Raw genomic sequence first — 60,948 nt, 5'->3', positions numbered from 1 at the left:
ATCAATCTAGTTCAGTATTTACACCTACAGTTTAAATTAAAATAAGGCTATGTAAAATGAAAACAAAACAAAAATAGAGAATAAATTAAACAAATATTAAAAACATTAAAACTATTAGCGTTAGATTACATGAAAAATGCAAGAGGCACTCTCACTCTCATGGTATTTACGGTCTTTGATTGAAAATTACATAAACGTAAAATTAGTTCGAGTTGTCATAGGCTGAATGTGTCCACGATGTTCATTTTACTAGGGAAAGGTCTGTCGTTTCATTTGATATATAAGAATGAGCCTAGGAAAAGTGTTTTAAAAGATCGGCTATAAATATTAGTACGTGTTGAACTGAATACCAACTGTTGAGGAATGTTCATCTATAAGTGCACCAGGTTCAATATTATTCTTTCTACAGCCAATAATTGGCTCCTTTGTTTTACTCTCTTGTGGTGGTGGGTGTAAGCACAAATTGTAAGAGATTTTCATCAAGTACTTTTATATTTTCATTCATATTCAATAATAATAATTCAGATGTTACATTTTCCTCAATTAAACTGGGTGTATATAAAGTGCGCCATTTATTCATTGGTTTAGCCTTCGGTTTTTCCGGTGACTTTACTGGCGACATGTCAGGTGTTAGATTCGAATATGTCGTACGTCGTCTGATTATGCGGCGTTTAGTTACAGTACCCCCTCTTGTACTCTTGGGACTACGTGAATTTTTAGGACTACTCGTTTTATTTTCATTCTCTTTTGATATTGCAACAACGAACAAAGGCTTTTTTATCATCATTTTCTTCAGCTATTGCACCAAATTGTATTTGTTTTATTTGTGGCGTCCCTAATAAATCGGGAGTATTCGGTACAAATGTACTATTGATTGTACTATGTATTGAACTGCGTCTACGAAACGCAATAGTTTCAATTGTTTGCAAAGAATGTGCACTTTTACAAGGCGCTATAGACATTTGAGCACTTGTCCGTCGTTGTAAAATATGTTTATTTGGTGTTGTCGATGGTATATTCTTTTTTCTAGGAGCCATTCCTTTTGTTGGTGTGGAGAATTGCAGTGGCTTTTTTGATTCGACTGATATGACCGTTTGCTGTGAAGCATTGCTACTATTTGATGATTGCATTGAAGGAATAATTAAACGTGCAGTTGAGTTTGTTTCGCTCACAGTTCGTTTTAGTTGAAGCGGTGTGAAGGTGGTGTTTACAATTCAAAAAACAGAGGAATCTTTAATTTCTTAAATTTTTTTTGGATAAGAAAAACAGCAACGACCATCAATCGGCTGAGTGTTGGACCAAACCAATTTTTCAAAGAGAATGGTGAAGGCACAAAAAAAATTTCTAAAATTTTTGAAGATAGCCCGCAAAACAAAAGTGTTGGCTTTTTAAGTTCGAAGTTGGGCCATTCTAATATATGTATATTTTTTATTTATTGTGTCTACATAGTTAATAAAAATAAATATGTATTCATGGTGTGCCTTTTTTCATATTTGAACTGGGCCTTATTCTGTAAATCTATTGGACAGGAAAGGTGATTCGAAATGTCAAATTACATATACATTTTTTTCAAATTCGAGTTTAATTCGCGATTTGTATGGACCGCTTTTATAGTCACCACTTGTTTTAGACGGGCTTGGCAGCCCTTTACTTGTTAGAAATGATGTTGCGCCTAAAAGTATACGGCCATTTGTTTTAAAGAGATAGTTTCCGTTAACTAGGGAAATTCAATAACAAAAATTTGAAAAAATTTATAAAATTTGATTTACAAGCACCACGTTGTAAAATCGAAAATTGGGTAGCACTAATAAAAAAAACCATTGCTTTTTATCTAGATTTCAGTCTTTTAACTGATTTTTTTATATTTTCGCACACATTTTTTTAATTTTACAAATTCATGTATGATTTTTGAAATCCTAAGAAACGGCAATTGCTTGCATATACAACATTATTTTGCATGCATATTAAAAAAATAGTTTTACACCGTCTTAAAATATTTACAAATCTTTAGTCACTTTGTTTAAAAAGTTGGCTAAAAAGGTTTGATGTCAAATTTATAAAATTTCATCACCAACGCATATCAATAAAGTTATTCGGAAAAGCTTTGGCTAAATTGGCCTATATATACATATTTAGCTTCATTTTAAATAAAATAATTTTTTTTTAAACGAAAAATAATTTTAAAACCTTTATAAGTATAAGCTGCCTCTTATACATGTCCGACACCAGATGAGCAAACAATTTATTATCTACTAACATCAACTCGAAATCAACACAATTAGGCACAACTTGCAGAGTTCGCTAGCCCTATATAAATATCGCAAAATCACACAAATATTTCATTCAGTTTGAAACTGTTAAACGGTTAGCATTTCGTGTGATTAGTAAAATACAATCAATATCATTTTTAAATACGTGACTTAACAAAAAAAAAAAAAAAACTACGTGATTTCTCAAAGTGAGTTGATTGATAAGAATATTTAAATTTTAAAATAAATATTGGCCGCGTCAGAATGAACTTTTTCATATAGATGCGTTCAACGCAATCTTATACATGACAGTAACATCACCATAATCACGCAGATGTTGCGATGTTGAACTTCAGACTTAGCAATTGACACTAATTCCGCCTTGCCCATTCACATACCAAATTTCGCCAAGCACTGTTATAAATATTCTCACCATACAAGAAAATACTTGCCAACATATTTTGTTTCGTATTTTTTTGTTAAAATGCAGTTTTTAATAGTGAAAACTTTGGAAAAGTACCAAAGAGTGGGAAAAATAATTTCACTTACAAAGTGTGAAAGCAATCAAAGCCAAAGCAAATATCGAACTCGTCTTCTTGTGCTTTACATGCAGCAAAAGTTGAAGATCGACAACTTTTGTATGTCCGGATTGCGCTAGTGTCGCTCGATCTGTCGTTTTCCATAAAAATATGTGCAATCTACTCATCATGCTTAAGACTGCGTTAAAAGCATCAAAAAATGTACCACATGCATGTATATTCATGTGCATTTTATGTGTCTGAAAGTCACAACAAAAAATTTGGTGTGTACATTACTCCTAGAAGAATAGGCGAGATTTATTAACAAATTGGTGATATCTACGCAAACTTTTCAAGGCAGAAATATAATGCAAGATTATTTCCACTATAGCCAATTCGGGATAATTGTCTAAAACAAAGTTCTGAATCCTTTCTTATTTTGATGTTACTTGTTCTTGGAATCGACCCTGAGACCTTCGTGTGAAAATCTAGCACACTTTGTATTATATGGCGGTGACCGCTAACGTGATTAGATATACAACATTTTATCGTTTATTGTTGTGATAAATAGTACCTTTAATATCTATTTCAACTAAAAAATAGATTACATAAATGTCATACGTAACGTTATCAGTCAACTATTTGCACTTATAAACTTGTTTTTTAAACTACATTGTTACATTAGGCTCGATAAACTAACGACTGATGCTTTCTGAAAGCTTTCTAAAAACATTGTTATAGCTGTGAAAATAAAAAGATGTAATAAAATTAAAAAAATAAATAAATGTAAGGCGTGATAACCTCCGAAGAGATCTAAGGCCGAGCTTACCTTCCAATTTGTGTCGTGCTCCTCGCACGCTACCATCACACCACGGTGGCTGTAATAAAATTAATTGATAAAAATACCTACAAAACGACGGCAGAGGAAATGGTTGGAATGGAGACTTTCTCTTATCTTTCGATTTAACTTGCGTATCTATTTCGTTATATCATAAAAGTTAAGAAATTTTTTTTCTTATCAGGTCCCACCAGGCGCAACACCAATTGAAGAGAAGCTCGGCTTCAACTTCTTAAGAGTCATCTCAGGTAAAAATACTTTTATTTTTATCATTATGAGTAAGGACGAGTACGCCTAAGGGTTTCAGGCAGGATCCGTACGTTCTAGATAACGGACCGAAATTGATGGGTTTAGTTGGGTTAAGTATATTTAGAATTCAAAATCACCCATTAACTTGAGTTTAATACTCACCGGGAAAGTAATATGTCTTATCTTGGACCACGCTTACACATGCACTAATTCACTAAAATAAATTGTTAGCTATCAAATTTATAAAATTTTCACGACTCCCTTTTCGAAATTATGTACGAAAATTAAGATAACCTCGTTATATGTAAACTTGGTTTTATCCTTAACTTGAAAGAAAGAAAATGTTCGTACTTACGAGGGCAGAGAAATATTTTTCATAGGGAGGAATCTTTTTGAGCTTAGACACATTTTGTTTAATAAAGAAGGCAGAATCTGATCCCCAATGAGTTTTAAAATGAACGTGAAGGTTTTCGAAGTAAGTGCGTTCAAAATCAATATAAGTTCTCGAAAAAAAAAAAATCATCGCATCCTAAATTCACAAAAAAATACTCAGCCTGGGGGCCATTTTAATTATATATCTGGGGTTTCCACCAATTTCCAACGACTCCGGGGACTAAACATATAAAAATAAAAATAAATGTAAGGCGCGATAACCTCCGAAGAGATCTAAGGCCGAGCTTCTCTTCCAATTTGCGTCGTGCTCCTCTTGATTTTTCCCTACAAATTGGCCGGACGGGACCTACATGTTTTATGCCGACTCCGAACGGCATCTGCAAAGCAGATGAGTTTTCACTGAGAGCTTTTCATGGCAGAAATACACCCGGAGTGCTTGCCAAACACTGCCGAGGGGCGACCCCGCTTAGAAAAATTTTCTTCTAATTGAAAAATCTTATTTCTAAAATTTTGATGTTGCTAACTAAACATATATTATGAGCAAAGTACCTACCGAATGACGCAAACATAAGCATCCGAGGGAAATTCCCCTAGGAACTGCCGGCGGTATAGATTAAGATGACAGGCGGCAGAAAGAACATCCAGCTTTAATTGGGGGAGAACCTTTGAGGTAATTTATTTTTTCACAAAAAAGTAAAGCCTGAAAGGACGAGAATAAAGTTCTATAAAGTGATAATATGGAAAAATATTTCATATATTTGAATATATTTTTGTATGAAACTTCTCTCATTTTATCACATCACGGAATTTGATAATTACGCTATCTTTAAACTTCAATCATAGTTTGCAAATAAGATATGCAAATGTTAGATGTAAAAGTAGTTTTTTTAAACGGTTTTATTTAGCTTGACTTGACAGGCTGGCTGGTTGGCTGGCTGGTACGAATTTTATAATTAAAATTTAAGTAACTTCCCGATAAGCTACAAGCATGAAATTTGGAATATACTTCAGAACCAGATGGCAATGCAATAATAAGAAAAAAATCGCCGCTAGGCGGCGCAAGGATAGAGATATTCAAAAAAATCGTATTTGCGGTCCGATTTGGCTCATATTTGAAACACATAATATATACAGGAATAGAAAGCGACCTATAAAAAAAATCGCCGCGAGGTGGCGCAAGGATCGGGATATTCAAAAAAATCGTATTTGCGGTCCGATTTGGCTCATATTTGAAACACATAATATATACAAAAATAAAAAGCGACCTATGAAAAAAATCGCCGCTAGGCGGCGCAAGGATCGAGATATTTAACAAAATCGTATCTGTGTTCGGATTTGACTCATATTTGGGACAAATAATACATACAAGAATAGAAAGCGACCTATGAAAAAAATCGCCACTAGGTGGCGCAAGGATCGAGATATCCAAAAAAATCGTATTTGTGGTCCGATTTCGTCCATATTTGGAACACATAATAAATACATGAATAGAAGGCGACCTATGATGTCCGATTTGGTTCATATGTGGAACAAATATTACATACAGTCCGGTAGAAGTGACATCAAAATATTTTGGAGTTCGATGACTTATATTGTTACAAATTATCAGGGAAGAGTCCTTGTAATAATGAGTCACTAAATGAACTAAATAGAATGAGAAATAATAGGCAATTAAATAAAGACTAAAAACTTGAAAATAAAATAATTGAAGAAAAAAATGTTAAGTTAAACGGTTTTATTGTAAACAAAACTTACATGAAGTAATAATAATACTAAACGCTAGAAAATAATTAGGTAGGTCCTAGGTACTAGTCATCACACTCCTCATCAATCTAGGGCGTTGATCAGACAATTAAATAAAAGCGTTGGACGCGTGAAATTTCTATTGATAGTCATATATAAGACCAACTGAACCTTAATAAGATTATGCTACGCCTCACATTTTTAGAAATTTCACGCACCAAACGCTTTTATTTAATTGTCTGATCAACGCCCTAGATCGATGAGGAGTGTGATGACTAGTACCTAGGACCTACCTAATTATTTTCTAGCTTTTAGTATTTTTATTACTTCATGTAAATATTGTTTTCAATAAAACCGTTTAACTTAAACAATTTTTTTATTTATTTTATTTTTAGGGTAAAAATATATATTTTGAAGCTCGTGTATCGGGTATATACTGGTTTCGTATATTTGTCTCAGAAAACAATTAAAAAAAGTATTATACTGATAAGAATGATTGGCATAATATTTAATCCACTTTTAAACCAGCTAAGTCCAGATTTTTTACAAAAGTACACACCCTACATGGATTTTTATTTGTTCTACGAAAGAGCTTAGCACATAAAATTCAGTGTATGTACATATATTTCACTGTATTGAAAAATAATAATGACAACGATCATCATTTAAAATTTATTGAAAATAAAGTGTGTCCGAGTTGCACGTCACTTAGCTTGAATACGAGATACAGATGTATTCTCAGGCACAATATTGATTTATTTTTATAGACTTGTGTACATATGTATGTACATATCTCAAAACTGCTTTGAAATACAAAATATAAAATAATACATAGGATCGAACTGGTTATGAATGTGATAAGCGCCAAAGGAACATGAACTTTTGCACAACATCGTTCAGAAATATATTCAGTTTCTTTTTATATTCAACGTGCTTTGCAGACAGAGTATATAAACTTTGACTGGATAACGGTTGGTTGTACAGGTATAAAGGAATCGAGATAGATATAGACTTCCATATATCAAAATCATCAGTATCGAAAAAAAACTGATTGAGCCTGTCCGTCCGTCCGTCCGTCTGTCCGTTAACACGATAAATTGAGTAAATATTGAGATATCTTCACCAAATTTGGTACACGAGCTTATCTGGACCCAGAATAGATTGGTATTGAAAATGAGCGAAATCGGATGATAACATCGCCGACTTTTTATATAACATTTTGTAAAACACAAAAAAAACTTTTTATTTGGTTAATAATACACCTAGAATGTTGAAATTTGACGTGTGGACTGATATTGAGACTCTTGATACAAATTTGAAAAAAAAAATGTTTTTTAATGGGCGTGGCACCGCCCACTTGTCATAAAATCAATTTTACAAATATTTTTAATCATAAATCAAAAATCGTTAAACCTATCGTAACAAAATTCGCAGAGAGGTTGCCTTTACTACAAGGAATGCTTTGAAGAAAAATTAACGAAATTGGTTGAGGAACACGCCCACTTTTATATAAAAGATTTTTAAAAAGGTCGTGGACGGATAAAATAAGCTATATCTTTGGATTCTTCAACTACTTCAAATTTAAAAAAATGGGCGTGGTACCGCCCCTTTTATGACTAAGCAATTTTCTATGTTTCGGGAGCCATAACTCGAAGAAAAATTAACGGATCGTAATAAAATTTGGTACACAAATTTTCCCAATAGCAGGAAATGTTTCTAGAAAAAATGGACGAAAGACCACGCTCACTTTCATATAAAAGATTTTTAAAAGGGTTGTAGTAGTAAACTATATCTTAGCGAAAAAAAGCTTTGTATCAATAAAATTTTACTTTCTAAATTGAATTATAACATTAAATTGGAAAACACTAAAATTTTTGAAAATGGGTGAGGCACCGCCCCTTTTATGACTAAGCAATTTTCTATGTTTCGGGAGCCATAACTCGAAGAAAAATTAACATATCGTAATGAAATTGTGTACACATATTTTCCTTATAGCCGAAAATATTTCTAGTAAAAATGGACGGGATCGGTTAAAGACCACGGCAACTTAGATATAAAACAAGTTTAAAAGGGTCGTAAACTAGAATAATAAGCTATAACTTATCAAAAAATAGTTTTGAATCAATGATATTTCACTTATCAAGTTTTATTGTAAAAGAAAATGGGGAGACATTTTTTTTTAAACGGGCGTGTTATGTAGAAAAGCAATTTATCTGAAATGAAATGTACAATTGAATCTCACGCTGAGAATATAATGTTCGGTTACACCTGAACTTAGACACCTTTACTTGTTTAAATTGTGCAGGCCTTAAATTTCTTTCTATAGGGAGCTGAGGTAGATAAACCATCGACTTATTAAATATACATATTTTGTAGGGGCTATAAACCAAAATTTGCAAACTTGAAAAAATGTTCGCAGCGCGCTTGAATAAAGTGTGTCCTCGATGAGCTATTGCACGTTACGTAGCCTGAATTCGAAATACAGATGTATTCTCAGGCACAATATACGTTAATTTGTATAGACCTTTATACATTTTCTGAAAAAACAAAGTATTAAATTATAAATTGGTTTGAACTGGTTAAGAAAGTGATAAGCGCGAAATGAACATGAACTTTTGGACACTATCGTTCATCATATATTAAGTTTTTTCATTTGTGAAAAAAAATATAAAAATCTTTTTATAAGGCTAAGGTGAATTAATCATTACTAATTAAGTACACATATTGTGTAGGAGCTATCAGACAGTAAAGCCCGAGTTAAAGTTGACATATTTAGTCATAGCGCCATAGTCATAATCATATTTCTACTTTCCACATCAAATTGGCATCAGTTATTGTTGCCTTAACCTAAAAATCGTGAAAATTTCATTAAAATGAAGAAAACGCAAAAAATTACAAGCATATACCACAAAAAATAAGTCTCTTAGTCAAAACGTATCCAAAACAATAAATCAAATTTACAAAAAGTTAATAAATTCTCCAACTCAAATATTTTTAAGTTATTGATATGGCGAAACACAAAAAACCAATTGGTTGGCTATGGCATGGTTATGGCTTTAGCGTTATGGTATGGCACCATTAATCGATTACATTGACTTCCATAAGGTTGGCTCGATCAGCTGTTTTATCTGGTTATGGTTGTCACCATTAACTAGCCCTTAAAATTTGCAAAAGAAATTTTCATACCCCCCTATTGCGAGTGTCGATCGGAATAGAATTGACAATTTGTCGATTGCATTTTTTGCATTTAATATTATTACTATACAAATTAATCGCCAAATCTTTGGACCATTATAAATAGTTATTTTATACAAGAGAGATTTTGCTATTTTTTCAACTTTTCGATGTACATAACATAATTTGTATTATTATTATAAAGATAATCGATTATCGCTCAGCGGTCGACTATCTACTGCAATCGACACTCGCGATAGGGGGGACAGTGTGCGTTAATTTAAATTGTGCAATATTATACTCGTCCGTAAGATGGCGCTAAACGTAATATTGCCTTTCATAGAGCTGCCATTATTTTTTGTACACAGGTGTGAGGGGCAAAGTTCACCTGTAAATTTAGTTGTTAATAAATATATCACGTATAATATTATACAGTTTTGTCTTTGGTAGACAACTTAAATTGCAAAAGCTGTCTTATGTACGATTAGTATTTGATGACTTTCGCTTTTAAACGGGACTGGGTGAAGATGAGCCAAAAATATAGATATATAGATAGATATATCAACATTTATCGAAAAAAAAAAAAAAATGTGTCAGAGATTCAACTCACAACTGTAAAAAATCGGTATGAGAGGAAATGTTAAGCTTACTTGTCTGAAATAAGCATTTAATTAATAAAAACAAAACTATATAGATGTATATTTTTTATCGATACAGACGCGGAGTTAGTGCTTGTATTTTAAACTTCACGGCATACTTTGTTGAGCGTATTTTAGTGCATTAATGTACCAATCTACAATAAATCTTCAACAGATAATCCACGCGTTGGCATGTGCTCCATCCCTAGAAACAAATTTCGTGAGTTTTATTGGCAGCCAGTGTACACTATTCTGACAACCAAAACTCATACGCACTGTTGACTTTTTTGTTTTCATGGCGTTTGATGAATATTTTCTCACTGACATAAGACTTTTACATTCAGCGCTCATTCAGCAAAACAATGTACATAATAATTAACAGAATAGCATGAAAATTTAAAGTGTAAATTGTGTGTGCAAATGAGTTTTCAATGAGTGTACATTTTTCAGTTTTTCACAGTTAGGGAATTGACCCCCTGATATCACAAATCAATCTCAGAAGATAGCGTATTCACGAGTTCAAAATTCCTTCGTTTTGCACATCAACGTCACACTTACTGACTGCTTGAGCGAATGAAAGAGAGAAAAAACAAGTGCGAAAGTAAAATGCCGTAAAAATTGCCCATAAAAAACAGCTGATCTTTTGTTTACATGCGCAATGCGCAATCTTGTGAGGGTGATTTGTGGTTTAATCAAAGAGGATCCTCTTTGGCTGAAGTTGTCACACTCATTGTGAATGATAACTAAGTGTGATATCTTATCTGTCATATGCCTGACAGGATGTTCAATATGGCAACTTTTTAGCGTTTTGACAGGCTGTTCAATATGGCGGCGCCTATCTTCAACGGGTGATAGAAAGAGATACAGAATGAGACAGCAATAGTTAAATACAAATCAGGTGATCCAATCACTTTGGAATTTTGACGTCTATGTAGAAGATATCACACTTAGTTATCATTCACAATGATCAAACTTGTTTTATCCACAATGTTTAAATCATTGTTTACTATAGGGGTTTTTTTTATTACGCGAGCTCGAAAAAAACGCTCCAACTAGCTAAACAATTTCATTATGGCAAAACCATACAGATGTTTACTTTACAAAAACAAAATACATGAAATGCGTGTGTTTGTTTGTATGTATGTCACCCTGCCGCCACTCTGTTCTTTTGTTATTTTTGTTTATCTACACATTCTTATGTTCATTTCATTCGCTCGTTCACAATAGTGCTCTATTTTTGTTGTAATAGAGATTTGTACACGCAGTTTCAGAGTAAGATGGCGACTAACTTTATTCAGTATAATACGAACAGAGGTATAATGAAATAGTATGAAAAGAAAACTGATAATTAGAGTTGCCAGATTTATATTATTTAACAATACTTCCCTTTAATAGAACATCTGGCAACATTGTAAATATATATAAGTAAAAATTTACGACCATTAATTCAAATCCAAAATGTTTACATTGCAAAACCTATGTTAAGTAATACATATGTAAGTTTACTGTAAACCTATTCCGACATTAATAAATTCATTCTTAACAGCTGGTATAGCTTTCGTTAAACCATCTGCCAACATCTCGCTTGTAGAAATATACTCTAGCTTTAACGACTTATCTTCCAGCCTTTCTTGTATGAATTTCACCTTTATATCGACATGTTTAGTACGTGGAGAAAAATTGTTGTTACGAACAATGTGAATTGCGCTTTTGTTATCGCAATACAATGTTGTTGTTTTTGCATCGCGAGGAATAAGCTCAGATTCCAATCGGTTCAACCAAATCGTTTCTTGCATTGCACCCACTATTGACACAAGTTCTGCTTCTGTTGATGACAATGCAACGGTTCGCTGTCTATGCGTTGACCAAGATATAGCACCACCCTGCATAACGAACATGTAACCAGAAGTTGATCGACGCTGATCAAGATCTCCTGCCCAGTCAGCATCGCAAAATCCAACTAGACCTTCAGCAGATTTTTTGTACACGATGCCTTTGTTTATAGTTCCCTTCAAATATCGCATCACACGCTTCACTGCAAGCCAATGAGCTTTGCCGGGATTTTGTGTAAACCGACTCAGTAAATTGACCGCGAAGCTGATATCAGGTCGAGTGTTCTGTGCTGCGTACAACAGACAACCAATAGCCTCCATATATGGAACATTTTCCATCTCTTTCTTTGCTTCTTCAGTTTGTGGACACATTTCAATAGTTAGCTTCTGTGACAAATCAAGTGGCGTAGCAACGGCATTACAGTCATCCATTCCAAAACGTTTGAGCACACTGCAAATATATTCAGATTGATCAAGTTTTATTAGTTTTTTTACCTCATCTCTTTGAACTCGCATGCCCAATACGGATGACGCTGAACCCATGTCTTTCATTTTAAATCTGGAAGACAACTCGCTCTTAATACGCTGTGTAGCCTTTTTGTCATTGGAGAACACCAACACGTCGTCTACATAAATCGCTACGTAAACCATACTTTGATCTTTTACACAATAGTAGATACATTGATCGACTTCGCTCCGAACTAGTCCTAGACCGATGAGTACTGTATTCAATTTATCGTTCCAAACTTTGCTTGCTTGTTTCAAGCCGTATAGTGACTTTACCAAACGACATACTCTGCCTGAACCATCATCATAGCCTTCCGGTTGCTTCATGTATACTTCTTCACGAAGCTCACCATTTAAAAATGCTGTTACCGCATCTAATTGATGCACCGCCAAGTCATATTTCGCTGCCATGGCGAACAAGAATCGCAATGAGTTATACCTAACTACCGGTGAATATGTTTCCGAATAATCGACGCCTTGTTTCTGCGAGCAACCTTTCACAACGAGCCTTGCTTTATAACGAACAAGCTCACCAGCTGCATCACGTTTCACTTTGAATACCCATTTTGAACTTATTGCCTTTTTACCAGCAGGCAATTTCGTAAGCACCCAAGTGTTGTTTGACTTAAGAGAATCCATCTCCTCTTCCATGGCGCGCTTCCAGGCACTTGATTCTGCACTATACAACGCCTCTTCAACACTAACAGGGTCATCAGCATCAGACACCACTGTCAACAACAAATTTCTTTTCGTTTTGTTTGCAATACGCTCCGACCGACGAACTGGATGCAATTTATCATAATCGTCACTATGCATATTAACTGCTTCACTTTCATCAGGAGTATCGTAGTCACTGTCCGAGGATTTGTTGACATCTAACAATTCCCTCATATTATCCTCCTCTGAATTGTTAATGTTATAATCTTCCCTTGTATCAATAATATCAATAATCAAATTTGGCTCTGTATGTTTCGTTACGTCACATGAATTTTCTATAAATGTAACATCACGGCTCACAATAAACTTGTAATCAGATTTACGATAAAGCCGGTAAGCTTTTGACACAGCACAATATCCTACAAATATGCACTCATCTGATTTTGCATCAAGTTTTGAACGTTTTTGTTTCGGTATGTGAACCATCGCTAACAACCAAATATTCGTAAATGCTTTAAATTAGGTTTAACACCTGACCATATTTCTTCTGGACTTCGATTATTACCTCTACATGGAATGCGGTTTACCAAATATGCTGCCGTGTTTGCAGCCTCTGCCCAGAATATATTTCTCAGGCCAGAATCTAATAACATACATCTAACACGTTCAATCAACGTTCGGTTCATACGCTCAGCCACCCCGTTCTGTTCGGGCGTGTAGGGAGCTGTTTTTTGATGAACAATGCCACAATCACGCAAAAAAATTTCAAATGGTTCGTTGCAATATTCAGTGCCATTGTCTGTCCTCAGCACTTTTATTTTACGGCCACACTGTGTCTCTACTTCGCTTTTAAATTCCTTAAATTTAGCAAACACATCTGACTTTCGTACAATCGGTATCGCAAATACCTTTCTTGAAAAATCATCAACAAATACAAGTAAAAATCTTGCACCACTGAACGATTTTGTGCTAATTGGACCAAGCACGTCAGAATGTATGATGTCTAACAAATTTTCTGCACGCGTACCAGCTGATTTGTTTATATTTCTGGTTTGTTTACCTTTACAGCATATAATACACCCTTTGTCACTTGTGCTGCTGTAATTAACGCCAATCGTTGAATTCTGCACTCGTTTCATATTTTCTTTGCAAATGTGTGCCAGCCTACGATGCCAAAGCTCAAAGTTATCAACTGTAGTCATTGCTCTCCCAACTTTATTTTTAACGCAATCCAACTTGTATAAATCGTTGCCCGCAAATGCCTTTGCTATTAAATTGCCTTTCACATCGAAAATTTTACATACATTTTTTTCGAACACCACCTTTTTGTTTTGGATAGTCATTTGTCGAACTGACAAAAAATTTGCACAAAGACTAGGAACATATTCAACATTTCGAACATTAGTTGGAATTTTCTGTTTGTTGACATTTAACAGTAGGCTAACATCTCCTACGCTGTTAACAGGAACTCGCTCACTGTTAGCTAAAATAACTTCGTTGTGTTCTGCTGCTCGAACTTTTGAAAGCAACTGTTGATCATTCGTCATATGCGACGTTGCGCCTGAGTCGACATACCATACACACTCGCCACTCTGAGAGTGTAAACATGAATTCGCTAGCAAAGAATTTGAAAAAATAGCTGTCTTGCTTTTACTTTCGTTCTCATTTGCTTTTTTCGACTGTATAGATTTACGACACTCTTTACGCATATGGCCTTCCTGACCACAATTAAAACAACGAAACTTTTTACGATTAGAATTTTTGTCATTCTTTTTCGTTTCGAAATTCTTCGAATACAAAGCGTTGTTGGTGGATTCCTTACTACAATCCAATTTGACGTCTTGCAACAACAAATTCTTTACGCTGTCGACGGTTAACTTCGATTTGGAATTTTCCACTGCCATAACAAGAGCTTGATACTCATTAGGCAACCCAGCTAGCAATAAAGATGCAATCAATTCATCACCGACATTTAAACCTGCACTTTGCAATTTTATTGAAGTCATGACCACTTCATTCACATAATCCTGTATGGACTGGAATTGTTCGAGTTTTAACAGCACCAGCTTTTTCAAAAGCTCTACCTTGCGAGTTAAACCACTGTCCTCATACGCTGCCATTATTGAATCCCATGCTTCTTTTGCCGTATGTGCATTTGCTATGTGCGAGAAATTACTCGGCTCCACCATGAGCGTAATCTCCGCCAACGCCCGTTCGTTTGTGTCACGATCTTTTTCCGATGCATTTTCAGACAAACCTGCTTCGGTGATTTTCCAACAATTTTTCAGCACCAAGTATGACTTACCATTTCGCCGCCAAACATCAAAATTTTCCCGACCGCGAAGTTTTTCGAAAGGAAAACTGAGTGTGCCCGTTGCCATTTTAATTAAATTAATATATTTAACTTTAATTTTACTCTATGTGGATAGGCCCATAACCTGTTGTAATAGAGATTTGTACACGCAGTTTCAGAGTAAGATGGCGACTAACTTTATTCAGTATAATACGAACAGAGGTATAATGAAATAGTATGAAAAGAAAACTGATAATTAGAGTTGCCAGATTTATATTATTTAACAATAATTTTCGAATATGCAACACTATCAATCAGGTCGACAATTACGCTCCCAAGGCAGTTGGTTCTATGTACCGGAGCGACTCGGGATTTTTCCCGACCAAGGACTGTCATTTCAGTGTAACCCCATTAAATTTGTTGCGCCCTCCCACAAGTTGTCATCCTCCCAGCAGCTCCTGCAGCGGGACTGCTCTATATTCTCTTGCTCCGGGAAGGTATCGAATCCAATCCGGGTCCGTCTCCTGACCCCGGTCCTGAGAATTGGTTTTGCTGCTTCTGCCGATAAAGAATCTTTTTAGGACGGTCATACTCTGTTCAGTGTGCGTCGTGTAAGGGATGGTTGCATCGGACAGGTTGTTCTGGGCTTGATCCCAAAACCCGACGTCCACGTAACTTTTATAAATCTTTTGTGGCTCCTTGCTGTTCACGCCCAAGGGCGTCCCGTAGTCTACGCCTAAGCGTCCCCCACTACCTGCCAGCAGCCCCGCTGCTCAGCAAGCCATAACAAGTACCCGCTGCTGCTCGCGCCCCACGGCGCCAAGAACTTAAACAGCTGCTACCACTCATAACTACTATATTCGTAGTAGAGTCGGTAGCAATGCTGAGCATCAGCCCTGCCCCTGTCTTCTCCCCCCTCTTTTCCGGCAGCAATCGCGTAGGTCAGGGAAACAGACTCTTAGTCCCTACCTCCGTTTGCACCGTTTGCCAGCACAGAATATATATGTTTGCGACATCCGCCCAATGCAGCTCCTGGCATGGACGGTGCCACTTTCCTATATGTACTGGTCTCCGCGATGGCAACCCCTCGATGGGTTTCATTTCACCATGTTCCCAGGCCGCATACCCAAATACACCGGGTACCCCAAAGCTTACCCAAGGACGTCCAGTCCCAGGGCCACAACAGCAGTTGCGTCCTAGCCTTCCACAACCCAGGCGTAGTCCCCCGTCACTTACTCCCAGAGTGGCCACGTCTCCCCCTATGCACTTCAGAATTCTGCAGTTAAACTGTAATGGACTAACTGGGAAGATTACGGAGATAGTCGATTTCATGAAGCGGCACAACATCCGCATTGCTGCGATTCAAGTGACTAAACTCACAGCAAGATCTGCATTGCAGACCTGTTCTGGGTATAATGTCCACAGAAAAGATCGCGAGAGCGCAAATGGAGGCGGACTCGCGTTTATCATACACCACTCTGTGCAATATTATATATTTGATCCTGGCATCGACCGCAGGGACAATGTCTTAGAACGTCAAGGCCTATCTGTCCGTTCAGGCGATGCAAACCTAGAAATCATCAACATCTACATCCCTCCTGCCACCTGTTGCCCCAGTGAATACCGCCCAAATATCAGCGCCTTACTCACTGGCAACAATCGCATTATCTTAGGCGATTTCAATGCCCATCATGATATATGGCATTTAAATTTGCGGGCGGACAGTAGGGGTTAGATGTTGGTGGATCAAATAGAAGAAACGACGTTCTGCACAATAAACGGAGACGCCCCCACACGTATCGCCAGATATCACAATCGTGAGCGCAGAACTCGTAAACTGCGTCAACTGGCAGCCGATGGTAAGATTGGCATCCGACCACCTGCCTATACTTATTTCGCTCGAGCGTACTGCCGACTTCATCGTCACAGAAAATGCACTTTCATAAACTTCAAAAAAGGAAAGTGGGACGAATATAAATCTTTTACAGACAACCTCTTTGCTACCCTCCCTATCCCGACTGATGCCCGCCAAGGGGAGCGTACCTTCCGCAAGGACATTGAATGCGCCTCGGCACGTTTCATTCCCGACGGGATAATTCCCGAAATTCGGCCCCACTTCCCGGCGGAGGCCGCAAACTTAGCGAGAGAACGGTACCTTATAAGACAGCTTGATCCAGGCGACCCCCAAATAAGGGATATAAACCAACGCATCAGATTGCTTGTGGATGAACACAAGCGGGAGAAATGGGAGGAGAACCTAAGAGGTTGTAACCTCTCTACCGGTGTGGGTTACCTTTGGTCCACCGTAAAGTCCGTATCGAATCCGTCTAAGCACAAAGACAAAGTTTCCATCGCCTTTGGCAATAAAGTGCTGTCGGATGCGAAAAAATGAGCGAGCGCTTTCTGCCGACAATATATAATGCATTCTACGGTCGACAAAGATAGACGGAGGACCAACCGACACGCACATAAACACAAATTCAGCGCGTCACCAATCACCATCACCGCTAAAGAGGTTGAGGACGCCATTGGTCACGCTAAACCATCCAAAGCATTGGGCCCAGACGGCATAGCCATGCCGATGCTTAAAAGCCTAGGGAAAAAGGGTTTCAAATATTTAGCGCATGTCTTCAACCTGTCTCTTTCCACCTTTGTCATACCCGAAAAATGGAAAATGGACAAGTTGGTCCCGCTACTAAAGCCTGGGAAACCAGCTAACATAGGAGAGTCGTATCGTCCGATATATCTCCTATCGCCAGTAGCAAAGACGCTTGAAGCCATTTTGCTCCCCTATTTCCAAGCAAATTTGCAACTAGCCTGTCATCAGCATGGCTTCAGAAAACTCCATAGCACTACCACCGCGCTAAATTCCATTAGCACCCAGATAATTTGCGGTTTAAATCAAAACCCCCACCATAGAACAGTACTCGTAGCGCTAGACCTATCAAAAGCTTTTGATACGGTCGTCTTAAAAGGTGTACCGCAAATTATCTGGGTGGTCGGAAGGCATCGGTGCAATTTAGAAACGAAACATCAAAACCAAGAAGAATTAAACAAGGGGTGCCACAGGGTGGTGTCCTGTCCCCACTTTTGTTTAAATTCTTCATATCTAAGCTACCTTCACCACCGGAAGGAGTCACAATCGTTTCCTACGCCGATGACTGCACAATAATGGCCACAGGCCCAGGCCCACAGATCGATGAGCTTTGCAATAGAATAAACGGCTACCTCCCTGATCTCTCCAGTTTTTCGCCTCGCGAAACCTGGCATTATCACCGACTAAATCTTCCGCGACCTTACTTACAACATGGAGGTCCCAAATGTCGACCATTTTGAACATCCACGTCGATGGCACTACGCTACCGACTGTCCTACACCCCAAAATCTTGGGTGTGACCTTTGACCAGGATCTACATTTTGGTGCGCACGCAGCCGCATTTGTTCCGAGAATTCAGAGCCGTAACAAATCCTCAAATCCCTCGCTGGCAGTACTTGGGGAAAAGATAAAGAAACGCTCATGACTACATACAAAGCAATTAGCCAGCCGATTACGTGCTACGCGTCACCCATATGGTCACCAAGGCTAAAAATTACCCACTGGAAGAAGCTACAGGCCTGCCAAAATACTGCTCTCAGAATCGGCATGGGCTGTCTTCTTATGTCCCCAGAACACCATCTGCATAATGAGGCGAGAATACTCCCCATCAGGGAGAGAAATGAGATGCTGACCAAACAGTTCCTGTTGAATACCCAGAAACCTGAGCATCCCAACAGACATCTGATTGATGAGCCAGCACCGCCTAGGGGCATTTTGAGGAAATACGGCACCTGAGAACCCAGCCGTATGAAGCGAAAAAACACAAGCAGGTCCTTGGTGAACTCCACAAACAGGGTTCGGACCGTTATGCCGGGAATTGCCCGGTGAATCCAGTACTCAAAGAAAAGTACCCAAAACTCGGGGAAGAGGAACGCATACTCCCCAGGGAAACGCGTGTCACTCTTGCTCAACTTCGTTCTGGATACTGTAACAGGTTAAACTCTTACCTATCCAGAATCAACCCCGACATACAAAATGTATGCCCGCCTGCAATGTGTCCCCACATGATACCAACCATCTCTTTAATTGTAATGTGGAACCAACGCCTCTAACACCCCTTTCCTTATGGTCCACCCCTGTTGAAACAGCAAGTTTCCTTGGACTCCCGTTAGAGGATATTGATGACAATTTGTGACCGGTCGCGGCTGTTAGGTGGGGCGAAGCACTGCTACAACAACAACAAGAACAAGGTCGACAATTACCAACTGAAACCGCTTAAACTGTAGTCATTGGTGCCGTTTGTCGTATCGCTGTAGTCATATCCCTAACGTAATCAGCTGTTTATCGTTACGATGGTAAACCAAAAACCAATTGGTTGGCTACGATACGGTTACGACCTTAGCGGCACCAATAATAGATTGCATTGATTCTCATAAGGTTGGTCGAATCAGCTCTTATAAGGTTACCAATACGGTTACCGATAAAGCACCAATGTCTGCAGCTTTCGCCAACTCAACTCGATTACTTTTTATTGTTGCTTTCCATGCAATTCGGTAAGCTAGCTAGTGTTTTAATTGTACTAGTTAGCAACGAAATACAGCTTATATAAGCTATCATCCGGTGGCAAAATCCTGAGCCAGATAAGTAATTTTGCATGTAAATGCAACAACAACGATTTGAGCCAGATAAATCCTGATAGAAGTCTGGTTCAATTTGTGAGCCAGATAATTTGTAAATTTATTCTTTTTAGGTTGGCAACGCCGCCTTTAATATACCTACTTTTTCAAAAATAGATGTCGCTGCTTAGCCTTTCGCCGTATGAGTTAAATGAAAAACAGCGGCGACATCTGCCTATCACATTTCACGTGTGCGAAAATTTCACGATATCTGCTTCTCAAGTCTCTCAATGATCCAGGGCATTCCCGTAAGAATTGAGCATGAGCCGGAGCTGTAAAACTCACTGAAAGACAGCAATAGTTTGGCAGCTGAAATAGAGCTTATGTTGCGAATAGAGTGGAAGGCAGTGGACTAGGCAGCCGAATGTCATATACTGAAGGAATTGATGTTCGGAGGTTTTTCAAAATTTGCCCGAAATCCTGAATCACAAAAGGGATTGTAGATAAGTACGAAAATGGTAAAATTTAGTTAGGTTTTGCTCCTTTTTTAGCAGGAGAGTTTCATTTTAAAAATGTAATGTACAAACCAATGTTCATTCTATTACTTTTTTAGCAGGAGATTTTCATTCTAAAAATGTAATATATAAACCAATGTTCCTTCTATTACTCATTTTATCTATGGAGCTTCACATGCACTTTGACAGGGTGTGGGTGTTCCCCGCGTTGGTCGCACTATGGCCCGCTCGAGTGGTACGGCTGAACTCACAAGTCAAGGGCAAAGTTACCTAGAAAGACAGAATAAAAGTAGGCAAAAGTAATAACTCTTAGACACAGGTGTACAAGTCATATATACTTCCCGTAAACTCGGCATTCCAGGATTCCAACACCGCACCCGCTACGCCTCACAACCGGAGCCTCCTATTTCCGCACTGAAAAAGAAAAAAAGATAAATTAAATTATTTTAGTCAGAAAAGTATGGGCCACTTATATAAGTGCACATTTTTTTTGTGTTGGGTAACAAAATGATCAAAACTAACAACAACCACCGGAAAATTGTCTTTATTTTTAATTATTACCTCGGTAATAGTCTAGTTGAGGGGTCGACTGCTAATACGCTACCAAAAATATCGAGAGAGGTGTCAAACGACGCGTATTAATCTCGAGAACAATAATCCGATGGCGGAAAAGAAAAATTTTGTCTCTGTGCGGAGATATTTGCTTTTGAAGTTGGCGATTTCCATGTGGTTGTTGTTGTGTTTGTACCCAAAAAAAAATTGTGCATTACCGTGGCGGTAGCCACGGTTATACCACACACCCGGACTTGGCATGGCGTAGCCCAGGGTTATTTTTTATAATCGCGGCCGAAGGCCGCCAACGCAGAAAGGTGTTCTGCGCAAAAATACTATGGATCCGACCCCCGGTTTCGGAGGTACCCGCGGGTCTTTTTTCGGTTTTTCGTTAATATCTTTTGAACGCGTTAAAATTTTTATTTTCCGCCTTCGGATTATTAATACTGATGTCAAGACGCGTCGTTTGACACCTCTCTCCATATTTTTGGTAGCGTATTAACAGTCGACCCCTCAACTAGACTATTACCATTACCTCTTCTGAGGCTTTTGGCCGTCGTTGGAAACCTCTCCTGATATTTTTCGGACACCGTTAACACTCGACCACTGCTCCATAACTCCATTTCTGTGGTATATTCAAGGCACGGAGCCTTGGCACCATAAGTTGGCAGTGGCTTTTTCAATGCCACTCCAGATGCCGGCACACACTACGTTTAAATGGCACTGAAGAGCCGCGTTGCTCTTCTTTCATAAAAATACCACTCGCGCACTGAAATTATTTAATTTAAACGCGAAACTAAAAAGTTTTTTTTTGTCGCGGACTTTAATTTGCTGTCGATAAAATGTAAACAAACACGAGAAATGTCAATTGCTAGGAAACGTTCGGAAAGTCTCCAACGAAAACTCCGAAAAGCTCTGCTTAAAGGTTGCCAGATGGTAGCTAAGAGTGTAGTGAGAATAAGGAAAGGGAGAGATATAGGCTATGATGGTTGCGATTGAATACATGTATAAGAAAGAATGATAATACAAAAACGGCAAAGGAAAACGGTATCGGTGATCGATTCTGCCGATATAAAAGGGGGTAACTGTAGGGCAAGAGGTTTAAATGTATTGAAGCAGACAACCAAGTTGGCAGTGCGCGGGCTATTTAAATTTTAAAATAAAATACTCGTGTGATTTTTGTAAGTTTCCCTGTGCGCGAAGTCCAAAAAAAGGACAAGAAAGTAGTGCGTATTTTAATAATATTGTGGTACCGAAAAGGTAAAAGTTTGTGGTAATAATGGTATTAAAGGCGAAAGGAGGTAACCAGAAATAGATTTTGGCGGAGTCGAGAAGCGGAGGCATCCAGCTAACCCAGCACTGTGCGCTTTCAATGCAGATATCAAGCTAGAGTTTGGAGTGTTTGGCATTTTTTTAAAAAGCGAGTTTAAACGGGTAAGTCCTAAGTGAACGAAATCCTTTTTTTTTTGTAGAATCTGTGAAATTCTTCCGCGCCAATTCGGGGTTCACATTCGGCTATTGCAGCCACCAATTTTCGAATGATTCTGACCCAGCATAATGCGTATGTGAGTACAGAGTCCATTAGAGAAAATTCCAGTAATTTTCTTTCAAGTTTTCCATTTCTTTAAAAGAAATTTTTTTTGTATATTTATTAATTTTTTTTTGGGATTAATTTGTGTACTTGTCACAAGCACCCTAATACCGGCGCGCCCAGTCAAATGGCTTCATTTGCGTGAACGCCTGATTGGCGTGGAAGCCTTCAATAGCTTCAAACTGCGCCCAAATGGTAAATGCAACTCTCGTTCCTACAGGGAACATACCGTCTCCAAACAAACAAAAGCTTCGTCAGCGCCAGGGAGACTATTCTTTTTTACAACAGCACCAATTTTATCACCAACGTGGATTTCAGCAGCAGAGACTGCAACCAATGATATACATCTTATGGCAGCGCACCCGAAAAGTGCAAAACCGGAAGGGCATGAACCAAAAGCCGGCCAGTAGGCGATTATGTTTGTATTAAACTATTTTTTTAATTAAGGGTGCGAAACCATATCCACAATTCGTTTATTAGGCGATAATATTTTAATAAATACTTGTTAAAATTAGGGTTACGAAAATATCGAATTGTGTAAACGGTAGTCTGGAGGTCGGACATAAGGAAAATACACCAAACGGGTAAATTCATGCAAAAGAAGTTTTTTTTTTACTGCGCGGAGGCAGATACAGACATCTCGCTTCCAACAAATCCCCTCAGCCGTATTAAGAGCTCTTTTAGGTAGGCATTAGGGTGTTTTAGGTAGCTGAAAAATTTTACTCAAGTTGAGTGTGAAGTCGTTTGGTTTACTTTTCGCGACTGATAGGCCCGTAAGAAGTATAAAATTTATTTAATGCATTGATGCATGCATTTTTGATTTATAAAAAAAAAAAAGTGTTTCCGTATATCAATATGTATCCAATTCATATGTTTATATAATTGGGTTTTTTGTGTAAATTATCATATCCTGTAAATTTTCATCCAAAGTCCAAAACGTAAGAACAAAAATTAACTTTTTTTTAACGGTGCAGTCATTTTGCGATCCGACATTTTCTTAAAATTTCCATAAATAGTTTTTGTTAGTAGATACATTTTTAAACTTTGTTGTATGTAATCGAATGCAAAAATTTTTGGTACAGTGTCGTAAAACGAATTTTTTCTAAAAATATATATGGTTCGTTTTAAGTTTTGAAAGTAGTTATGTTAATCTCTATACATATATATATGCGTACATACATATACCGTTCGGCAATCTATTTTTTTTGGAAAACGATTTAAATTTTTATTCCGTGTGTTTTTTTTTTGTGGTTTTTGTTGAACCTGTGAATAATTTTATGTGTTACCTGTCGATATTCACATATATATACATATATTGATCATAGCATGACACAAGTTTTTGTCCTGATATAAATCATTTTTTTACATTGCTATTTGGCTCGATAGCCGTAAGATTCGTTTTTTTTTATCCATACCATTGTATAGGATTCAGATATTTTAATAAAAAAATGTGACAGTGAATTGAAAGAAATTGGAATGGCTGGCTTATTTGATCGGTTGGGGAGGGGAAGGATGACGACAGGGTAGGTAAGAGGAGTCAGGCGGGGCGGAGATAAAGGGGACCTGCTGAAGGCCGAAATTATCGAGCGGTCCAAGGTCGGGTGGGCTTCTTCCGAGGTGTGTGCATGGATGGAAGGTGGAGATGATTGTAACATCCGCCCCGCATCAAGGTGGACAAGGGTTAAGGGCCCCGACCCCTCTCACAGAGCTAGCTGGGGGCAATCCACCTTGATTGCGCAAAGGGCCGGATTCACACTAGGTGTACGTTACAACTTTTTATTTTTACGAACTTATTCCTCAATGAAAATAAATGAAACACGTATTAATGTAAGCATTAATCATGTTTCTTATTTCTTAAATGTTCTTAAATATTATAAATTTGTTAAAAGTAGCAGGACTGAAATAATATTGACAAATCTGATATGTCAAACTAATTTTATATAATACAAATGATTTCATAAATTGCATGCATTTTATACATATGCATTATATTTTAAATTTTCTCTAACTATTCGTTTTGTGCTTATGCATAACTTTCTTTGGCTATATAAGCTAACAATTCCAGGGGCCGTTTCACCATCTTCGGTGAACGCTAACAAACCCTTTATTTGAAAGAAATCGTTCAGTGATTCGTCAAATAAGGGTTACTTTAAAATAACGGACGTTAACATGAGGAAAAATGAAATACAACTATTTTTATTACATGAAGATAGATAGAAAATTTATTGGGGATTGCACTGCGACCGTTGATCTATTGTGTCCTCATCAGATTGCGTCGCGTTCCAGGAAGATATGTTCCACCGTCTCTCCTGATCGATCACGAAATCGACATTAATACAAAATTATGTTTTTTATTTAGTTGAACGGCGATAGAAAATCGGTTTTTTTTCTAAGATGCAAGAAACTTCAAGAAGAACGTAAGTTTTTAATTTTTTGTGTGTTGCTTTGACGTTGGCGTTGCGTTGCTTATGGATTGAAGCAATTAAATCACGTGTGTTCAAGGTCAGAAGTAGACGCAACGCAAGTGCCAAAACGACGCAAAAGTCACCTTAAGCGTATTTGCTTTAGGTGTTATTTATCAATATTAATTAAAAATGTTAGATCTGCCAAAAAGTTGAACTTACACAAGATACACAAGAGGCGTAGCTTCGTAGACGCCTGCAAAATATGGCATGCAGCTAAGATCTCTCTACACCTCAAGATTGCTTATGATGTGCCTAATACGCATCTATGAAGCTACGCCTCGTGTCCATCTTTTCTTGGATTATATTTCAAGACATTTTTTTAGCTTTAAACTTTGTTCATAATATTCATGTACATGTCTACTACTATGGCAGTCGCTTGCATACTACTATTTCATTATTTAAAAAAAAATTAAGTTCGGAAAAATGCAACCTTATCACGTGCATTCCCAAACACAGTTGCCACACCATGTTGTCATTTCTGGCCAAAATTTATCGAAAAAAGGACCAGACCTCAAAACAAAGGACCACATTTTAGTTTTATTTTATTGGTATACAAACAATTCGGCAAGTTACTAGAGTATCGTATTTTTTGTAAAAAACGAAAATTGTAGGATGTTTCAGGGGTGTCCTATATAAAATTTTAATAAAAGAGACACCTGGCTTTAGTTCAAACTGCACAAACAAAAACAAAGTGTACCTTTAGGTATCACATTTTCAAATTTTTAGGATAAGACTATGTCTTTCACCAATCTAACGTTGTGAACCTAGTTTTGCTTGATTGCAATGAAATAAAATGTATAGCGCAGTTAGGTTTTAGTAAGGAACGGTTAAAAAATTTGCGTTGTGGTAAACTCAATAAATCGTAAATGAAACTAAGCAATTGTGTTAATGCTATTTTTATAGATGCTTTAATTTTCACTCACAGTTTAAACTTCATACCAGAGCCTAGATTCAGTAAGTGTGAGTTTTGAACTCAGGCTAAAAATGAAGCGTTTTAAAAGTTTCAACTGTATAATAATTGAACACCTATCGGAATATCTAAACACTAAAACAAGTCTTTTTCTGATAAGTGCGTTGTTTCATCAAAAATTAATGACAATGTGTTTGTCCGAACATTCAACACTTCATTTTTAATGCTTCGCCTAAATTATCTCCCAAGTGAAATGTCATTGTTCTGCTACATTTTATTGAGAGAGCAATTTTCTTGGTAAGAATTCCATTGGAGTAAATTGAAAATTATATGTGGGTAATAGATTTGCGGCAATTTTTTTTAGCAGTGTTTTGAATTTTTGTTTCAGTGAAAAAGAAATAAAAGTACTAACACCGAGCCGAAAAAGACCAAAATTGAGAAAAAGGGACCAGTGGACCATATAGGGGGGAAGGGAATGGACTGTAGTGGCAACAGTGTTCTCAAATGCAAGCTTCCACATCAAATACATATGGGGTATTCCATCCCATTTCGACCAATTTTGAACCCGACCCCTTTAGAATTGGCAGCAGAAAGTTTTTCTTCTTTTTCTAGCTTACGAAAGACGTTTTTCAGAAGTTTTTCAAATTTTTTCATCCAACACAAAAAAAGTTATGAATTTAAAAAAAAAACACCGTTTTTGTTTTCAAAATTCTATAACTTTTTCAAAAATTGACCGTTTGGGATCTTTTTTTTTTTTTAATTTGTTTTTAAATGTACTTTTCGGAAAAAATTCAAAAAAATTTGTAAAATTTTTTTTTTTTTAATATTTCAGTTTTTCGAGATTTTTCGAATTTCGCCCTTTTTCTTTTTTTTTTATTTTCTCACAAAAAACTTCAATCAATTCTGCAATCATCGCCACTAATCCCGGAGTGGGCCGAGAATTATTATTTTTTATTTAATTGAAAAAAAACTTTAAAATTTGTTTGTATTTTTTCCGAAAAGTACATTTAAAAACATATTAAAAAAAAAAATGATCCCAAACGGTCAATTTTTGAAAAAGTTATAGCATTTTGTTGTGGTGTTTTTTTCAAAATGCTATAACTTTTTCAAAAATTAACCGTTTGTGATCATTTTTTATTTAATATGTTTTTAAATGTACTTTTCGGAAAAAATACAAAAAAAATTTTAAAGTTTGTTTTTAATTAAATAAAAAAAAAAAAAAAAATTCTCGGCCCACTCCGGGATTATTGGGGATGATTGCAGAATTGATTGAAGTTTTTTATGAGAAAATTACAAAAAAACATTTTTTAAAATTTTTTTGAATTTTTTCCGAAAAGTACATTTAAAAACAAATTAAAAAAAAAATCCCAGTCAATTTTTGAAAAAGTTATAGAATTTTGAAAACAAAAACGGTGTTTTTTTAAAAATTCATAACTTTTTTTGAGTTGGATGAAAAAATTTGAAAAACTTCTGAAAAACGTGTCTCGTAAGCTAGAAAAAGAAGAAAAACTTTCAGCCAATTCTAAAGGTGTCGGGTTTGGTCGAAATGGGATGGAATTCCCCATATACATATAAGTACTTCGACGTTACGAAATACATTGTCGCGTTGTGAGGCTAAGTATTTTTACATAAAATCTTTATGACCACCACAATACCACAGATTAAGTCATGGTTCAACTATATACAGGTTGGCTCATCTGTAAAGCAACAAAATATGTCTGTTCAAATTGTCAAAATCTGTGTATTGGTGTTGGTGCGAATGGTATGGAATGGAAACATAAAACTTAGCAGTTTTTGTATGTGTAAGTAAAATGTTGCCAATGTGTTGGTTTCATTTTGAGTTTGCCATCTCCTTTTGACAATCCCTTCGACCATGCAATGACATAAATAAAATCAGCTGATGAGATGAGCCAACCTGTACATAATTGAACCATGAGATTAAGTATAAAATTTCACAAAAATAATAATATTCGAAAAATCACACGAATTTCGAAACAATGAGAATGGCAAATACGAACGTGTATGAAATGTAATGTCAATGCACATGGTTGTATTTATATGCACGAAAATGCTTTAAAATCGCATGAAATTGTTAAAATAAAGTTCAAAAATAAATGATAAAAAATTCAATATAAATAAAAAGATTCTTTTAATAAATACAAAAACGCCTTATATATTCTATATATATATCAATTGGTAAGGAATATCTAACTTTAAAATTTAAGCTAAATAATCTAAAGTTTTTTTTGAAACTGAGTCGAGAACTGTGCGTGTGAATGTGCGAATTTCACCGATCAGCTGTTAGTTGCGCTACTTGGTAAAAATTACTTTGGTTTAAATTTGGTAAACATGTTTACATGTAAACAAAATTGTGAAATTGTCGCTGAAAATATACGTGCATTCGGCGTTGTACTCTCCAACTGTGAAGGTGGTAGGCTTTTTGCTATAAAGAAGAATATAACTTATATTGTAAAAGTTGTCTAAATAGCAGTGGTAAAAGAGTGCTCTGTACAAATTGTCATTAAAAGTATTTTGGAAATAGTAAATAGTGGAAAAAAAGTGAAATTCAAAAACATTTTCAGCATTTAATTAGAAATATAAATTCTGGTAAGTGTATCTGAAGACGCTGTATTACTGGGGAAAAAATACAAAATGGCCGACGCCGGGGCGTCGGAGGCAGTGGTCAGGGATGACGCTGGTGCGGACGACATGGAGACGGACGTGGAAGATGACTTAGACACGGGTTTTTTGGAATATAGGAATCGAAATAGGCAGACTAGCTATAGGCGAAATACAAAAAATGAACGAAAGCAGTTAGAAATCGAAGAAAAAAGAAAGTTTGATTTAGGTAGGGAGTTAAAAGCTAAAAAACTAAAAACGGAAAAAAATAACGGCATTCAGATTCCGTTACAAGGTATGCTAATTCCAAGAAGTGAGTGGACCAAATTGGTAGCAGAACGCAAACAAAATGAAAATAAAATGACTGAAAAAATGGGGACAGGAGCAACAAGAAAAACGCAAAATGTGACAAATGAGGGTATGGACATAGGGACAGAAGGAAAGAAGGCAAATAACACGAGTGTTCAAAGTAAAGGTAGAGAAGAAGAAAACAAAGATGTTGGTAAGAAAGAACAAGACAATATTAAATGTAGTGAAGTACAGGCAAGTTGAAGTGAAGCAGGTATAAAGAGTGTACATTATAATAAACAACAAGAGGCAGAAATTAATATGGAGACAGAGGAGAATAAAGATAGGAGAGAGGAAAGAAAAAGTGAGGAATACACGGAAAGACACCGTGGTGAATTCAGTGTGTTGGTGGACTCCTCCAAAAGTGAGTTATTTAAAAATGTAAAAATTAGTAATGGGCTTTTTTTATGGGAAAAAATCAGGAAGTTAAATGTAACAGGAATTAAAAACATAAAATTAATTGGAAGAACATTATTCAAAATAAATTTTTTAAGTCATAAGTATGCAAATGAATGTGTAAACAATGAAAAGGTGAAAGAACTAGGGCTCAGACCTTTCATACCCAAAAAATTTGTAGAAACTGTAGGAGTAGTAAGGAATATTCCTTTAGAATTCACTGATGATGAAATATTGAGTAATATAAACACGGATATAAAAGTAACATCTGTCACTAGGATAACCAAAAGAGATCCGGAAGAAAAAGAAAAATTCGTTCCGACCTACACGGTAAAAATAGGTTTTTAAGGGCATGAGATACCTGAGGCTATAGATATTTACTGTGTCAAATTCAAGGTGACACATTACATTCCAAGAATTAGGCAATGCTATAACTGTGGTCGGCTAGGACACACGCGACTGGGGTGTAGAGCTAAGCCCAGATGTATTATGTGTGGAAAAGATGAAGGCTGCGAAAAAAAAAATTGTAAAGAACCAAATCGGTGTGTTCTTTGTGGTAGTGGTGAGCATTGTGCTCTGAATAGAAACAACTGCCCTAAATGGGAAAAGGAAAAAAAGGTAATAGAAATAATGACGGTTAAGAAAGTTTCAAAAGTTGAGGCGTTTGAAACGTATCATAGCGCCATTAATTACAACAACAGATTTAGTCTTTTAGAAGAAATGGATGAAAGTTTTCCGATATTGAATAAAACAAATGTGGAATGCATTAACAATGACAAAGTGATAAACAAACGTCTTACAAGAAATAGATATAGTGATGTAGCAAGGAACGTGCGAACAGCCAAATCAGAGAAAAGTTATACTAGGAAAGAAAACAAGTTGGAAGAACCCTGCTATCAAAAGCAGAACTGGACGAAAGTAGGAGAAATAGAAAGATTGCTAACTTTGCTAGTGAAAAAATTTAATATAGACACCAATGATGCAATAGTGCAGCTCATAGAAAACTTATGTCAGAATCAGGTTAGTGAGAGGCTAACAGTTAAACAAAGTCGAAATAATGAATATGGACACAATAAAAATACTACAATATAATGTGCAAAGCTTAAAATCAAACAAAAGTCATATAGATTTTTTTAATCAAAAAAATAAAATTGATATAGTGTGCCTTCAGGAGATATTTTCTCATGACATAAAAAAATGTAATCACAAATTAATTGGATTTAATTTATTAAAAAAAACCAGGACCGATGGGTATGGAGGAGTAGCCATTGGTTTTAGAAAACAAATAAAATTTACAAAAATCAAATTTCATACTGATCAGGATATTTTAATAGCAAAAACAACTAATTTAAAAACGAATTTAACTATTTGCACGGCATACTTTCCGCCAAACCTAGGTACACAAATGTTTGAATTGGAAGTAAGTAGAATTTTAGCTCATCTGGAAAAATTTGAAAACGTTCTATTCCTTGGGGACTTTAATGCACGGATGTGCACCTGGGGGGATGTAGTGGATACTGCAAAAGGTAAATTTTTACATAGTGCTGTAAGCAATATTAATTGGATATGTCTGAATGATGGGTCGGCGACATATCACTGTGCTAATTATAATACGAACTCGGTTTTAGATTTAGCCTTTACCAACATGGGAAGACTACCAGCTTTCAAATGTCATGATGGGTACCTGGGTGGCAGCCATCACAAGCCGATAGTCATAGAAATGATAAATAGCAAACAACCAAACCTTTTTGTAGCTAGAAAAAAGCTCCAAGATAATTTAAATACGGTAGATTTCATAGATTTGGAGGACTTTGAAAGAAAATTAAGACATGCGAGGAAAAAAGCAACTATTTATTTGAACAATACGGGATACACACCAAAAGCGTGGTGGGATAAAGAACTGGAAAAACATTATAGAGTCCTGACAGCCAAAAGGAAAAAAGCTCGGCAAACAGGCAATGTATTGGACCTTGAAGCGGCAGTAATTGAATCGGAAAGATGGAAGAAAGCAGTTAAGGAAGCGAAAAGGAAAAATTATCTGGAAAAAATTGAAGAAATAAACATGAACCCAAATGCTAAGGAGGCGTGGCGGTTTGTGAACAATGTTCACAACATGAATCACGGCGGAAAAAATTTATGGGCAGAGGAAGATAATGCGAACTATCTTAAAGAACTTGAACAGCAAGTAAAACAAAGTAGCACAAACATATCTGAGCAGGATATGGTAAGTGGGCAACAATTAAGGGAGGAATTATGTTTTAGTTTTGAAAAGTTCCTTGAGTTATTAAACAAGAAAAAATCTACTGCGGGGGGTTTGGATAGGATCACGTTTGATATGATAAAAGACCTTTCAATTAAGACAAAAGAGGGTCTGTTTTATGCGCTAGTAGAACACTTTAAGAACAATACAGTAAAGGCAGAATGGAGGGAAATAAAAATTATCCCTATCCCTAAGGCTGGGAAAGACTTGGATGATTTCAGAAACTATAGACCCATATCACTGTTATCTGTAGTCGTAAAAAGTCTCAATATGATGATAAAAGATAAATTAACTGAATTTATAGAAAATAAGAAAGTAATTCCTAACAGAAGCTTTGCATATAGGGAAAATCGATCTGCCACGATGTGTCTAAATGAAGCCTTGCACTACATTGCAGAGGTAAAAAGCAAAAAAAACAAGGTTTTCACATGCATCCTAGATATTTCAAATGCATACAACTGTGTTGATTTAAAAATTCTCTACAATATTCTAATACAGAAAGAAGTTCATCCAAACATTGCTAAGTGGATATTTAACTTATTTTCATACAGAAAGTTGACTTTAGGAAAGCACACAATACAAATTAAAAATGGTCTACCGCAGGGAAGTTGTCTTTCGCCCATATTGTTCAATGTGTACACTGGAAGATTGCATGAGGTTAATGACGAAAATACACAAATATTTCAATATGCGGATGATGTGGCAATAATTTGCCATGGCAAAACAGACGAGGAGGCACTGTTGAGATTAAAAACTAATATAACAAATTTTAAACAGCTTTGTGAGGAAATTAACTTAGAATTCAATACAGGAAAAACGTGTTTCATGTACATGAGCACTACAAAAAGAAGGTTTAATTTACAACTAAATGGAGATAGCATACAACAAGTAGAAAAAGTAAAATGGCTAGGCAGAATAGTCAGTGCCAATTTGACGTCCAAAGAACATGTGCAGGGAATTAAAAACTCCATCATAAATGCAAAAAACCTCATAAGTAAATTGACAACAGTTAGGGCAGGTCTGGCTCCCAAAAATGCTGTAAATTTATTCAAAACGTATGTTAGATCGAAAGCGGAATACGCAAACACGACATTTGCAGACGCGCCAAAAGGAGCGGGTAAGCAGTTAATTACGTCTGTAAATGAAACTCTGAGAAGATGCCTGGGTGTCCCACCAAACACACCAACGTATGCAAGATATGCTCTGGCCTGTGAACTTCCTCCACTCTCCAGAGCGCTTTGGTTAACTTCCAAAGAATTGACGAAACAATGGCTATTGAACCCGGAAATGAAGAACAGTATACAAAAAAATAGCACAGCTAGATCGAGTTACAGCTATGCATATAATCAGTTTAGACATGTTTTGGATAAGATAAATACAAAGACAAGATTTCAAAAATATAATAATATAAAATTTACATATTCGAAATTAAGTAAATCCAAAAGGGAATATTCAAGAGAAAATTTAAAAGCCTTGTACTATGCCAAATTGGACGAGCTTGTAAATGAGGAATTCTATACACTGGCCACAGATGCCACAGTTGAAGGTAATAGTACGGGATGTGCTGTATATGACATTGAAAGTAAGGTATCCTATCTTTTCAAAATAGACCAGGTTTTTACTTCAACTTTTGGAGAATTGGTGGCAATATATGAAGCGGTGAAACTAGCAATAAGGTTTAAACGAAACAAATTAGCTATTTTTACGGACAGCCTAGGAGCAATAAGTAATCTTGATTGTGATAGCACAACAAATTTTTTAGTAGCGGAAATTCATAATCAATTGCAGGCATCAAAAATTGAAACAATCCAAATAATTTGGGTACCCAGTCATATGGGTATAACATTCAATGAAAAAGCTGATGAAGCGGCAAAAAAAGCAACTGAAGTAGGACAACATCTAAATCCAGATTTAACACCCAGAGAAGCCCTTCTGAGAATTGGCAGGGAACTATGGGACAGAACGTTAGGAGAAATAAAAGACAAGTGTCCAAAACTGGATGCAGATATTATAGAACTAATAGCATTAAAGGAAAAGAAACCTTGGTTTAAAAATAAAAAAAACACATTAAATGCATATGACACGAAGTTATTGAATAGACTGATTTTAGGATATACGTATGGAAAGATATACTTAAAAAAAGTTAAAGCAAACATCTCTGATCACTGCCAAGTATGCTATGTGGCAGAAACGACGCAGCACATGATATTTGAATGCAACAAATACAGTGCCTTCAGAACCAGTATCATTTTTAAAAAATTCAATAATTTAAAAGATCTATTTATGACAAAAAATTTTTCGTATTATGAAGAATTAATTAATTTTCTGCATAATGCTGGTCTTGCTGATTCACTTTAAAGCTTAAAAAAAAAAAAAAAACAAATAATAATAAACATTAGATGTAAGATTCCTAGGTAGTAGAATATTTGCCCTAATATAAATAAAAACTTTTGACAAAAAGGAGTAAAGATATTGTTACGGTCTGCTGCTACGGTATATGGCTGCGATCTACTTGGGAGCGTGTTCACGGGAACACACCTAGCGATGTGGCAAAGGTTGCGATGAAAAATATCGGAAAAGAAGGGAACAGACAGACCGGCCATGAGGAGAAAAATTTTTCTCTTCTAGCATGAGTTTCCGCCCGATACACACCAGAAAAGTGATATTTGCTATATCTTTGCAGAAAAAGTAAAAAAAAAAAAAATATTACCGAAGCTACAGAAAGATATCGGCAACGTTATCAATCAATCTGCAGGAAAATAAAAGTGATCAAAAAGGACAACATTTGGCAATAGTTTTATAATACATTTCTTTGCTATTAACTATAAAAAGCCGCACTTCCATTTTATGTTCAATCAATCATACCTTACTAAGTATAAAATATACGAATTTTGCTGAACGCATTAAAAACAGCGAGGAGTCTCACTACAATTGAAAAATTTGTTCACACATTTGCAAGCGGTTATGTGTACATGAATGTGGATGCAGTAGAATTACAACCACCTGTGGCAAACACCTTATATGCTCATGGGCCCGTTGAACCGGCAACAACAACAAACCGGGGAAATTTTTTTTGAATTAATTGCAACTTTATAAAATCGATTTTGTATTGAATACGTAAAACGGTCTTTGGCAACATGAACGTATTGGCACAAATAACAAATGGTAAGATTCAACAACAACAGCCAATGAATTGAATCGGCAGTATCAGCAACATCAACAACAGCAAGTTCAACCGCAGCAGCAAAGGCCGCTACCTATAGGCCCAACGAAATAAGCCGGGCACACCCAGAGCCGGCCACCTCAACCAGAACAACTACCGCAATAACCACATAAAGGGGTGAGTCCGTTCCAAAGCCCCTTGAGTGGAGCTTACATACACTCCTAGGTACACGTACATAAGGGTGGGCACACGAAACATGATATACGACACTAACACTATTTACATCTAATCGCCACCCATTTACACGTATGATTAGCTACCTAAATTGGGTATAGTTATATGCATATATAGACATATGCCCCATTAGAGTGCGCGTCGAGTGCAGCCACCTAGAAAATGTACCAAGGTGCGTAGTGAGTAGGGGTATATGTACATATAAGCATACGACCACTTAGGTTGCACATATGTATGCAACCCCCCTTATGAAATACTTGCCTAAGTTTAGTCAGCTGGAGAATGCCAGCCGTTGTATTACGTTTGAATTCCACCACTATTGTACCTTTGCGTTAAATACGCAAAACTAATGCTATGCTTTGTGGTAACCCTAAATAAAATTTCGCATATGTCCTGGCTATGCCAATTTCGTATAGAATTTTCTGACTAAGATTAGGTAAGGTTTGCATTAACGAAAGACAACCAAGAAGGCATACCCAATTTGGAAATTTCGGATTATTAAATTTAAAATCAAGATAAATACAATTAAAGATTTGATATCAGATGCATATGCATGATGATAAATACCTTGACTATGTATGTATATTTAGCCTTAAAGGACTAGACATGCCAATTTGTATGTTATATACACATACTTGAAATGTAAAAGTTAAATATAATATTTAAAAGGTGTCAGATTATTTTTATTTGTTCTTATTGAAAATTAGTGTATTCATACATACATATGTATATTGGAGTTTTCTGTATTTTTCAACTTCGCAAGTAAACATGTTTTAGATGATTAATTTAGGAAAGTCGGTCTGTATTTCCCCGATGGTATAGCGCGCCTAGTATTTATTTATTTTTTATATATTTTAAATTTTAAATAAAAGCCTAATTTACACCGTACACCTAAATAAAAATGTAAATCTTAAGTACAGACGTTGAAGTATTGCGTCAAACGCTAAACGTTTATTGGTCAATTCTAACCTGCATATGTTTCAGGGTATTTTGAAGAAAGTTCGTGGTTTAAAACGAGAGATTTGTAAGAACAAATAGGTCTGTCCTTACGTATATTTAAGCATATTCATTTAAAACAATGCTATTCGACATATGCCCACAACAAAGTGAGCAGGTATAAGGAAGCTTCCATGTATACCCCTGCCTACCCTCCAATTGGGATGGTCTACTTTTTTTTTGAATTCAGTACCAAAGTAAATATGACCTGGATCTAAATCAAGTTTATATCAAAAGGAATGAATATATGTACATACTTTTTTTTCTTACTAATCACTCCTAGTGAACCTCCTTTTTGTACGGCATCATTTCGCTCACTTTAATGTACCTAGCTGTAAACTTATATAAATTAAATCATAATCCTAAGTAATAAGCCGTAATGAAAATGAATTATAAATAAATTTGTAATTGAAATGGGAATGCTGGCGTCGCCAATTATTTAGAAGGCATAAGGTAAGACAGGTAAGGGGCCACCGAAATTTAGGTGCGTCGGTGGCCATGGTTATTTGAGGGTGGGATAAAGCACCGGGCGTCGCAACACCACCCGCGGCGCCCCTCTGTATATTCGGCCCTTTTTGTGTATTTCCCTTTTGTTTATTTGTCTTTGTATTTCAGCTTTTTTTATTTCATTTTTCAGATTTAGTAACCGGTCGTTTCCGGTTCGGTTAGTTTTTTTTTGATCGTTAGTTTCTTTTTTTGACAGTTTTTTTTTGAATTTGAATTTTTTTTTTTTAAATGTTGGAAAGTCAACGGTTTGTCCGTGGCATCCGGTTCGACCGGATGTCGTTTTAATTTTGAATTTTAAGCGTTTTGAGTCGGTCTCTGCGCTTCTGTCGGGTTTGTTTTGAATTTGACAGCTGCTCGTTTTGATAGGCATGATAGGAACATTTTTCTGTTTATGGCGCAGGAACAGTAAGGTTGGCAAGGACCCGCCCCAGCCGACAATGACTAGCCACTGTGCACCAACATATCATGCCGACCGCCTTCCTTACTGATTCCACTGTAGATGCGTTTCCATAACAGATGGCGCCCAACGTGGTTTGGTGCCCGAAGCGCTGTCGCGCTGGTCATTTTGGTCAACTTGTGAAGTTGACCATCCCATCAGTCCGAGGTGTGCAGCCGCAGGAGCAGCCACCTGCGTTGCGGTGGGATGGTTGGACGGATCAAGTTGTCCAGAATGATCATCGTTGACTGTTGCTGAGGGCGCCATAACAGATGGCGCCCAACGTGGCGCCTGAAGCGCTGACCGCGAGGGTCAGTCGGGTCAACCTGTGAGGTTGACCATCCCACCAGTCCGAGTGAGCAGCCACAGAGCTGCCACCTACGTTGCGGTGGGATGGTTAGACGGATCAGGTTGTCCGGGCTGGTCATCGGGGGCAGTGGCCGAAGGAGCCACGGACTTTACGTCAAGTCTCCGGATTTTTTTTTTCATTTCACCAGAGGAGGCAGTGCTGCACGCACTTGATTTTTTTTTGTAGTTGGGATTTTGGTTTGCCGGATGTTTTGTCCGTTAGTCGGTTTGGTAATAATATGTCCGCTAAATGGGATTTTTTTTTAAGTAAAATTTTTTTTTGTTCTTTTAGTTTTCTTATGCCGAATTTGTGTTGTCTGGTGTGAGTGTGTGAGCGAATGGTAGGACCCCAGCTCAGCCCACGTCTCAGGTGGTACCACCGAATACCACCTGGATTGTGACGGGTTGAGCTGGGATCCCAAGCGGCACCCTTACCTGTCCCACCAGTCTGGGGAGCGGGCATTGAAGCCGCTCCACCCATAGCGGTGGAGGCAGGAGGGGTGTCCAGGGTGAATGGACGGGAGGCCTCAGCACCCCCAGCCAGTCCCACTAGCGCGTCCCCAGAGACCGCCTCTGCGTTGCGGCTGGGTGTGTTGGGACTAACCTGTGTGTGTAGGACATTGACCCTAGTGGCCCCAACCAGTCCCAGAGGCAGGTCCTTAAGACCCCCTTATGCGTTGCGGTTGGGAGCACTAGGGACAAGAATGAATGAGTTTGTGTTTTTTTTTAATTTTTTTTGGAGCCCGAGTGCCTTCGGGGAATGGGATGTCAGTATTCCCATTGACTACACCTTTTTTTTGTTTTGGCCTTCTGTGGGGGCGATAACCACTAGCCTTTCGGAGTTTGGACGAGTTCTCCATATCAAAATGTCTATACTCTTTTTTTTGTCTTGCCTTTTGTGGGGGCGATAACCACTAAAACCTTTCGGAGTTTGGACGAGTTCTCCAGATCAAAATGTCTACACCTTTTTTTTTGTTTTGCATTCCGGTGGGAGCTATAAACTCTAGGAATCATCTTTCGGAGTTTTGACGAGTTCTCCATAACAAATGTCTAATTGCCGCAAAGCCCGTATAACTAGGAAACAGAAATTACTCCCAACTTGACTTAATTTTTTTTTTGATGGACCTATGTTGCCCGGCTAGCTTCGTAGTAGGACTTTGAGACTCTTATCTCAGGGGTGAGTCGTGCCCCACGTTGATTGGCATTGGAGGCCCCTGGCAATGGCTTCCCACAGCGGATCCGGTTTCCTGTTCGCTCCATCGTCGGGCCTTCTAAGCGAAGCAGGTTTGTTACGGTCTGCTGCTACGGTATATGGCTGCGATCTACTTGGGAGCGTGTTCACGGGAACACACCTAGCGATGTGGCAAAGGTTGCGATGAAAAATATCGGAAAAGAAGGGAACAGACAGACCGGCCATGAGGAGAAAAATTTTTCTCTTCTAGCATGAGTTTCCGCCCGATACACACCAGAAAAGTGATATTTGCTATATCTTTGCAGAAAAAGTAAAAAAAAAAAAAATATTACCGAAGCTACAGAAAGATATCGGCAACGTTATCAATCAATCTGCAGGAAAATAAAAGTGATCAAAAAGGACAACATTTGGCAATAGTTTTATAATACATTTCTTTGCTATTAACTATAAAAAGCCGCACTTCCATTTTATGTTCAATCAATCATACCTTACTAAGTATAAAATATACGAATTTTGCTGAACGCATTAAAAACAGCGAGGAGTCTCACTACAATTGAAAAATTTGTTCACACATTTGCAAGCGGTTATGTGTACATGAATGTGGATGCAGTAGAATTACAACCACCTGTGGCAAACACCTTATATGCTCATGGGCCCGTTGAACCGGCAACAACAACAAACCGGGGAAATTTTTTTTGAATTAATTGCAACTTTATAAAATCGATTTTGTATTGAATACGTAAAACGGTCTTTGGCAACATGAACGTATTGGCACAAATAACAAATGGTAAGATTCAACAACAACAGCCAATGAATTGAATCGGCAGTATCAGCAACATCAACAACAGCAAGTTCAACCGCAGCAGCAAAGGCCGCTACCTATAGGCCCAACGAAATAAGCCGGGCACACCCAGAGCCGGCCACCTCAACCAGAACAACTACCGCAATAACCACATAAAGGGGTGAGTCCGTTCCAAAGCCCCTTGAGTGGAGCTTACATACACTCCTAGGTACACGTACATAAGGGTGGGCACACGAAACATGATATACGACACTAACACTATTTACATCTAATCGCCACCCATTTACACGTATGATTAGCTACCTAAATTGGGTATAGTTATATGCATATATAGACATATGCCCCATTAGAGTGCGCGTCGAGTGCAGCCACCTAGAAAATGTACCAAGGTGCGTAGTGAGTAGGGGTATATGTACATATAAGCATACGACCACTTAGGTTGCACATATGTATGCAACCCCCCTTATGAAATACTTGCCTAAGTTTAGTCAGCTGGAGAATGCCAGCCGTTGTATTACGTTTGAATTCCACCACTATTGTACCTTTGCGTTAAATACGCAAAACTAATGCTATGCTTTGTGGTAACCCTAAATAAAATTTCGCATATGTCCTGGCTATGCCAATTTCGTATAGAATTTTCTGACTAAGATTAGGTAAGGTTTGCATTAACGAAAGACAACCAAGAAGGCATACCCAATTTGGAAATTTCGGATTATTAAATTTAAAATCAAGATAAATACAATTAAAGATTTGATATCAGATGCATATGCATGATGATAAATACCTTGACTATGTATGTATATTTAGCCTTAAAGGACTAGACATGCCAATTTGTATGTTATATACACATACTTGAAATGTAAAAGTTAAATATAATATTTAAAAGGTGTCAGATTATTTTTATTTGTTCTTATTGAAAATTAGTGTATTCATACATACATATGTATATTGGAGTTTTCTGTATTTTTCAACTTCGCAAGTAAACATGTTTTAGATGATTAATTTAGGAAAGTCGGTCTGTATTTCCCCGATGGTATAGCGCGCCTAGTATTTATTTATTTTTTATATATTTTAAATTTTAAATAAAAGCCTAATTTACACCGTACACCTAAATAAAAATGTAAATCTTAAGTACAGACGTTGAAGTATTGCGTCAAACGCTAAACGTTTATTGGTCAATTCTAACCTGCATATGTTTCAGGGTATTTTGAAGAAAGTTCGTGGTTTAAAACGAGAGATTTGTAAGAACAAATAGGTCTGTCCTTACGTATATTTAAGCATATTCATTTAAAACAATGCTATTCGACATATGCCCACAACAAAGTGAGCAGGTATAAGGAAGCTTCCATGTATACCCCTGCCTACCCTCCAATTGGGATGGTCTACTTTTTTTTTGAATTCAGTACCAAAGTAAATATGACCTGGATCTAAATCAAGTTTATATCAAAAGGAATGAATATATGTACATACTTTTTTTTCTTACTAATCACTCCTAGTGAACCTCCTTTTTGTACGGCATCATTTCGCTCACTTTAATGTACCTAGCTGTAAACTTATATAAATTAAATCATAATCCTAAGTAATAAGCCGTAATGAAAATGAATTATAAATAAATTTGTAATTGAAATGGGAATGCTGGCGTCGCCAATTATTTAGAAGGCATAAGGTAAGACAGGTAAGGGGCCACCGAAATTTAGGTGCGTCGGTGGCCATGGTTATTTGAGGGTGGGATAAAGCACCGGGCGTCGCAACACCACCCGCGGCGCCCCTCTGTATATTCGGCCCTTTTTGTGTATTTCCCTTTTGTTTATTTGTCTTTGTATTTCAGCTTTTTTTATTTCATTTTTCAGATTTAGTAACCGGTCGTTTCCGGTTCGGTTAGTTTTTTTTTGATCGTTAGTTTCTTTTTTTGACAGTTTTTTTTTGAATTTGAATTTTTTTTTTTTAAATGTTGGAAAGTCAACGGTTTGTCCGTGGCATCCGGTTCGACCGGATGTCGTTTTAATTTTGAATTTTAAGCGTTTTGAGTCGGTCTCTGCGCTTCTGTCGGGTTTGTTTTGAATTTGACAGCTGCTCGTTTTGATAGGCATGATAGGAACATTTTTCTGTTTATGGCGCAGGAACAGTAAGGTTGGCAAGGACCCGCCCCAACCGACAATGACTAGCCACTGTGCACCAACATATCATGCCGACCGCCTTCCTTACTGATTCCACTGTAGATGCGTTTCCATAACAATATATGTATATATATATATAGATATGTACAAATCGTAATGTTAAGTAAGAAATGTTAAACAGTAGTAATGAACTTTTAAAAAAAATATATATATCAATCAAAATAACTTGCAAAAATGTATACTTAACTTGTTATTAAAATTATAATAAGTAGGATAAAGGGATGAGATACTTATTATATGCTAATATGTACACAACTTATCAAAATGTAATAAATTTGTAAGCCTACCACCATTTTTTTTTTTGAAGTAAAAAGTAAAAACAACATAAAATTGAGATAATTAGTACAACTCTGTGAACATGGGAGCAAATGACAGAACGCACAGCTGTCATCTGAGGTTCACATTTCCACATCGCCAAAAATTGTCAAAGAAAGTCATATAAATAAAAACCATTACATCATGGCGCAACGATACAAGGTGGCAGCATGGAACAGCTGATTATAAACTTTTTTTATTTGATTTGATACATCAACTTCCGGCGCAGTACGATTTTGACATTTGTCCATCGAATTTACAAAAACAAAGTACATGGAACTTTTATTTATGTTTGTAAGTATGTCACCATGCTGCCACCTTGTATCATTCCGCTATGCCATTACATTATCAACCTGGTGTATAGAGGAACAGATATAACTCTCACCATTTTAGCTGTATGTGCGACAGCATCAAAGCGCAAAAAAAAAGAAAATATACGTGCAAGGAGCGTATATTTATCGTAAGTACGTGTGTAATATTTATTTACTCTTACTCCAATCTGTTGCGTTCAATGACAAGCAGTTGGATAAATACGGGGTTGGGAATGCATTATTTGTGCGATTTAAGAGACGATTAGATTATAAATGAAAATATATTTTATTAGAAAATTGTTTTGCAAATGTGTGTAAAAGTTGTACACATGTATGTTTTCATCGTGCATAAACAAATTTAATCACTAAAGTTAGGTGAGCTAACCGCCCGACAGGGGATTAATTCTATGTTTGGTAACGTTTTACAAGGCGGTGCACCACCAATTTTTATCAGCGGTGGTATCAAAAAACGCGTCTCGACCTCCGTTTTAAGAATCCGAAAGCGGAAATCAAAAATTTTATTTCTGTCGAAAGTTATTTACAAAAAACCCTAAAATTACGCCGAGAGTGTCCGAAATATGGGCCCGATCCATAGTTTTTTTTGCAATAGAACACCTTTCTGCGTTGGCGGCCTTCGGCCCACCATGCATGTGATTGATGAGGCTACACCTCCCAGGGGCTTAAGCGGCCATCTCCGTAAGCATTATGATGTAATACGGTACCTGAGAACACCACCGTATAAAGCAAAAAAGCACAAGCTGGTCCTCAGTGATATCCACAAACAGCCGTCGGACCCCTTATGTCAGGAATTGCTCAACGAATACAGTTTTTAAAGAAAAATACCCAGACCTCGCAGAAGAGTAACGCACTCTCTCTAGGGAAACGCGCTCAAAGAACAACAAACGCGCGTCACTTTAGCTCAACTTCGATCTGGGTACTGTAACAGGTTAGGCTTCTACCTTGCATTTCACCAACCATCTCTTCAATTATGATGTGTAATGTGGAACCAACACCTCTAACGCCCCTCTAACTATGGTTCACCCCTGTTGTTGTTGTAGCGATTAGGTTACTCCCCGAAGGCTTTGGGGAGTGTTATCGATGTGATGGTCCTTTGTCGGATACAGATCCGATACGCTCCGGTAACAGCACCATTAAGGTGCTGGTTCGACCATCTCGGGAACGATATATATGGCCACATTGAACCTTCAGGCCATCCCTCCCCACCACCAAGTTCCATGAGGAGCTTGGGGTCGCCAGAGCCTCGTCTGTTAGTGAAACGGGATTCGCCGCTCGAAGGTGAGGTTGACAATTGGGTTGGAGAAGCTATATATTGCGCTACACAACCCCTTGAATCCCGTTCACCCCTGTTGAAAGGGACTCCCGTTAGAGGAAATTGATGACAATTTCTGATCGGTCGCACTTATTGGATGGGGCGAAGCACTGTTGCAACAACAACAACAACAACAACAACATATTAGCGGTCTGTTGTTTACAACCAATTAAAGTTGATTTCGTTATAAATTGATAAACATATGCCAAGCTATGCCGTTGTTTTTGCGTATGAATAAAAATATATCTTAATCTGCCTTCACATTAAAATATAAGCTACTAGCATAGTTTTGAAGTGCTATCGCAGTCAAGTTATTTCTTTTAAAGGGGGCAATATGGCATCGCAATGAAGAGATATTTGAAATAAGGAATTTATAAAAAATGTATTTCTGTTTCTTCATTACAGTTGCGACCGTGCTAGAGCGAACAACACATAGAGAGGTTTATATGCTGAAATATTTTTTAACTTCGCTCGGAATAACATTGCCACAACAACAAAATGCAAGCAACTGTGCAATGTGCAGCTGTGCCAGATGGTGGTTACGGATGGATAATTGTGGCTGCTGTCGCATTAATAAATGTAAATTAAAACATAAATAATTGAAATGTATATTAAAACATAATAATTGAATGTGGTTCGTTTTACCTCTATTCCTTCGCAGATGACAAATCAATACATATACTCTGTTTTTGGGCTATTATTTGGTGCTAAATTGAAAAGCATGCATGAGGCTACTTTCACTGCTGCGCTCATACTTAATTTAAGCAGTTTAACTTTGAATTTTTCTGGTTTATTTATTGGTCCTGCCATTAAAGTATTTAAGCCACGCAATGTTACAGTTTTAGGCGTTTTATGTGTCTCCCTCGGTTTATTAGTATGCGGTTTTGCAATTGAAAGCTGGCATTTCATTGTGGGCTATAGTTTATTTGTAAGTTTAATGCAACCAATTTTATATAAAAATAACTAATTTAAAAATGTATTTATTACAGGTTGGTCTGGGACTCGGTTTAATTACACCATCAACGTTTATGTCTATTAATTCATATTTCACTGAGAAGCGTGGAAGTGCTGTTGGCTTAGCTTTAGCTGGTTCTGGCGTTGGTCAGGTTACAGTGCCACATTTGGTGCGCTTGTTTTTGGAAAACTATGGGTTCCGCATTACTGTTTTGACTATGTCATTATTCTCGCTCTTTGGGGTGAGTTCGCAAGAGTTGAAAGCAAAAACTATTTTTGAAGTGAAACGTATTTAAACCCATTAAAGGGAATTGAATAAAGCTAGTAAACAGAATGTTAACAAACATTGTATTCTATGTACGAATATAGAAATTCGCTTCAGACTACACCCACTTTGAAGGGAATTTATGAAAAAAGCTCCTGTCTCTTCCAAGATAGCAAAGATGCAGCTTTAAGGAGCGTCTGACTGTTTCAATTTGTTCTAGGAAGTACTTAGGCGCGCGTTAAAGATGCCTTTCTTATTTTATTATATTAAATTTCACTTCTCCCAATGAATGCAAGCTTTTCTTTATTATTTTGATTACTTATAATAACAATTTTTATATCTGCAGCTTTTTGGCGCCGCCTTGTTGAAGCCATTCACAGCTCAAAACATACATAACCATCGTCAAAACGTACGTCTCTTACTTTCGACGGATGATGATGAAAAAAGCAAATCTATATCGCCACAATTTCAAGTGCGTGTCGTTGAAAACACTGACATGCTTAAGAAAGCGGAAGAAACAAAAACACAACCGCAAAAAACCGCAGGAGCTAAGAGTTGCTGTAGCAGCATATGCCAACGTTTGGTGCAAGCTATGGATTTAGAATTATTAAAAGATTTGAGCTTCCTAAGCATTATTGTGGGCATGGCGCTTGTTTATACATCTACAATACAATTTACTATGCTGTTTCCGCATTTCTTGCAGGTTTATTATAATGATTGATTGGCTTTAATTTAAACGGGTTTAAATACATATATCTTCATTTCGTAACAGTACTCTGTTGGTCTCACATCTTTCGATACAGCAACATGTATGTCCGCGGTAGCCGGCGCTGATATTATATGCCGTCTTTTGATACCATGCATAACAGACAAGCTAAAAATACCGTATCGTGTTGTATTTCTGATGGGTACAATTGGTTTACTTATTTCACGTGCTGGTAAGCTTTAACTAAATAAAAATTGCTATTGTAAAAATTATAAAATTTTTTTGCTCTTTTAGCTTTGGCTGAGTCTATGGATATGACTACAATTATTGTTATGGCTATCTTCATTGGTATGTCTAAATCAGCCACAGTACTCAATAATAACTTAGCAATATCAAGCCATTGTCGTCCGGAGAAGCTACCTGGCGGTTTGGGTTTAAATATGATTGCCAAAGGTGTGCTGGTTATTACTGTTGGTCAATTTCTTGGCTGGATTCGCGATTATACACACTCATACATACTCAGTTTACATGCACAAAATATTCTATTACTATTGGTGGTGTTGCTTTGGGCACCTGAACTTTGCTATCAATACCATAAAGTGCGTAAAGCGAAACGTGCGGTAGCTGCAGAGCATGAAGAATATAATAAACTGAGCTCGTGCTGAATGAATTTATTCAGTTAATCACTTCTATAACACGAATTTGAGTACAGTATGAATTAAACCCTATGGGTTGTGAATGTAGGTATAATTGATAGAACTTAAGTACGTCAAATTTGTAAAACTCTATGTAAGTTAACTCGATTTTCATTCTATTTAATTTTCATAATGCATGTTAGTTTAAGTTGATACCAAAGTTTAATTCTTGCCTATGTATGACGAAACATTTTCGCAGTCCACTGGTGTTATGTTTATAATTTTAGATATAAATGTGTAAAGTAAATATATGTAGAATATGTATAGGAAATATATATAAAGTGCTTATATTACAATGTAAATTTGTATGTAAAGTAAAGACTATTTTGTACTGTAGCTTGTAAGAGTGTTTTGTGTTAAGATACTAATACAATGGAGATTAAAATTTGTAAAGAGAATATTCGACATTTAATGAAGTTGCTTATTCATTGAAGGTTTTTAGTGTAGATGTATGAACCACAGCTTGTCTCTTTTTTTTATTTAGCGATAAAGACAATCCTCAAAGGGTTTGGAGAGTTTTATAAATGTTGATGGTCCTTTGCCGGATATATGTAGATCCGGTAACAAGGGCTATTAAGGTACTAGACCTGGCACCATATTGAATCTTCTAGACTGATAAATACACTCCCGAAGGTCTTGGGTAGTGTTATCAATGTTCATAGTACTTTGCCTTCTCATAAGCAAGGCACAAATGCTAAGCAGCTTTACAAATCGAATAACACAAAAAAACCTGCTGGGCCATAATTAAATGTCAACTTATAACTGATATTCATCGTTGTAGTTTATTTTTACCCCACCAACATATGGAACGTCATTGATAGTGCGTATGCGCGTAGAATACTAATTAGCCACTAAATAACTGTCAATATTCAAAGTAGCCGGTTGCATATTATCGACGTACTAGCGCACAAACGCAATCGGTTAAATAATGAATTTTGTAATAAATTTATACATTTTGCAATAAGATGAATTACTATGTCAACTGTGTAAATACAAAGCTTGAGCGCAACTGATTAATATTTTTAAAATCAGTACAATTCCTTACACGCACGTACGTAGAGGTTGAAGTAGAAGCTGGAAAATGCAGCTAGTTTTACATACCAGAGCGCTCATACTAACAGTGGTATATTAATATTCAAATTGTCTAATTATTACAGATTTAATTTAAAAATAATTTTCCCGTATCTAGAGTTTAATACTCTTACAACAAGAACACAACGCCAGCGCAATACTGAATGACATATTCGAAATAATTGATTTACAAAATCTCGATTTGGCCAATTTTGAATATTTTAGAAATTTACCATCACAAAATCCTAAAACAGCAGGACAAGCAAATCCGTTACAAGAACATTTTCTAAAAAAGAAAGCAATGTTCGATTATGTGGAACATTTATTTTTTGGACTATCGCCACTTACGCAGCCGAGCGAGATTGAATTCAATCCACATTTTGGACGTGCGTGGCGTCCATATTTTGAGGGGCGTCACGGCAAAAGAGGCGCAAAATTAGTTGAAATGCTTGGTAGAGGATATTCATTGGAGCAGCTGCGTAGGCAAGGTGCAATACCAAGAGATTTTGGCACACGTAATTATCCAACGCGCTAAAATGCTGAGCTACAAATTTGTATTGCTACAATTACAATAAAAGCTATTTATTAAATACTTTAATTATTTATGTTAAACTAAGTGTAGTTATGAAAGTACAAAAGAATAGAGATCCTGAATGTATTAACTTTTTAAACACGCCGTTTCTGTGTGGAAATATATAGCACATTATTACCGCGTATGAAGGCGTCGCCATATTTATTTTTCAGCTGACCATTAACATATTCTTCTGTTTGATCGAGCGCTATATTCATATAACCATCCAGACAAGCTAGCACACCTGCAGTTTGGAAAGAAAAGTAAAATTTATATGTGTTGCAAATCGAAAGCTGCTTCTCTGGCCCGAGATCATTTCCACCTGCCTCGATAATCAACGCCACTATTCAGCTTAACCACAACTGGACGTCCATGTATTTGATTTATGAATTGTGAAAGCGCTTCTTTGCGTGACATTTTTTAATACAATATATTTTAGAATTATTGGTATTTATTTATTTGCAAAATCGACGAATTTCTAACAGCTGCTATTTTGGTTTCCTATCTATATTCACCACATATTCAGTGCAGCCATTGCGACGTTTGTGAATGAAGTGCTGCCAGTAAGATTTATTATTTTTATCAGACGAATTCTAAACATTCTCGCGGAATTTTGTTCTCGCGGATTTTTTTATTCCCGCGGAAAAATTTCTCCAATTCTGTTCTCCTAGGGAGAACAATAATTGGGGAACAGGAATTTCGAATTTTCGAAGTCAGCTGTTTTGTCAATTGAAATTTCGTTGCACATTTCTTATTTTGTTTAAAAGATTGAAAAAGTTTAATTATTGTTGCAAATTTGTTGGAAATTAAGAAATAAAATATAAACAATGCACAGTATTAATTGCATTTCATATGGTATTCACTGAAATTAGTAATGAATTGGACTCGCACGGCATTTTTGTTTAGAATTGGGCTGAATAAGTTTTTATACATTTTGGATACCCTCCCACTTGCTCTCACTATTGCAATACAGCAATACAGGAACGCGACGAACTGTGTGATGGATTCTCGTAATGTACACCTCAGACGACAGAAAAGGGGCACGGTGAAACGTAGCCCTGGTATTGATTCTGTGGTAGGAAAGGCGAGGGTTTTGAATGTTACAAACGTCTAACACAAACGGATTAAGCGGCCAATGTCGATACTTATGACTACCCATACCTTGGCCGAAAAATCTTGCTTTTCGCCTTTAACACCGTAAGAACAAGAAATAGTCTTCGGTACTACAGTCAGAAAATTCAGACGCCACAATGCAAAATCTCCCAACGGCTGATGATGACTCACTTCCTTCTCTTCTTCTTTTATCATAAATTATCCAGTGCTACTTGGATGAGTCCTGATCAATGAACACGACGCCATCAACGGCAGGCATATTGTCAGTGTCCAAATATCAACTTCTGGCAGCTAAAGTGGGCATGCACCTCTGGAGCACAAAGAAGTAGCTGCTCACGAAGAAGACAGCTAATGATTATTCCACTCGGTTTCACACCAGCTCACTACAGCAATCTTTGACTTAGGATTCCATCGAGCTGCGTGCTGTGTATAGTCTCGACGCCAACAGGGAAGATAAACGATTAGTTAGAGAAAGAAACGTGAGCCCGATTGGCGTTAGTGAGAAGAAGATGATGGCTGACTGCAATTATGACCGAAAGACGGATAACGAAATATTTAAATTTTTGGTTCATACTCCTGCAGGAACTATATTGGTGACCGGTCCCAACGTACAGAGCGTGCTTAGCACTGCACTGCTAGCTCAGAGCTATCTCAATAAGGGACGGTGCTACTTTTCATTCTGTCCTGTAGCGGTGCTTTCAACAGACACTTTTAATATTGTGATGTACTAAGGAGTGGCATTGCCCGTCTCTGAACATATCGCATTAGATTGGCTCGGCGGTAATCAAATGTGAAAGGTATTATCCAATCAAAAAATAGAGGCGCTGAGAAATACCTTGGTGCCCGCCTAGCTTTTAAATCCACAATATAGCGGACTCCGCAAATCGCGGTAATTTCTGTGGAATCAGCCGAGTTAGTATCTCATATGCGGTTCTATATAGCATATTCCAAGAACTGAAGTCCAAAATCATTGAAGTGAATGGACTTTATCAGTGCGACCTCAGATGTGGTAAATCAAATACCGATCCGTCCGATCCTCGAGAAGATCACGACAATAAAATCAAAAAGGAGTTGAATATATGACGTGAATATGTCTTAAATTGAGTTCCGTGCAAAGCTTATAAATTCATGTGAAATGACGTTGAGCAACACCACAAGCTCCGAGAATTACTTCTCCAATCCGTTAAGATACAGCTTCCCCAATGTATTTTGATGCTGATTTTTCCAGGAGCCCAGGCTGATTGGTGTGATAGGCACGCTACCATCACACCTCGGCAGGCATGGCGGATAGGAAGATATTGAAAATATGGGTCTTGCGGTAAAAGAAGGCATGATGTACTTCGTGACACCACCAAACAATAAATCGACCGCAAATTGGTAGCGAACTCACTGTTGACAGAGATAAATTCGAAACTTTGAAGGACCTTGTCTACCTAGGAACCAGCATTAGCAGAAAAAATAATGTCAGCTCCGAAATAAATCGAAGAGCCACTAAGGCTAATTTGAGCTAAGTAGGCACATGAAAAGCAAAGCCCTCGCTCACCGAACAGTATTATGACGTTTTAGGAAGTTCGGAGAGAGACAGGTGGATAAAGTTTTGATCTCCCTTAATGCTCTCAGTTGGCATCAGTTATCGCCAAACGACGACGAATGGCGTGACTTGCTTCGAGACGCTAGGCTCTTGAGCGCCTGTTTATGACAGTGTTTACCAGGGTTGAGGTTTACAATGAGTTAATAGCTGTGTTTTCTTTTACATCTATAGACGTTTACGTTTAAACTTTATATGCACTACTAAGCGTCAAACTTTAAATACACCTCTGAAATTGCTGCACATAAAATTTGTACTACTAAATTTCAATACGCATTAAGCCGGAGTCATTGGTGCCGTATGTCGTATCGCTGTATCCGTATCCCTAACGTAATCAGATGTTTATCGTTACGACGGTAAACCAAAACCCAATTGGTTGGCTACGATACGGTTACGACCTTAGCGGCACCAATAATCGATTGATTCTCATAAGGTTGGTCGAATCAGCGGGTAAAAGTTACCGATACGGTTACCGATAAAGCACCAATGTCTCCAGCTTTAGCTGTGTTTTTTTTAAGGGCGAATTAATGGTGACTTATAACCATAAAGCCATAACCAGATAAAACAGCGGATCCCACCTACCTTATGGAAATCAATGTAATCGAGTTAGCCGTTATGGTATGGCACCATTAATCGATTATATTGATTTCCATAAGGTAGGTTCGATCAGCTGTTTTATCTGGTTATAAGTCACCATTATTTCGCCCTTTACACGCGTATACGGTTTAAGTTTAAAAAACGTTTAAGGGCTAACTAAACTTCCTTAACCCTAACGCCATAGTCGTAACCATACCCATACCATCTCCAATGTGATCGATTAATGGTGCCTTAACATAAAAATCGTGAAAATTTCATAAAAATGAAGAAAACGCAAAAAATTACAAACATATTCCACAAAAAATAAGTCTCTTAGTCATAACGTATCCAAAACAATGAATAAAATCTGCAAAAAGTTATTATATTCACCAACTCAACGAGTTTTAGGTTATGGATATGGCGAGAAACCAAAAACCAATTGGTTGGCTATGGTATGTATGGTTATGGCGTTAGCGTTATGGTATGGCACTATTAATCGATTACATTGATTTCCATAAGGTAGATTCGATCAGCTATTTTATCTGGTTATGGTTTTATGGTTATAAATCACCATTAATTGACCCTTTATCCTCGCTTAGATAATGCTTAGGAGGCCCATCTAGCGTCATTGGTTAAATAACTAGCTACAGCACCGAAAAGCGGAGACACTAACCTCTGTTGTATATATGTGTATAACCTATAGCCATTAGCGGATCGTGAGTTCGGTTGTGGGGGAGGAAATGGTATCAAAAAGTTTCATAAATTTTGTTTTATTTTTATAAAAGCGGCATTCATGTATAAATTCTGGAGCTTTTTTTTGGGGGGGGGGGGGGGGGGGCGGAAAATGTCTCCTATTTGACCCCCCGTAGATTCGCGCCTGCCTATAGCTGAATCAGTTGCGATAAATTGTGAAAAAGCACCATTTTAAGAGGTGATACATAGAATTAGTGTAGATAATTCAGTTGCATCTGAGTATAATGCGTATTGAAATTTAGGAATACTAATTTTATGGGCGGCAATTTCAGAGGTGTATTTAAAGTTTCACGCTTAGCAGTCCATATAAAATTTAAGTGTAAACGTATATAGATGTAAAAAAACACAGCTATTATACTCAGATGTAACTGAAATATGTATATATGTTTCACCTCTACCCTAATTCTATGTATCACCTCTTGAAATGGTACGTCTCCACTATTCATCGCAACTGAATCAGCTATATGTTATACATTATGGCCACCAGAAGTTTGTGTCTCCGATTTTAGGTACACCCTGTTCTGTAGCTAGTTATTTAACCACTGCCGCTAGATGGGTCGTCTAAGCATTATCGAAGCGAAGATAAGCGTTTTTTTTCTTGTAAAAAAAAACATGGCTAGTGATGACGATGACGGTGATGATTTTATTCATAAAACGACTTTGTTAAACTGTGTATGTTCACCAAACTCCTTCTAAGAATTATAAAATTTATTTAAAAAATAATAATTATCATTCGATTCGATATATAAATTAAACTAAATAAACTAAGTTAATAATAATATTAAAAGTATTTATGTTCTAACGTTCTCCCATCAGAGTATGGCTAATGTATACCCTCAAGTGGGGTATATGTTTTGTATTGGTACAAATCAGGCCCACCGTAGCCATAAAGTAATTTGCCTCGACCATTTTCATCATAATACGGATAGCGGTATTTTGGCCTAGAAAATACGGAATTATTTTGAAGTAATATTAAATATTTTTCCCTAATTGGATTTACCTCTCAAAATATTGAAAATTAGGTGCTCGTGGTTGAACGGTAGCGTAGCCAAATTGCCACGTACAGCTCATAAATAATAGTAACTGCAAAAATAATGAAACAAAAATTGGTAAATTTACAACAAAAACAGTTGATAATAAGATTTTATGGTTATAAAATATTTACGTGCTTAACCATTATATATACATACACACATATCTACACATACGCATATTCACGCATCAGCATTTGCAAATGTTATGCAATTATTTCGCATTCGGGTGGTCAAATATTTTATGTTATATGTTAAATTTCACATTTCTATGTGTGACCACCGTGGTGTAGTGGCAGCGTGCTCCGCTTACCACACCGAAGGTCTTGGGTTCAAGTCCCAGGCAAAGCAAGATCAAAAATTAAATAAAATAATAAAAAAAAACTTTAAGCTAAACGGTTTAATTATATGAAGTAATAATAATACTAAGAGCTAGAAAATAATTAGGTAGGTCCTAGGTACTAGTCATCACACTCCTCATCAATCTAGGGCGTTGATAAGACAATTAAATAAAAGCGTTGGACGAGTCAAATTTCTATTGATAGTCATAAGTAAAATCAACTGAACCTTAATCAGGTTATGCTACGCCTCACATTTTTAGAAATTTCATGCGCCCAAAGCTTTTATTTAATTGTCTGATCAACGCCCTAGATCGATGAGGAGTGTGATGACTAGTACCTAGGACCTACTTAATTATTTTCTAGCTTTTAGTATTATTATTACTTCATGTAAGTATTGTTTTAAATAAAACCGTTTAACTTAAAATTTTATTTAAAATTATTTTATTTTCAAGTTTTTAGTCTTTATTTAATTGCCTATTATTTCTCATTCTATTTAGTTCATTTAGTGACTCATTATTACAAGGACTCTTTCCTGACAATTTGTTACAATCTAAGTCCTCAATACATAATCCTTCCAAAGACTTTACTCGACTCTGCGCCACGTATGCTTGTCCCTCCTCCAACTCCAAAATACCGGACTGTATGTAATATTTGTTCCAAATATGAGCCAAATCGGACATCATAGGTCCCTTTCTATTCATGTATGTATTGTGTGTTCCAAATATGGACCAAATCGGACCACAAATACGATTTTTTTGAATATTTCGATCCTTGCGCCACCTAGCGGCGATTTTTTCATAGGTCTCTTTCTATTCTTGTATGTATTATGTGTTCCAAATATGAGCCCAATCGGGCCACAAATACGATTTTTTTGAATATCTCCATCCTTGCGCCACCTAGCGGCGATTTTTTTCATAGCTCGCTTTCTATTCATGTATGTGTTATGTGTTCCAAATATGAACCAAATGTGACACAAATACGATTTTTTGAAATATTTCGATCCATGCGCCACCTATCGGAGTTTTTTTATTATTGCATTGTCAGCAGGTTCTTAACTATATTCCAAGTTTCAAGCTTGTAGCTTATCGGGAAGTTACTTAAATTTCAATTACAAAATTCGTTCACAACGGCCGTGAGGCCGGCCTGTCAAGTCAAGCAAAATAAAACCATTAAAAAAAGTTTTTTCAATGTGAAAAAAAATTTTCTAGGCGGGTTCCCTCTTTGGCAGAGGTTTGGCAAACGGTTCGAGTGTACTTCTGGCACGAAAAGGTTCTGCGAGAAAATTCATCTGCCTTGCAGCTGCTATTCGGAGCTGGCTTTAAACATGTAGCTGCCGTCCCGCCAATCAGTAGGAAAACCCAAAGTTGCGTCAAGTATTTTTTTGTTTTAATTCTCTATAGACAATTGAAAATTTAAGTTACGGTCGGGAGTATAAACGGGACTTTTGGTTAGTTTAGGGATAGTATTTTTCCATTGAAATGAGAACACATCGATGCATATATATATATTGTTTTTTCATAAGAAGAAGACATATCAGATCATTTAAATATGGAGCTATGTGCCATCTCTGTCCGTGCGTAACGGTTTGACGGATTTTTATCAAATTTAGAAGCAGATGGAGTTCTATCGTGGAAGTACTTCAGGACTGTTTCGTAAATATTTCAATTTAACTTCAGAACACTTCAGGATTATTTTGAGAACATGTCGAAACTATTTAGATGCAATTTCGGGGCATCTTCAGGATCATTACAGGAATCATTTCGAGGCTATTTCGGGACCAGTTTAGAACAATTTCAGGTCGAGACTGTTTCGAAATCATTTTAGGACTGTTACAGGATCACTCCGAGATTATTTTAAGTATTATTATGGTAATGTTTATCTTAAATCTAATAACGCGATGCAGTCCACCAATATTAGAGGCTTATATTTAAAGTTATATTTTGGCATCTAAACAAAACTTTTGAGTATGGTCCGGAAAAAAAATGTCTCAACGATCTAAGCTACAAGCCACTTTTTATTTTGTGTGCCTCTATTATCTATCCAAATACAAAACAAAAGTAAGCCAAAAAAAATTGGCCCACCCTAACGTACATAAGTGCTTGTGTGTGCAGGAATAAATATATGCGATTATTTATTAAAAGTAAAAATAATATATCAAGCTTCAAAATCAAACGGCAGCGAAACTAAATTTCTTAACACTGTAGAGCATGGGAAAGTGATTACGACGTTAGAAATTGAGAGAGGTTATGAATTAAACTTCAAGTACATATATATGTAATCATTGAAATGTGAATCTGTATAAGTTGATGAATGCAGATAACACCTCTGACATCATAAGTGGCAAATATCTGCCAAAAATCAGATATTTTATAGATTAGATAGTTAATGATGTACATACCTGGCAATCTGACGTCATGGTAACCGGTAACGCGAAAAGGACTGAACTAAACTCCTGAAAAATCTTGAAGGCAGACCAAAGTACGATAAGTCTTCTGAGTCTGCTGGTGCCCCAATCAGGCGCCAGGACTTATGTTATAGAATAATTCCATCCTCTTGGCAAATACTAGAAGTTTTCTAGGACCCAGCGTAATTGATGCCTCGATATTTTGCAACTCTGCCACCCCTTATAGCTGGAGCTATAACCTGGCGAGCGCAGGACGCGAACACAGAACGTGCTCAACCGTTTATTCCTGCAGCTTGCACTTCTTACGCCTGCTGTTATTGACGAAGCCTAACTTATAAGCATGTGATTCCAGAAGGCAGTGTCCAGTTAGTATGTCCATCGTATGCTTTAAGTCTTCTCACTTCAGAGATATGTGCCAGATTTTGAGTCTAATACTGTAGGCTTTGCACACGATTTTAAAAATTTTGCAGTTCCGCAATTTTGTCCACGTCTTTCCTGTTTGATGGATCCTCCTATCTCCTTTTGATCTCCCACATGCGTCTGCATTGGGACGTCTATTGTAGTTTCAGTGTAGCGAGTGTTGCACCCTCCTTTGCCAACACATCGGCCTTTTCGGTACCTTTTATGTAAAAAATTTAACTCAAGCTTGAGTTCTTCCTGATGAAGATGAAGAAATATAACGAAGCGCGTAGGAGGAAAAGAAAAACTTTAGTTTTGTCTTCATTTGACCTGCCAAAAAGCTCTAATAAACACAATAATAACCAAAAACTCACCCAACACCAATTAAAAACTTGCTGACGTTCTTTTGTTTCTATTGACAATCGAGTTGTGTTTGTGTATGAGTGAAGGACGAGCATGTGTCGATATTGAGGCAAACATTTTCCAAATAATGGTCGGAACGCCCTTTTCAGCTGGTAAAAACGTTGGAAACTAGTATTTGAGACTAATTCGGGAAAACCCTTTGTCTTAAGAGACTAATCGAAATCGAGTAGAGAATTATCATTCCGTCAAATCCTATTTGTTGTTCTTGTGTGATTGCTTTGGTTGTTATGTCTTCGGATTTGTAAAGTAGACTTCAAGCATACTTATAGAGTATTAAATACTCATATACCCTTATTTGTATTCCCACAGATGTAGTTTCATAAAAAGTCATATAAGTTTTGAGTTGGCATGAAAAACTGTCAACACCCTAAGTTTGCACTTTAAATTTAAATTATTTATCAGATTCGTGATTTGGCACTTAAGGTTGGCACTTCTGCCGTGGAGGCCCTATGTGTGGCTCGAAGAAACTTCAAGAAACATACAATTTCATGTTTTTAACTTTTTCACAAGCAATTTGTATGGCAAACACATCATTAAAAAACAACGCCCCACACGACAACTACGAATTTTCGAAAGCAACACTTTGCGGATGAGCACAACACCACAGCACGTACTATGGCGGAAAGTTAATAAATTGTTTGTTTTTGTTATTGTTAGTAATGTGCTTCTACATTTTAGACTTAACTGCATACGTAAGTGTTAAGCACACTTAGGCACACACACACCCACACACACCATGCATAAATTTATCGAACTTCTGCTAAAAAGGAAAATATGCCACTTTAATTCAAATGTACGAGCTTCGTTTTAAATGTGTTAATTGAAACAAATATTAGAATACCATAAACAACACAAATTCCTTTGCACGTACACATAACTCATCTGCAGCATATACCCATCTGTAAAAACTGAACTCATACGATATAACAAAATTGCTCTATAACGCTGACCCACTTTACGAGCAGCTCATTCCACTCATAACCCAATTAAAGCGAAGCACTTGCTCATACTCTGGACTTACATATATGCTTAAAAATGACTGCGCTTTTAAACACTTCCTACAACCAAATTTTGGTTAATTTAACACTTACTTGCAACAGAAAAGCTACTAATTTCGCCATTTTTTTTAAATACTACTTTTTTTCCAAAAATGTTGATAGCAGTGCGGCACTTCCGCCTTGTTTTGCTAAAATTTCGTTCTTTTCACAATTTAGTTGTTTTTGTGTCGCAACTGCAACTTTGCCTCAATGGCTGAAAGTATCTTCCTGCACGCCAAGTCTATAACTAAATTTGTAGCTGTTGTAAGTTGGTTAATAGGTGTTTGAGTCAAGAAGTTAACTGGTTGAAAGCGGGAAGCTTATTTGGTGTGAAGAAGAGAGAGGTAGAGTGGTAAAGAGATGCAATACAGAAACAAAGAGAAGGTGATAGTAAGAGTGTATTCAAAATATTTTCTCTTAGAAAACGATCGGTTTGTGCTTGATAATTTTAGTTCCCTATTACTTAATGCTTAACGAATGATTTCTTATCACATGCATTCAAAATCGTATTTAAGTTTTAGTGTAGTGCTGCAATATTTGTTTCCAAAATAAAACTGCCAATGATCGCTGTTCTTTAGGCCATTTTTTGATCGTGTAAAGCAGAGCCGGCCACACAAATACTAAAACAATTGCATAAGTGTGTGTAAAAATTTACTGACAACTCCCCACAGTGTGCTAAAAGAAAATGTGGACTGTAACGTTCGAAATTAAAAAGGACTCTGGTTATTTGATTTCAAGTTAATCATAACAATATTTACTTATATTCATATAACTTAGAACGCGGAGGTTGAGCTAGCCAGACAAAACTTTTTTATAAAAGAAGGTATGGTGTTTCTTCAATGCAAAATTTACTTAAAAAAATCACTTTTTCATTATGAAAGAACTATAAAACAAAGTAAATGTAAAGATAGAAATATATATTTTCAAAACCTAAAGTTATTCAATAAAAATAATGTATAAAAATCAATAAAACTAAGTAGAACTTATAAAAAGTTACTTATATTAAATTGTCAATATTTATTAATTATTAATATTTAAATTGTCAATATTAATATGTATTAGGCCGGGTCGATTTGTGGGGAGACTAAAAATCGCCCATTGCTCTGTGAAAATCATATTCTAGGGATCAAAATAAGAAACTTTGCCGAAGGAACCATACCTCTAAAACGAATTCTGATGCTCCCCCCCCCCCCCCTTGGGTCGTAGGGGCAAATTTTAAAAAATCCCACTTTGAAATGCCTATGTTTTTTCTTTTTGGAGTTTATTTTTCTCTTTAGAAATTTATTTAGTCATAACATGTGTAAATGAAAAAATGAATTTAACTTAGTAATAGAAAAAAAATTAAAAAAAAAGTTATTAGAAATTAGCGTTTTTACAACCCCCTTTTAAAACCAAGGCATCACTGTGATGCATTTGCGTGTCGTAAACATAGTTGTATGGGTTTTTTATTCAACCGTTTTAAAAAATGAAGGTACCACTCTGGCACAATTGCAGATCGTAAAATTGCTTGAGTTGTTTTTTTTTAAGCCACCACAAGACACAGCAGGTAGAATTTAAATTGCCCCTACCCAAAAGTTCGACCCAAAGGGGGGGGGGGGGCATCAGAATTCGTTTAGAGGTATGGTTCCTTCGGCAAAGTTTCTTACTTTGATCCCTAGAATACGATTTTCACAGAGCAATGAGTGATTTTTAAATCGACCCGCCCTAGTATGTATGTTCAAAGGACTTAATAATACTAAGTAAAACGTATTGAAAGTCATTTTAACCTTGCAGCATATTGTTTTTATTATGTGCCCAAAAAGTAGCATGGACTTTTCCTTTTGCATTCACTGTTGATTTTAGTGAGTGACAAGCGAAAGCAAACGATCGTGATCGCACATCGTTAGTGTCAGTGTGAAAATACGAATTCAAATTGCACAATGTGCAACTTTTGGCCGGCTCTGGTGTAAAGCATATTGAACGAAAGACTTAAGAAACGAACTTTTAAAATATTTCAGATTCACAGACTGCATATAACGGTTAACCAATTAAAGCAATTTGGTTTAATACGTATAATAACCGATATCCAAAAACAAAAAGGGCTTTATCAGTGAGATATGTTAATTTTTAAATTTATAAGTCTTTCTCAATGGTGAATTTTTATTTTCAATTGTTTTCTCGCTATTACTGAAAGTATGGGTTTAGAGAGGGAGTAAGCGCTCCTGTTGGCGGACTCGGTTGGGGGCGCAATGTGTGCATTTACCCAGATAGCCAAGGAGAGCTCATGTCACACAGCTCCCCATCACTTCGTTAAAGGCTGTCGATAGCTGCAAGAGATCGCTTCAAGCAGCAGCTAACTTCGCAAACATAGCTCTGATGTGGGTAAAATGTAAATTTAAATTATTATAATAATGGGTTTATTAAAAGGGTTTGCAAATAATAGTTATTTCTCAAAATGTAAACCAGCCAAATTGTAATACGTCTCGATCGAATATTTTGTGAGGTCGTGCAGGGGCTATCTCCAGAGCCAAACTTAGATAAATTCTGTTTAGTGATAACCTTGGGATTATTTTGAGACTTTCAGGTCATTTCGGGACTATTTTGAGTTTATTTCGGGGTTATTTTAGGTAATATTTCGATATACATTTGGGAATATGTTAGAGAGCATTTTGGGATTATTTGCACGATTATTTCGGGATAACTTTGGGCTACTTTGAGATCGTCATAGACTTATCTTGGGATCTTTTCGGAGCCATCATTTGGTACTATTTTTTATTTATTTTGGAATCATTTAACAGGGTTTGGAAAAATTCGTTTAGAATGCGTAAAATTATCGGGCTGTGATCTTTATCGGCATATTATTAGTTTGTTATCGACAAGTTATCGGGTTGTTATCGATAACTTTTGTTATCAAAGAGATGTCGGTATATTATTGGTTTATTTTTGTCGAAAAATATGGATCTATTTAAAAATGTTATCGATATGTTATCGACAAAATATCGATTTGTTGTCGATAAGCTAAGGATTTATTACCAAAAAAACATCGATGAGTTACGATTAGTTATCGAAAAATATCGATTAGCTATTTAAAAGCTGTTGAACAATATTGATACATTCAATCTATGTAAGGTTTTTTGATCGGCCAGTTAAGCCGGTTGAAAAGTTATATAAAAACGTCGATTTGTTATCGAAAAAATATCAATATGTTATCGAAAGAAATGGATATGTTGTCGAAAAAACATCGATATAATATTGAAAAACCTATCTACTTGCTATCGAAAAAAAACAATTTGGAATATTTCGATAAAAAATCGATAATTTTTGGACAACAGATCAGTAGTTTTTCGGTAACACTTCTATAACATTTTGATAACAAATCGACAATTTTTCGATAAAAAATCGAGTGCTTTTCATTACCCTTTATTTCCATTTCATTTCCTCTTCTCTCCTTTCCAGTCCCTTAAGCATGTTGAAACTTGTTAGATATTGCCGTAATCTAAAGGGAATCCAGGTACAAGCGTTTATCATCAGGAAGTTATTGACGAAACTGACGGGTCTTTGGAGGATTTGTGGGCCATCTATGCCCATGGATGACGACCTATGAGCTGTTCTTTTGAGGTTATTCATATATGAATTTTGCAAATGTAAGTAAATTAATAAAAAAAATTCTGTGATTTCTTCATAGTAAAATCGTAAAGCAGGTCGTGGGAAACTCAAATCACTCAAAATTTCGCTACCTACAATTCTCACGCATCGTTTGCTTGCTGAAAATGAAAGTAAAAGTAATGTTCGCTCAGCTGGCAATTTCAAAATAACTGAGCTGCAAAAGCT

The 60,948-nt window shown here is 36.7% G+C and overlaps 4 protein-coding genes across 9 annotated transcripts; 2 read left to right on the top strand and 2 right to left on the bottom strand.

Annotated features, from left to right (window-relative positions):
* The first annotated feature begins 2,351 nt into the window (after positions 1–2,351).
* LOC137245125 (monocarboxylate transporter 14) lies at positions 2,352–46,243 on the top strand. 6 transcript variants are annotated; one of them, XM_067775293.1, is made up of 8 exons: positions 2,392–2,458; positions 3,790–3,853; positions 43,617–43,790; positions 43,873–44,139; positions 44,201–44,407; positions 44,777–45,133; positions 45,203–45,368; positions 45,431–46,243. In XM_067775293.1, the coding sequence occupies exons 3-8, from the start codon at positions 43,710–43,712 to the stop codon at positions 45,799–45,801; spliced, it is 1,449 nt and encodes a 482-aa protein (XP_067631394.1). In that variant the 5' UTR covers positions 2,392–2,458; positions 3,790–3,853; positions 43,617–43,709; the 3' UTR covers positions 45,802–46,243. The 6 variants fall into 6 exon arrangements, with proteins under 6 accessions (XP_067631391.1, XP_067631394.1, XP_067631389.1 ...); XM_067775290.1 differs by lacking the exon at positions 3,790–3,853 and having other exon boundaries at positions 2,352–2,458; XM_067775288.1 differs by lacking the exons at positions 2,392–2,458; positions 3,790–3,853 and adding an exon at positions 21,795–22,245.
* A 186-nt stretch (positions 46,244–46,429) lies between these two features.
* LOC137245127 (uncharacterized) lies at positions 46,430–48,000 on the top strand. The gene is made up of 2 exons (XM_067775296.1): positions 46,430–46,954; positions 47,021–48,000. Exons 1-2 carry the CDS (start codon positions 46,913–46,915, stop codon positions 47,435–47,437), a joined length of 459 nt encoding a protein of 152 aa, XP_067631397.1. The 5' UTR covers positions 46,430–46,912; the 3' UTR covers positions 47,438–48,000.
* On the bottom strand, positions 47,454–47,999 carry LOC137245128 (U6 snRNA-associated Sm-like protein LSm6). The gene is made up of 2 exons (XM_067775297.1): positions 47,800–47,999; positions 47,454–47,717 (listed from the first exon to the last, which is right to left on the bottom strand). The coding sequence occupies exons 1-2, from the start codon at positions 47,888–47,890 to the stop codon at positions 47,569–47,571; spliced, it is 240 nt and encodes a 79-aa protein (XP_067631398.1). The 5' UTR covers positions 47,891–47,999; the 3' UTR covers positions 47,454–47,568.
* A 4,162-nt stretch (positions 48,001–52,162) lies between the features above and the next one.
* On the bottom strand, positions 52,163–57,394 carry LOC137246989 (uncharacterized). The gene is made up of 3 exons (XM_067778056.1): positions 57,193–57,394; positions 52,504–52,586; positions 52,163–52,444 (listed from the first exon to the last, which is right to left on the bottom strand). The coding sequence occupies exons 1-3, from the start codon at positions 57,220–57,222 to the stop codon at positions 52,327–52,329; spliced, it is 231 nt and encodes a 76-aa protein (XP_067634157.1). The 5' UTR covers positions 57,223–57,394; the 3' UTR covers positions 52,163–52,326.
* Between the last annotated feature and the right edge of the window lie 3,554 nt (positions 57,395–60,948).

Source organism: Eurosta solidaginis, chromosome 3 (assembly GCF_040869045.1).
Source record: "Eurosta solidaginis isolate ZX-2024a chromosome 3, ASM4086904v1, whole genome shotgun sequence".
NCBI classification, from domain to species: Eukaryota; Metazoa; Arthropoda; class Insecta; order Diptera; family Tephritidae; genus Eurosta; species Eurosta solidaginis.
This window is presented reverse-complemented; position numbering and strand designations above follow the sequence as displayed.

Coding starts and splice junctions, on each gene's coding strand:
- LOC137245128 (XM_067775297.1), bottom strand. CDS start 47,890: ATGTCACGCAAAGAAGCGCTTTCACAATTCATAAATCAAATACATGGA. Junction 47,718..47,799: donor TAGTGGCGTTGATTATCGAG/GCAGGTGGAAAT, acceptor TCCAAACTGCAG/GTGTGCTAGCTTGTCTGGAT.
- LOC137246989 (XM_067778056.1), bottom strand. CDS start 57,222: ATGGCGAAATTAGTAGCTTTTCTGTTGCAA. Junction 52,587..57,192: donor TAGTAGCTTTTCTGTTGCAA/GTAAGTGTTAAA, acceptor TTATTTTTGCAG/TTACTATTATTTATGAGCTG. Junction 52,445..52,503: donor AATTTTCAATATTTTGAGAG/GTAAATCCAATT, acceptor CGTATTTTCTAG/GCCAAAATACCGCTATCCGT.
- LOC137245127 (XM_067775296.1), top strand. CDS start 46,913: ATGCAGCTAGTTTTACATACCAGAGCGCTCATACTAACAGTG. Junction 46,955..47,020: donor GAGCGCTCATACTAACAGTG/GTATATTAATAT, acceptor TCCCGTATCTAG/AGTTTAATACTCTTACAACA.
- LOC137245125 (XM_067775290.1), top strand. CDS start 43,710: ATGCAAGCAACTGTGCAATGTGCAGCTGTGCCAGATGGTGGTTACGGA. Junction 44,408..44,776: donor CATTATTCTCGCTCTTTGGG/GTGAGTTCGCAA, acceptor TTATATCTGCAG/CTTTTTGGCGCCGCCTTGTT. Junction 45,134..45,202: donor TGTTTCCGCATTTCTTGCAG/GTTTATTATAAT, acceptor ATTTCGTAACAG/TACTCTGTTGGTCTCACATC.